The sequence below is a fragment of the Peromyscus eremicus genome, chromosome 2, assembly GCF_949786415.1.
Source record: "Peromyscus eremicus chromosome 2, PerEre_H2_v1, whole genome shotgun sequence".
Lineage (NCBI taxonomy): Eukaryota > Metazoa > Chordata > Mammalia > Rodentia > Cricetidae > Peromyscus > Peromyscus eremicus.
Genome location: NC_081417.1, coordinates 56918675 through 56990763, shown reverse-complemented (window position 1 = coordinate 56990763; position 72089 = coordinate 56918675). Strand labels below are relative to the sequence as shown.

At 40.9% G+C, this 72089-nt stretch overlaps 1 protein-coding gene across 2 annotated transcripts; it reads left to right on the top strand.

Moving 5' to 3' along the window:
• Nucleotides 1–36798: 36798 nt before the first annotated feature.
• C9orf72 (C9orf72-SMCR8 complex subunit) lies at nucleotides 36799–62290 on the top strand. 2 transcript variants are annotated; one of them, XM_059254105.1, is made up of 11 exons: nucleotides 36912–37016; nucleotides 37135–37307; nucleotides 38480–38539; nucleotides 42704–42799; nucleotides 43756–43820; nucleotides 45462–45534; nucleotides 47975–48091; nucleotides 55758–55993; nucleotides 58571–58628; nucleotides 60255–60364; nucleotides 60498–62290. In XM_059254105.1, the coding sequence occupies exons 2-11, from the start codon at nucleotides 37299–37301 to the stop codon at nucleotides 60682–60684; spliced, it is 1011 nt and encodes a 336-aa protein (XP_059110088.1). In that variant the 5' UTR covers nucleotides 36912–37016; nucleotides 37135–37298; the 3' UTR covers nucleotides 60685–62290. The 2 variants fall into 2 exon arrangements, with proteins under 2 accessions (XP_059110087.1, XP_059110088.1); XM_059254104.1 differs by having other exon boundaries at nucleotides 36799–37307.
• The last annotated feature ends 9799 nt before the right edge of the window (nucleotides 62291–72089 follow it).

The following is a 72089-nucleotide window of genomic DNA, read 5'->3' as shown; positions in this document are numbered from 1 at the left end:
CGTGTGTGTGCACACAATTTATGGTATGAATCTGCTTTGCTTCCCTGCACACAGACCATGGAAATCCAGAGAAACAAACTGCCACCTCAGAGCTAGTGACTAACACAGGCATTTTTAATCCTTGAAGTTTTTCTATGGCTGAGCAATGCTTTTTTTCAAGTGCAATAACACTGATATGTGGACATATTTATTGTCTACTCATAAAGTCATTCCTCAATATGATTACCACATGCCTCCCTGAATGCCATTAAAAAGCAAGGTCTCATTTTTCTAGGATGGGTTAACTGAAGTTCTGCATGAGAGCGAGTAATGGGAAGTAGGATTTCTCAAGCCCCCTTTGGCCTTTTGAGTCTGTGCTCCAACCTTGCCAGTCTACTTTCAAAGTCAAGACAAGCCTCTGGCAAGCTCTGACACCTTTTGAGCAACTTGTTTAGTTCTCAACATAGTCCCAAGAGCTTAATAAATACTATTTTTGCAGCTTTCTTGGTGGCAAAATAATGAGTCCTTGGTGTCAGCTCAGCCTCTGCTTGCTTTGCGATTTGAGAAGTTGTATTCAAATCATTTTAAACAAAATTCAAGGACAGAGCACGATCTTGAAAACTGTTAAAATTTAAATGTTTAGTGACTGTCTGTGCCATACTGCGTATTCCAGAAAGGGTGATTATTTTAAAAGATAAATCACACCTTGTTGCAGACTTTAGATATAATCTGAATAGATGAACAACTGAAATGCTCCAAAGTTTACAAAAAGCTCTCAGTGAAACTGCGACCTTGTCTAGACAAGGGCCTATGGAACAGTTTTTAGACCGTTGCTTTATTTCCTCATGGGATCAACAGCAATGCAGTGTTATCACTAGTGAGTGAACTGCCCTGCAACTTTCCCCAGCCCTCTTGCCTTCCGTTTGTGCCTATGACCAGCTCCACTGAGATGCCAGCATAGGTTTTATCTCACACCCTCTGTTTGCTTCCCCACTTCCTCCTTTGCCCAGTGAACCTCGGTGTCAGTGGTAGGAAAAAACCACATGTCTGAATCCTGTTATTTTAATTTCACATTATATAACAGGCTGACAGTTCCTATAAAGTCATCAGCTGTCATTTTCAAACAATAGGATAATTATCTATTATTTGGAGACATCATCAACATTCAACCATTCCTCTCTAGTGGACAATGGGTTGTTTTAAAGTGTTGCTATTTTGAATAATGTTTCAATGAACCATTTTATACATCTAATTTTTTTCTCTTATTTCCTAGAGATGCATCCCAGGACTATAATTACTCACAATTTACTCAGCACATAATCCTGATAAGAGAAAGCAGTTTGAAATGGATGATCTCTTCCCCTAATTAAATATCTGTCCTCATGTATTGCTTAACAAAAAGGACACATTCTGAGAAATGCATCGTTAGATTTCCTCCACTGTGTGATGTCATAGGGGATACATGTATAAAGTTCAGCGGTATATCCTGTGGTACACTGGTCTCTATGCCACATATATGTGACACAACCTGTTGCTCCTAGGGTCGTGATGAACAGAAAAAAACAACAGCAGATTAACTCAAGCCCCCAAACATATGGTGCAATGAAGATATGCAATGAACAAAGATGCGTGAGGTTGCTGCCATCATAAAATGACATCAGCTTTACAATAAATGGGATTGGTTTGGGTTTGGGGGTTTTACGTTTTTTGATTGTTTGTTGTTTTGTTTTGTTTTTGTAGTTAGGGAATCTACTCAGTAGTGAAAGTAGTATAATATAGTAAATATGTAATCCAGATCATAGTCATTGATTGTCATTATCAAATCTTATACAGTATGGAAAAGTGGTCATTATTAGGATGTACCCATAAGAGAAGATACTGAGAACCTAGTGCCCTCCTGTCTGTCTGTCTCTCCTTTTTCTTTCCAGTTGTCATGAAGCAGACAGGCTTCCTCTGCCATGTGTTCCTGCCATGATGCACTGCACCACCACAGTTCCAAAGCAAAAGGGCCAAGCAACCATGAACAGAAATCTCAGAAACTGTAACCAAACTAAGTCTTTCCACATTTTACATTGTTTAGTGTAGTGGGTAGCCATTCCAACTTTGATCTGGAAGTTCCAACCCCCATTGAGACTTCGGCAACTGTCATGCCTACAAGGCGGGGCCAAGGGAGGCGCCTGGGGACCCGAGATCTGGATCAGCGGGGCGCTCTCTCGGTTCTGGGACCCTGGATGGTGGAGGTGGACCAAGCAGAGCTCCAGAGAACACCGCTGGACTGTGATACACCTTCCCCAGACCCCGCAACCTACCTATCCCTTAATTTGTAAGTTACGCCATTAAATAAATCTCCTTTTAACTACGTGGAGTGGTCTTAATAATTTCACCAATATCTGGCGCCCAACGTGGGGCACGAACCCACAACCCTGAGATTAAGAGTCTCATGCTCTACCGACTGAGTGACTGAGTGTGACAGTTGCCGAAGTCTCAATGGGGGTTGGAACTTCCAGATCAAAGCTGGAATGGCTACCCACTACAGTTTAGCTTCAAGGTTTGGTGCAGTGATGGGGAACTGACTAATAGAGATCCTTTCTTTACCTGAGTGACTGCTTTTGGCATCTCAATTCACCGTGCTCAGAGTTCCTTTTCATTGGATAAGATGGTGTGTTCTACCTCCTCAGACATCAAAACCTCTATTAGAAAGTGAATTCATATAAGGTCTTATTAGTAATAATGGGTACAAACGTCAGTCTCCTTCCAGTGGTCCCTACACATTCAGGGATAAGGGCCATGCATATTAGTAGATTGAACAAGAACAGCACATGTTAGAAGTGCCTAAGAACAGGATTAGCTGGTGCTGGGAAGAATATTAATGCTGAAAAGATTTAGCAAAAGAGCACATTGAAAAATCCAATTGCATGGAGTCTGCCCAAACAAAGAATCAGCAAGAGGTCTGTTAGCAGTTGTGATTTGTTTAAAAAAAAAAAAAAAAAAAAAAAAAAAAAAAAAAAGATAAGACTCTAGGAAAATATACTCTATAGAACTTAGTGACTGTAACCAATTGGATGGAAGTCAAAACCCTTCTTCAGAATACAGTGAAGCTTTAGATTTGGGGTCTGTGGTAGTTTAAATGTAACTGACCCCATAATCCCATAGGGAGTGGCACTAGTAGGAGGTGTGGCTTTATTGGAGTAGGTGTGGCCTGTTGGAGGAAGTGTGTTACTATGGGGGCAAGCTTTGAGGTTCCCTATGCTCAGTATGCTGCCCAGTATCTCACTCAACTTCCTGTTGAATGCAAGATATAGGGCTCTCGGCTACTTCTCCAGTACCATGTCTGCCTGCATGCCTCCATGCATAACTGCATACCTCCATGATGATAATGGACTGAACCTCTGAAACTGTAAGCAAACCACCCCAACTGAATGTTTCCTTTCTTAGAGTTGCCATGGTCATGGTGTTTCTTCATAGCAATAGAAATCCTAACTAAGACAGGGTCCAAAACTAAATAACAGCTCACAATAACAATTAAGAATAAAACTGAAGAGGTGGAGAGATGGCTCAGCAAGGAAATGTACTTATTGCCAAGCCTGATGACCTGAGTTTGATCTCTGGGGCCCTAGACAGTAGAAAAAAGAAGCAACTTCCCAAAGTTAGTCTTTCAGCTTGGCACTTGTATACACATGCACACAAATTAATTAATTAATTAAATGTAATTTTTATTTTAAAAAAGGGAAAAATGAAGGGTTATAAGAATTAATATTATATAAATTTGAAATTTTTAATATTGAAGAAATTTCATAGAAGACTAATATTTTATATTAAATTCAAGAGCTCTATATTATTAAAAAGTGCTTCAGCCCTGTCCTGTCTAGGTTTTGGTTTGTTTGGGGGTTTTGTGAGTTTGGATGCTTTGGGGGTTCTTGGGATCCACAAGACAGAATGCTGATCTTAAAATATGTAACCCACGAAATTAAGACATGTGAAGGTATCAAATCCTGATAAATACATTGGCGATAACAAATTTCATGAAATAGAATATAAGGACACGATCATTATCTACCTCCAGCCACACTGGTGAAGACCTTGTTACATGAGACAGAGTGTAATTGTAATAGTTAGAAGAGTGTGTTGTTAATATACCAGCTTTGAAAGCTGTGTGTGTGTTCATTTTGTTCACCCTTAAGATTATCATCCAGCTTGCTCCAATGTTCTTACCAGAGAACGTTAGTAAAACCTTCAAAGTTTCTACAAACCAGCACATCTCTGTCTTCTCTATGCTGGCCTGTGATCCTAAACACTTGACATTCCTTACACATAGTATCTCTGCATGGCATGGTAATAGTTCATTATAGTCAATACTGCAATTAGTCTTCCAACATAGATGACTTATCTCCTGAAAATACTGCACAATTCGTGCATCTAGATTGGAGAATTTTATCTACAATATAAAATCACATTGCCTTCATTACCATGAATTCTTTGGAAGGGAGCATTAGGAACAGAACAGCCTCCACAGAAGCTCGCACTTGCTGACCACACCTCTTCAGTGGTCTGATTTTCCACTAGCTTGGTAAAAGATATGGCTGCTTAATTAACTCCACTTTATACACCAGCAGCAGAGATACTGTGTTTCCGAGGCTCTTTCTGTCCTCCGTAAATACTCAAATATCATTTCCTTGCCTTCCTTCATCTCACTGTGGTGCCATGAGTACTTCTAGATAAGAAGTACAACCATAGGGAAGGCATACTACTTTCCTTTACAAATTCTTTACACATGACCCTTTCTTCCTTTACCTATAGAGCCAACCTGGAGGCCATGTAGTGAGGAGCATTGACTGTGAAATTCAGAGTCTGGATTTCTGGTTCAGTTTTGAAGAGACCTCTTCATGAGAACAATTTGATCAGACTATCTGTCCTGGACCTGTGTGAGCTCTACTATATTCAATGCCCAAGACATGAATGTTGTGATTATAGTAACTGACATGAAATACCTTAACTAGTACAACTTCTTTGTACCTGTCATCTGGGAAAGTGGAGTGCTTCCTATGTGTTTATTGAGTTGATGACATTTTTTTTTATATCCCAGTAGTTACTGATTTCCCTTCACCTCATTTTAAAGGGTGACCAAGAGCTAAAATAACACTACCCAAGCCAAGTGGAAAACTGATTGATCAAAACATTTTGAAAATGCAGATTCAGAGGTGCTACCAACACTGTGATTCTGTAGGTTTTTCAGATGGAATCTCAAAATATATACTTTCTATAAAGCTTTCTGTTAGGTTGCAAGCTGTCCAAATAGCCAGAAATGAGATCAAGCTGGACTATAGTATTTCTGGCTGTTAGATAAAAGCCAGCATTCCTCAGGAACTTGTGAAACTAGTTCCCATCTACCAAAAGGAGTTATTTCCCTTACCTCTGGCAGAAGGGACCTGTGGCTCCATTGACATATAACTGTAACTGCATATCAAAGCCTATAACTCCAGACTCCCGCAGCTCCTCAGTTATAAGTACTCATTATAAATTTTAAAGCCCCTATGCCAGTCTCTTGGCCTTTCCTTCCCCTCAGCTACTAATCACCCTCTATGGTAGTTTGAATGTAATTGGCCCCCATAAGCATAGGGAGTGGCACTATTAGGAGATGTGGCTTTTTTGGAGTAGATATGACCTTGCTGGAGGAAGTGTGTCACTGTGGGGGTGGGCTTTGAGGTCTCAAACATGATCAAGCCATGCCCAGTGTCTCAGACCACTTCCTGTTGCCTACAGTGTGGAGCTCCTTCTCCACTCTCAGATTCTTCTCTAGCACCATGTCTGCCTGCATGTCACCATGTCCCACCATGATGATAATGGACTAAACCAATGAAACTGTAAACCACCCAATTAAAGATTTTCCTTTATAAGAGTTCCATAGTCATGGTATCTCTTCACAGCAATAGAAACCCTAACTAAGTCCATTCTCTACTATTCCTGTACTACTTATTCTTTCTTATTCTCTCTCTCTCTCTCTCTCTCTCTCTCTCTCTCTCTCTCTCTCTCTCTCTCTCTCTCTCTTGTTCTCTCTTGCTGTCTCACTGTCTGCACTATTTCTCTCACTCACCTACTTTCTGTCCATGTCTTGTCTGCTGACCATGTTCATTGTACTTCTTTCTCTCTTTTCTATGGACTCCTACTCTGCTGCTCTCTCTCTTTCTCTCCTATCTGCAATAAAAGCCTTAACCATATCATAGATCAGTCATGCCCAGGCTTCTTTACTACACCTCCTCACGTATACCTTCCATGTGATTTTTATTTACAGTAGCTAATTTTTTAAATCACTGTCTTAGAGCTTTAACAAGAAAAAAGTAGAGGTTGTTCCTGTCCCTTTACCACCAAGGACAATGTCTTGAACACACAGTCTCTTTAATGAATGCTCACAAAACGGCAGTTCTGCTAACAGACACAGTAACCAGCCTTAGGAGAAAGAAGGAAGGCAGCTGTTGTTCACTGAAGCTAGTACTCCCTCTCCTTTATTCTCTTTGGTCGCCAGAGCTCTGTGTTCCCTTCCTCTTGTCAAAATCTACTCTAAAGCATAACAGAGAGAGGAGAGGAGGAAGAGATGAGAACTCCCTATATACTCCATATAGCAAGAAATAAAACTATGACAGAAGACCCATTGGAAGGCCAATCCCTACAGCAGAAATTAGTTTCTAAAAAGTGAAAATCCAAACCGCTCAAAATTAAAGTCTCAATTCCCTTATTATTAGCTTTCATATACTTAAAAGTTGTATTCATAACAAAACCAAAGCAACAATAGTTTAGGAAAAACAAGCCTCATAGACTGAGCCATTCTGAAAAGTACACTCGCTTTGCCAAATACTAGCAAAAGGTGCAGCAAAGCAAAGCCTTCCACTTCCTTTCCCAATGGTGAACTGTGAAAACAAAAGCAGGGATTCATTTGTTTCAGAATGCCGGTTGGCACCCTCAAGTGAGAAGCACTGAGGAAGAGCTCTCCAGGCCTCTTAGCAGTCAGCAAGCACATGTTCGGGCCTGTGTTCAAGACAGAGAACAGGGCACAGCGTGGGCAACAGGCATAGGCAGCTATGGGAGAAGAAGAGAACAGCAGCAACAGGGCCTGCTAGGGTTGTCCCCCCAGCTCACGGTGGTCCGTAACCCCCTCATCTGAAGGACACGTGCTCACCTGTACCTTTGCTCTCAGGGAAGTGGCTGTGACAGCAGGACCCAGCTGTCAGAATCCCACTACCTCCCAAGAGAACCAAGGCTTAAAACAAGACAATTTTTAAAATGTAATACTAGCCGGGCGGTGGTGGCGCACGCCTTTAATCCCAGCACTCGGGAGGCAGAGCCAGGTGGATCTCTGTGAGTTCGAGGCCAGCCTGGGCTACCAAGTGAGTTCCAGGAAAGGCGCAAGGCTACACAGAGAAACCCTGTCTCGAAAAACCAAAAAAAAAAAAAAAAAACTAAAATGTAATACTAAGCCAGATAAGTTCTGTTCAGGAGTAGATATATTACAAAGAGAAAAATAATGGGGAACTAAGACTGATACTATCCATAAGAAACAGAAATAAGACTTTAAATTAAATAAAAACATTGCACACTTAATAAGAGCTACTTGGTAAATTCTTAAAGATCCCTTGAATGTTAGACTATATGAAGACAACATTTGTAGCTTAAGATGGCAATGTATGTAATGAGGAAAAATCATGGACTTTGACTTAGTGTTCATCGCTCAGTTCTAGAATTATAATCCTAGAATTCTGTGTAGGAGGCTTTTGCCTTGAAACGAGTTGATGAGAGGGCTGGAATCAGTACACGCATCAGCAATTTGTTCATGGAACTGTGAAATGAGTAAGGTTTATGTGTTCTCCCAATTTCAGCAAGCCTGACAGAGGTTAGTACTTGCCTCATCTTTTCCTGTTTCGGGTTCCTCTCTGTGTCCTGCACACCCTGGGATCCTCCCTCCCTGCTGCTTTATAAGCTCTTCTTATGCAATGATGTGACATCAGCTTATAACTCTCTGTCTCTGTACTATGATCAAATTGGAAAAGCTCTGCTTCATGTTTGCATCCTGCAAGCAGGACACTTTGGCATGCCTTTAACCACATCTCCAATTAGGAAGTGAAAAACAATGGGTGCAATTAATCCACTGATTTCAGCTGCATATCCGATGTGCCTGAACTGTCTGAATGATTTCTGTGAAAGTGCTGCTCTCTAGTGCAACAGATCTGCAAATAATGCACATCCATTTCTCACCGCCACACTCAACAACACAAAGGTTCCAACTTGAGCCGGAAGAGGAACAGCACAGCTATTGAATCATATCGTGAGTGCCAAAGGAGAAGGGAAGTTTCAAGCATGAGGACATTACGGTGGCAGTATGCTCCGTGACGGAAGTGACAGAGAGGTTAATACATCCAATATTTCAACAGGAAATTGCATCTGTGAGACCTGAGGTACAGCTTAGTGGTTAAGACCACTGGCTGTTCTTCCAGAGGACCCAGGTTTGATTCCCAGAACCCACATTGTGGCTCACAGCTATCTGGAACTCTAGTTGCAAGGGATCTTATACCCTCTGTCAGCCTCCGCAGGCACCAAACATACATGTGATGCACAGACCTATGTGCAGGGAAAACAGTCATGCAATACTACTACTAATAATAATAATAATAATGGAAAATGCAAACTGCGTACTACACACTCAAGAATGAAATATGAAACCAGAAGGGGAAAAGTCCTAACCTCCAAGTTCTATATAATTTGATCCAAGTAAGTAGATTTAAATTTTTAAAATACATGTTTAAGAGCCAGAGGATATGATACAGTCTTGAAATGTGTTTCCTAGCCCTGCACTGTAGCCCATCCAAACGGGAAATGTGCCTTGAATTCAAATTATAAACCAAACTTCCAAGACTTAGGGAAAAATAGAAATATCTCATTAATGACTTTCAATTGATTGCATATAGAATGATAATATTTTGGACATATTAGACCGAAGACACTACATATCAAAATGATTTTACCTGTGTCAAGAAAACATAAAGTTACGTATGGGATTTTCGTTTATTTCCATGGGACAGCATTGGAGCTTAGCAGGGAAAAGACTGAGTTGGGTCCCCAGGAAGAAATAAACCAGCATCTTTCTGATTTGGAGACACATAGAGAGAGAAGTTCACTATGAAGAAGGGGTGATAAATGAAGGTCAGTAGAGCAGGTAAAATGGGGACAAGGACGAAAAGACGGAGTGTGAGGGAGACTGCAGTACAGAGCCTGGTGAGGGTAAAGAGAGGAAGAAAAAGGAGTACAAAAAAAATGAGCAGAAGTTTGTTTCCTCAGCAGCCAGAAAGGCAGCGCTTGAAAAGGTACAAGCAAGGGAGCTTTTATTTCTTCTATTGAAAATATGTTTTTCCATACAATACATTCTGACTACAGTTTCCCCCTCTCCCAACTCCCTCCATATCCTCCTCACCGCTCCTCCCATCCAAATCCACACCCTTTCTCTCTCTCTTTCTCTCTCTCTTTCTCTCTCTCTTTTCAGAAAACAAATGGGCATCTAAACAAATAATAAAATAAGATGAAACAAAAACAGGCCAGAATAGGAGAAAACAAATAGAAGAAAAAGGGCCAAAGAAGAAAGCACAGGAAATACATATAGACACAGAGACACACAGGGGCCAATAAAAACACAAAACTGGAAACTATAATATGTAAAAAAAAAAGACTCGTAAGGTTAAAAGAAAGGAAGGAAGGAAGGAAGGAAGAAAGAAAGAGAGAAAGAAAGAAAGAAAGAAAGAAAGAAAGAAAGAAAGAAAGAAAGAAAGAAAGAAAAGAAAGAAACTGTCCTAGAGAAGCATTGAGACAAAGGACCTCCAAAAAGCCCACTGAATTAGTTTTGTGTCAACCATATTTCACTGAGCATGAGGCCGGGCCTTAAGAGTGATTCATGTACTCAGTGAGAATCCATTGAACAAAAGTAAGTTTTCATTTGCGAGCAGTTATCAACGGTAGGTACAGCTTCTGAGTTAAGGATAATGGCTTGTGTCCACTTTCCTCTCAGTGCTGGGACCCCCATCTGGCTGGACCTGACCAGGTTCTGTGTGTGCTGCCAGAGTCTCTGAGAGTTTATATGTGCATCAGTCCTGCTGCGTTTAGGAAGCCTTGTTTCTGCCCGGCGGTGGTGGCGCATGTCTTTAATCCCAGCACTCGGGAGGCAGAGCCAGGCAGATCTCTGTGAGTTCGAGGCCAGCCTGGTCTACAAAGCAAGATCCAGGACAGGCACCAAAACTACACAGAGAAACCCTATCTCGAAAAACAAACAAACAAACAAACAAACAAAAAAAGAAAGAAAAGAAAGGAAGGAAGGATGAAAGAAAGAAAGAGAGCCTTGTTTCCTTGGTGTCCTTAATCCCCACTGGCTCTTAGAATCTTCCTGTTCCCTCTTCTGCAGAGTTCCCTGAGCCATGAAAGGAAGGATTTGATGGAGACATCCCATTTAGGACTGAGTGTTCCAAGGTCTCTTGCTATCTGCACCTTGTCCAGCTGTGGGTCTCTGTATTCGTTCCCATTTGCTGTAGTAGGAAGCTTCTTTGATAATGGCTGAGCAAGGCCCTGATCTATAAGTATAAGAGAATGTCATTAGGAGTCATTTCATTGTTATACTTCTTTAGGAGACAGTAATATTTGGTTTTCCCCTAGGTCCCTGGCCTACCTAGCTTCAGGTTCTTGGCCGCCTGAGCAGTGTTGGGGATGTGTTCTATCTCATGGAGTGGGCCTTAAATCCAATCAGATAGTGGTTGGTTACTCCCACTGCTTTTCACCACTATTGCACCAGTGTATCTTGCGGACAGGTCATCATTGTATATCAAAGGGTTTGTAGCTTGGTTGTTTATGGTTCTCCTTTAGTAGGATGCAGAGTACCTTCCAGTACCATGAACACTAGTCACAATAGGTGAAGTCTCTAGGTAGGCATCAGCTTGACTTCTCCATAACTGAGTTGTGTAGGTATTATCGTCAGCAATAGGTTCTTACCATCAGTTTGTGAATAGTCCTGGCAATAGCCTAGGTTGTTTAGGGGTTCCCATGGGATCCCTTTAGCCAACAACTCAATTAGATGTAACCCATTTCCAGAACTAAAAGCTTCATTTGGTGACAAGAGATGGCCAGTTGGGTTTTGGTCTCCCTGTCATTTGCCAATTCCATTTAGATCTCCTTTATATGCACATATATTTTTAAAAAGTTCTACTGTATTAGCTTCTCGTATGATCCCTCAAAAGGCTCTTAATTTTAGTTGTCCTTCCTAGTATTTCCTCCCTTACCCACTCCTCCCCTCCCCTTCCCATTTGGTCCTCCCATTCCAGTCATCTCCTTCCTCCACCCATTAACTATTTCTTCTATTTGCCATTCCTAAGAAGATCCTTCCCCCATCCCCACTAGTCCCTCACTCTATACCTAACCTCTGTGGTTATATGAATTTTTGTCTGCTTATTAAATATTTAACAGCTGGCATACACATGTAAGAGAATACATATCATATTTGCATTTGGGGGTCTAGATTACTTCACTCAGGATGATTTTTTTTCTAGCTCCATCCATTTACCTGTAAATTTCATTATTTCACTTTTTTAACAGCTGAGAAATATTCCTTTGTGTAAATATACCACGTTTTCTTTAATTCTTTCTCTATTGATGGGCATGTAGGCTGTTTCTAATTTCTATTATGAATAGAGTACCAATGAACATGATGAGCAAGTGTCTCTGTAGTAGGATGAAGAGTACTTCGGGTATGTGTCCAAGAGTGACATAGTGGTTTGAACAGATATGGCCCCATAGACTCATGTGTTCCAATGCCTGGCCTATAGGGAGAGGTACTATTAGGAGGTGTGGCCTTGTTGGAGGAAGTGTGTCACTGTGGGGGCAGGCTTTGAGGTCTCACATGCTCAAGCTATGCCCACTGTAGGACACATTTCACTTCCTGTTGCCTGCAGATCGAGATATAGAACTCTCAGCTACCTGTCCAGCACCATGTCTGCCTGCATGCTGCCATGCTTCTCACCATGATAATAATGGACTAAACTTCTCTAACTGTAAGCCAGCTCCAATTAAATGTCTTCCTTTGTAAGAGTTGCCGTGGTCGTGGTGTCTCTTCACAGCAATAGATACCTTAACTAAGACAAGTGGTACAGCTGAATCTTGAGGCAAATCTATGCCCAGCTTCCTGGGGAAGTTCTACACTGATTTTCACAGTGGCTGTACAGGTTTACACTCCTACCTGTGATGATACATTGTTTGTGATCTAACAAATAAAACTTGCCTGAAGACCAGAGGACAGAGCCAGCCACAGAGTTAGCCACAGAGGGCAGGCGGTGGGGGCACACACCTTTAATCCCAGCACTCAGGAGGCAGAGGCAGAGATCCAGCTGGATTTCTGTGAGTTCAAGGCCACACTGGGCTACACGAGATTAATCCAGTCTAAAAGAGAAACAGAGCCAGGCAGTGGTGGCACACACCTTTAATTCCAGCACTTGGGATCACACACCTTTAATCCCAGCACTAGGAAGGTTGAGACAGGAAGTGATATGGCTGGGTAGAGAAAGGAATATAAGGCGGGAGGAAACAGGAACTCACGCTCTTTCAGGCTGAGGAGTTGTTGAGGTAAGAATAGTGGCTGTGGCTTGCTCTGCTTCTCTGATCTTTCAGCTTTCACCTTGATATGTGGCTCCAGGTTTTTATTAAGACCAATTAGATTTCAAGCAACACCCACCAGCCATGGATGTGTGTTCCCCCTACTCCACATCCTTGCCAGCATGAGCTGTCACTTGTTTTATTGATCTTTGACATTCTGACTGGTGTAAGATGAAACCTTTAAGTAGTTTTGAGTTGCATTTCCCTGATGACCTAGGGAGCTTTTCAGTAAAAGCTGACATTTAGGAAAATGTGCCCAGTGTGGGGGTACACACCTTTAATCCCAACACTTGGGGGCAGAGGCAGGTGGATCAAGGTGAGTTTCTGATCTACAAAGGGAGTTCCAGGGCAGCCATGGCTACACAGTGAAACCTTGTCTTAGGGGGAAAATAAAGAAAAAGAAAAGCCGAAACTAAAAACTTCCTTTTCTAGTTCAGAAAGTCTGGTAATGAGTTGTTTAAACTCCTCATCATTTTGGAATGTTCTCGTGTAGCACTAAATTCAGATTCCCAAATAATAGCACAAGAGTTATACAGCGCAGACACTCAGTTCAACAAGAAATTAACAGCACAGCCTCACACACATCCTGACGTAGGCCTATAGGCAACACTTAGGGGAGAGGAGGCTTCTGGTCCTTTCCCAGTATAGTGTCCAGAGGATCTGTGGCATCTAAGGAGCAGGGAACAAGGATGGGCATGCAGTAAGGAGACAGTGGCAAGTCCCACAGATGGCATCTGAATCCCTTCCTTTAGCTGCCCACAAAAGAAGATGCTTTCTCTTGAAAACACTTAAGTGCCCCTCAATAAACCCCAATTCCTCTTAAGTCATGTGGCCAGCTTGTTTTCCTCTGTCACCCTTTATGTGGGTCCAGGATGTGTTTGTCACAAATACCTGGGTGAGTAAGATCATGAAATGTGGTCACAAAGTAAGCGATTATTTCTAAACTCATCTTTGTCACATTGAAATGCCTCGCAAAGCACCTTTCCCTTGGCTACAATTCGTTTCGATTGGTGCCATCAGTCCAGTATCTATTTCCTGAGTGACTCCACCATACCCTCTCTTTCAAAAGAAGCCAGTCAGGTTATGGATTTCTTAGTAATAAGAATTGCCGAGGAGCAGTTTGTGGATGATGAGAGTAATGCAAATTTTCATGAGAAGTAATAAGAAGATAATGAGCATCCTTTTTGCTTCCGAGAAGTGAATGATTCTAAACCCCCCTAAGCAACACTTAACCTATTGTATTAAACAGTAATGCACAGATATTAGAAGTGTTGATGTCAGCTCTTAGAATCGGTTGGCATCAGAATGTCATTTCAAAGTTAAGTTCTCCAAAGTATTCTTTGTCAAGTTTCCTTCCACAACATTCTTTTCCTCCGAGGACAGAGCAGTAAGCCTCAGAAGAAGAATTTTTCTGTGTGTTAATGGTTTGTTTATTGGTTCATTCCAGAGTGTGAGCTAGAGAAAAGGGAAGTGTCATAAATAGGTTTTTACGTCCCATAGGTTTTCTGCTGTATCAGAATTGATAGCATTTTTCCACTGCAGCAACTCTTGCAGATCCTGATAAATCGGCGTTCAGCTAGCAGCTGAGGAAACTCCAACACTAAGCGGATCTCAGGCCTCACACAAACTTCCTTCACCGCAGTCTCTCTGGGAAGGGACGTGTTCACCTTCTGTGGCATGACAGAGAAAGCCTTGGCAACCTCACAAGCGCCTTGTCTTCCCTGCCTCTCTCTACAGAAGGAGTCCTTGGGCAGCATGGTGAGTTCTCTTCTTAGCTTCTCTCTCTCCACAGAAGGAGTCCTTGGGCAGCATGGTGAGTTCTCTTCCCAGTCTCTCTCTCTACAGAAGGAGTCCTTGAGCAGCATGGTGAGTTCTCTTCCCAGCCTCTCTTTCTCTCCACAGAAGGAGTCCTTGGGCAGCATGGTGAATTCTCTTCCCAGCCTCTCTCTCTCCACAGAAGGAGTCCTTGGGCAGCATGGTGAGTTCTCTTCCCAGCCTCTCTCTCTACAGAAGGAGTCCTTGGGTAGCATGGTGAGTTCTCTTCTTAGCTTCTCTCTCCACAGGAGTCCTTGGGCAGCGTGGTGAATTCTCTTCCTAGCCTCTCTCTCCACAGAAGGAGTCCTTGGGCAGCATGGTGAATTCTCTTCCCAGCCTCTCTCTCCACAGAAGGAGTCCTTGGGCAGCATGGTGAATTCTCTTCCCAGCCTCTCTCTCCACAAAAGGAGTCCTTGGGCAGCATGGTGAATTCTCTTCCCAGCCTCTCTCTCCACAGAAGGAGTCCTTGGGCAGCATAGTACATTCTTTCGGGAGAGTGAGAAAGTGGAGACTAAATGAGAACAGCCTGACAAGGCTTCACTCCAGGAGACTATTTCAGGATGAGAAGACGCTTAATAAGTATGATTTATCTGAGTTGACTTCGGGCAGCTTTTTGAGAAGTACCCACTAAATGAAAGGTGACTGTCAGCATGTGTTCTGGAGAACTAAGGGGCTTGGGGAAGAGACGATCAGAGTAAATGATATCAGATATGCTGCACCCGGCAGTTTTCCCTCCATGCTTGGAGAAAACATCATTAATCAGCCACAGCACTGAATACCCAGCCCTTCCCAAGGAAGCAACCCACAAACCACTACCAATTAAGGGACCTGTACACTCAAGATGAGCTCCATGTACCATGCCAGCCGTGACTTTGGGCGTAAAGTTAATAGGAAACATTTATTTTCCTTGGTAACCTGGTGGGTCTAATATCCTACAAAGAAAGAAGGGAGAATGCCAAGACAAGTGTCAACTACAATTCCCCCCTTGCAGTGGACACTGTCACTGCTCTCTTCAATATTCCCTTTATTCCCACGGTCCCCCTTTGCAGTGGGCATTGTCACTGGTCTCTTGAATATTTTCTCTATTCCCATGGTCACCCTTTGCAGTGGGCATTGTCACCATGACCTTCCATGAAGACACTGGGACTCAGAGAAGTGATTTTATTTTTTTAACTAGAGAACTTGGAAGCAGCAGACCTAACGACAAGTCTAGTCTTCTGATTCCAAATCCCAAATTCATTTTTCTAAGCCATTTCCAAAAGTGGGAGACCATTTTAAGGAATTATTTATTTCATATTTATTTTTTATTTATGGGAAGTAATACTAGTTTCATACTATGGATATGATCTAAAAATCTTCCTCTAAGATAAACAGTGCATAAAAACCGAGATTGAATTAAAGAAAGTAATAGCTTAGATATGGATAAACTATGGCAAATGAGCTTGCATTGAATACATCCTCTTATTGGTAGGTCGAAGGGAAACAATTTCAAATAAGTGGTGTTTACTGCCCTCCTTGGAGCTCATGCTAAAGAATTAGTAGCCAAACTCAGACACATTGGTATAGAGAAAGCTCGGACGGCCTGTGGGCTTCAGCTGCCACACTCTTGGGATCCCCTCTCTGTGTTAATCACGTACTCTCAGGCTTTATAGGGAGTTTTCTGTTCTCAGTAAACTGAGATCACAGTTGGTAATTAACAAGTATCTGTCCTACACTTCATTCCCTCCAGGTCAGGAACTGTGCTTTTAACAGTGACAATTAACTAACATGCACAATTAAGTTGTGCAAAAGAACTGAAAGAAAGCTGAGGAGAAACCAAACACCCTAAGATGGTAGAAAGAAAGGGTGGATGGGCCATGCGGCAAACACTGAACATCATGCACAGTTTTCCCACAACTCTTGTAAATAACTTGATACATAGATGTCTTCATTACCTGGGAAGGTAACTTATTCTTACACCCAGTGACAGCTGGTGGGCATCACCCAACTTCCCAGAATGAGTCTGTTAAAATACCGATGTCAGAGTACCCTTCTAAAGATACTTGTTGTTGTTTTGTGTGTTTGCTTGTTTGTGGTTTTTAGAGGAATTCTACCAACATCAAGCCATGTTTGGCCATTATCATCTGCTGCTATTATCAGCAAACGGCACTACTGTGCCTCCTGAGTTCTAACACATACTCTCCCAATAAATGCGAGCACACGCACATACACACACACACACACACACACACACACACACACACACACGTCAGTATTTTTGAAATTAGATTACTCCTTGCACCACCATTCAGTGTGCTCTTTCATTTTCTTTCCTCATTGCACCTCATTCCTGATTTCCCCCTTTGAAGTTGAGTGAATTACAGGAACTGGGATCTGTCATAAATTTAGAAATACATAATCAGTCAGGGGTGATGTTGCATGCATTTAATCTTAACATTGGCAAGGCAGAGGCAGGCAGATCTCTGAGTTGGAGGTCAGCCTGATCTATATAAACTAGCCAGGGCTATGTGGTGAAACCTGTCTTGAAAGAAAGAGAAGGGTGAGGAGAAGGAAGGAATGGAAGTATAATCAAATATGAGCCTTTCTACATATTATGAGCTTTCAAGTCCTTTCCCCACACACCTCCACATCCCATCTGTGCTGGATAGTTTTATGTCAACCTGGCAAAAGCTAGAGTTATCTGAAAGGAGGGAACCACAATTGACATAATGCCTCTATAAGATCCAGCTGTAGGGCATTTTCTAGGCAATTAGTGATTGATGTGGGAGGGCCCAGCCCATTGTGGGTGGTGCCATCCCTGGGCTGGTGGACCTGGGATCTATAAGAAAGCAGGCTGAGCAAGCCATGAGTGGGAAGCCAGTAAGCAGCTCCCCTCCACAGCCTCTGTATCAGCTCCTGCCTTCAGGTTCCTGCCCTGTTTGAGTTTCTGTTCTGGTATCCTTCAATGAAGGACTTCAGTGAAGAAGTACCAAAGAAACCCTTTTCTTCCCAAGTTGCATTTGGTCATAGTGTTTCATGGCACCAATAGAAACTATAACTATCTTCTGGATAGAGCCCAGGGATCCATAGGCGTGTAAAAAACACTCAACAACTGAGCTATAGCTCAAGCACTCAGAATCATTTATTTTTAAACTATTAAGTACTCACATATTTTGTCAGAAAAAAACACATTCCAATAAGAGACCAAGCAAGTAGAAAGAAAAATATTTCAATGACCAAACAACTTACTACTGTGTTCCAGAGGTTAAAGTCATACTATTAAGAAGAAATAGAGCGCCGGGCGGTGGTGGCGGCGCACGCCTTTAATCCCAGCACTCGGGGGGCAGAGCCAGGCGGATCTCTGTGAGTTCGAGGCCAGCCTGGGCTACAAAGTGAGTCCCAGGAAAGGCGCAAAGCTACACAGAGAAACCCTGTCTCAAAAAACCAAAATATATATATATATATATATATATATATATATATATATATATATATATATATATATATATAAAAGAAGGAATAGAGCATGGAGAACCAGAGGCTCACAAATTGACATATTCAATGCTCATTTGTCTTTAATCTTAATAATTCCATTTTTTAGTGTGTTAAGTCACAAGGTCATAATGTTCCTCTTGCTGCTGACTTCTCATGTAAATTATAAATAAGGTTTTATGGTAATGATTTGTAGGGTAAGCCATTCACCTACATGACAGAGTTACCTACAGAGAAACAATTACTCTACCTCTGAGCTGGGAAGTCACAGAAGGAAGGGTTTCTAGAAGCTCTGATTAAAACGGCTTAAATTCTATGCAGTACAAAATTCTGAAGCAGACAAAGCTCATCTTGTTAGTTTGTCAAGACGGTGGCCGTTTAATGAGAAGGGTCAGGAGAGTGATGGAGAGAAGAGCTTGTGTGTCTTCCTGAAGCAGATAAGACATCTGAATTTTTTTTTACCTTTATTTGTTTTGGGTGGGTGAGAAGTGGGTGGATGCACACATCACTGTGCACAAGTCAAGGTCAGAGGACGAGCTGTAGGAATGAATTCTGTCTTTCTACCACGTGGGTCCTGGGAATTGAACTCAGGCTGGGCAGCAAGAACCTTTCCCCACTGAGCCACCCCAGCAGTGTTATTTTTCCTGCCCACGTGTGCTGACAATGTCACATCCATGAGCTGTGCACCTACAAATTGTGCACTTTCTTTTGGGTGTGCTGTATTCTCCAACTTAAAAAGAGGTGTAGGGGTTGGGGAGTTGGCTTAGAGGTTAAAGGGGGATACTGCTCTTCCAGAAGACATGAAGTTCAGTTCCCAGAATCCACACTGGGCAGCTCACAACCACCTGTAACTGTAGTTCTAGGGAAGCCTACTTCCTCTGCCAGCCTCTGTGATCTCCTGCACTCGGGTGCACATGCCGGTAGGCAGACACAAAGCACACACATGATTAAAAGAAAAGTAAAGCCTAAACATAGATTTCAGAAACAAAGACAACAGTCAATGACTTCCTATGATATTATTTGCGACTAAATTTGCTGAGCTTTACATAAACTGTGCTAGTGACTTTGATATTATATTGACTAGAGTGAATGTCGGTCTTAGAAGCATTAATCTTGATATTCTCCAAAGTCATTATCTGTTCTGTAGCATTATCAAAATAGAACACATCTCTACATAAATGACAATTTTGGTCATTATCAAAAAATAGCTGTAAGCACAAACATAAGGAATATTGATTTTGTGTTGTAATGATGTTTCTATTGATGTGAGATGGTTTTTGTAAGGTTAGCTGCTGCCTAACATACATAATTGGCCCTAGAATTGAGCTCTTTGGAAGACATGTTAGCTTTCCTTTACTGTAATAAAATATCTGATATGATTAATTTATCGAGAGAAAAGGTTTATTTGGGTTTAGTTTTCTTTCTTTTTTTGGTTTTTCGAGACAGGCTTTCTCTGTGTACCTTTACGCCTTTCCTGGAACTCACTCTGTAGCCCAGGCTGGCCTCGAACTCACAGAGATCCTCCTGCCTCTGCCTCCTGAGTGATGGGATTAAAGGCGTGCGCCACTACCGCCCGGTGGGTTTAGTTTTCAAAGTACTAGTCCATGATCAGATGCTTCCTGCCTGATGGCTTTGGGCTTCTAGCACGGCAGCACATCTAGAAATACATTGCAAGCAAAACCAGCCATGACCTAAAATCCTCTCCTGAGGTCCTACCTCTCAAAAGTTATACCATCTTCTAATAATGGTTCTACTTGTTTCTAAAACTTGAAAGGTACAAATCGAATAATGATGTTCCAGTGGTGAAGCAGAAGAGGCCTGTGCCTGAACTAGTCCAGAAAGCATTCAGAGGAAGCTAAACTTCAAACCTACCCTGGATGTCGCATAAATGAAACCTTTTCCCAAAAAGCTTTGCTGCAAAGAGCATCTTCTGATTGTGCTGATTTCTCCAGCAGCACAAGGTACTCAGAGTGGTCTCTAGGCCACGTGCTAGGGTTGCCACTCAATTACCAAAATGAAGAACTTTGCAAAATTAGGCTCCCCAACAGACTTCTCTCTTTCTTAAAAGCAATTTTACCAAAGCAAGAGTCAGATTGAAATCTACATTTTAAGAAAAATCTTGACTTATTTTATTCCTTTCCGGTTTCAGATCTATCATTTTCAGAAGTTTCTGCTTTTGACAGCTGTCGGGACATTTTCTCGGCATGGAATTGGGACATCAGAAGGGAGACTCCCGTTTCTGTTCCTGTCTTGAACCTATAAAGAGTTTCACTTTGTAAGTGCCCTTCGGCCCACAGGAACCGAGCAGTGAGGAAAAGAGGAAATATGACACTTAAAGAAGCCATTACGTGTCCACTCTTGGCACAGGAACATGGAATACCTGAGTGGCCTCTTCAGCACAGCTAGCCCACCCTTCAGCAACCCCTGACAGAATTTATCACCACAGCTGTCTTGATGCAGTTCAGACTGCCAGAAGTCCTCATGTCGACACAGGAAATCTCTTATCTTTGACACACTGTACAGTAACCTCGGAGACATGCAGAAAAACACTGTACCACAAAGTCAAACCTGTCACTGAGAAGAATGGCCCTGAAGTACAGTTCTCATGTCAGGTTGTGGGGATTCAGGGGAGGGGGACATTTTCCCCCATTGTTTTGTTTTGAACTTGTATCAATTTTGTATTTAGAATTATTAACTAGGTAACAATGTTTGGTTATCCAAAACGGGGTATGACAGTGTTTTATATTTAATACACTAGTTAGAACAGGAGCAATAATAACTCAGTTGACAAAATGCCTTAGTTTGATTACCCCAAACCCATGTTAAAGAAAATCTAGGCTTAATGTTGGGCTCTTGAAATCCCAGTGCTGCGGACGAGAGAAAAGTATATCTCGAGGGCTCACTTTTCACTCAGACTGTGTGGCAAGTTCCAGACCAGAGAGACCCTGTCTCAAAAGAAAAGTGGTTTGACCACCTATGGAATACCACCTAAAGTTGTCCTCTGATATCCATGTGCCCATGTATACACATGTGCCTACACTCACACAAGAACATACATAACAAATAACCATCTCACTGATCAAATACACTAAGAAAATGAATGTTTTCAGAAGCATATCTAGACATACACAACGGTTGACATGGTAATAATTGCCTTCAAAGTCCACACTCCCAAGTGTTTCAGGAGTATAGGACCACATTACTCAAAGAGACAAAAATTTAATAGTGATAAATAATTTTTAAAAATTAAGGTGTCTGAGTGCTGGTGATGGAGACTAAGAATTATTCTGGACAAAGTGCTGTCACTTATGTTAGTAATACCCTAAGCAAGTTGCATGGCTCTGGAAGGAAAGAATTAGCCTCCTCATTTGAGAATTTAGTGGTATTTGGAATGCAGGAAGTGACAATGTAGCTGAAAATGGATTGGCTTTGGGGCTTGTTCTGCTTTATAAATAATAATGAACCTTTTCCAACATGAAGTAAAATGAAGTGAAAAAAAAAATCTGTCCCTGGAGTACAAAATTACCTCAGAACTCAATTTGCATTTTTCCACTCCAAGCATATTTTCTGGGAGTTGGACAGAGGGAGGGAAGCTGCTGTATGATAATTAATTTTAACAAGCACTCAGAACCCTGATCTGGACAGTGCTCAGCAGCCTTCTACCAACTATGAATTCAAGCTTTTTTATGGGTTTGTTGTTGTTGTTGTTGTTGAAGAAAAATCACTATTTAGTTGTTTTAAATTATCTGTCTTGCAATTTTTTTGCATTTTTCTTTTGTTTCTTCTTTATTTATCCTTTACCAAGAAAAAAAAAAAAGCGTGTGTGTAGTGTGCATGCCCATGGAAAAGGACATAGGGTCCTGCTCTATCAATCTTTACCTTTCTCCCTTGAAACAGAATCTGTCCCTGAGCGAGGCTGGCAGCCAGCAAGACCCAGTGATCCTCCTTTTTCCTACCAACAGTGCTGGTGTCAGAGGCACTCACATGGCCATGCAGGCCTTCTGTGTTTATGCTGGGATCTGAACTCAGGTCCTCATGCTTTATGAGTAGCCTTACTTCCCTAGCCAAGATCCTTTTTTACTTTTTCTTTTAATTACATGAGAGTACAAGGGCAGATTGTAAAAACTGGAGATGTGGAAGAGCCATGTGTGGGGGCACAAACCTGTAATTCAAACATGGTGGTAGGCCAGCCTGGGCTACATAGCAAAAGAACTTACCCCAAGGAAGGGCAGAAAGGGAATGGAAGAATGCTGCACATACGATTTCCATCAGGGCTTTAGCTGGGTGGTAAAGGGCTTGCCTAGTAAGCACAAGGCTCTGGGTTCAAGGTAGGGTATGAGGATATAAAAGTACATATGTTTCATCAAATGGACCATTTTTTTTCTCTTCTCTGGTTCACAAAACAAGTAAGCATCTATTGACTCATAATATACAGTTAATTAGCAGGAAACACGTCTTCAAATCAGATTCTTATGGCACTTTCTGTACAGTGTCTTCTTTTCTTTAAAATCTATGTGGTAAAGGCAACTGAGAGTCCTGAGACATGACCAGCAGTGTGCAAACACTGGTTCTCTTCATATTCCAGAACGTAGGATACAAGTATGTAGACAATGGATCAATTAGGAGTAAGAAAATAAATGTTGATGAAATACTACGATTTGAAGTAATGACAGGCCTCCCATCTATATTCCTAATATGCAGTTCTATTCTAGATTGTGATGTCCCTATGTCTATAATTCACATGAAATTTCACTCTTAAATTTGCCCAAGTAGATATTCTATAATTTTCTAGGTAAGCTATTTAATATGAATGTCTCCTCACATATTTTGAAAGACAATGACACCACAATCCACCCCTTAAGTTATTGAAATAGACTTGCCTGCCTGCAGCTCAGCCCTCTACTCTTACAGATGGAACTACCCTTGTGTGATAACAACTTATGAAATTTTCTTCCATCTATAAAAATAACACTTAATTACAGTTTATATACAAATCTCAAACTGATGACAAATGCTTTAGCTGTAAGTACAGCAACTCTTATAAGGAAAACATTTAATTGGGGTGACTTACAGTGCAGAGGTTTAGTCCATAACCGTCATGGTGGGAAGCATAGTGGCACATAGGCAGATGTGGTTCTGGAGAGGTAAGTGAGAATTCTACACCCAAATCAGCAGCCAGCAGGAAGTGACTGAACACACTTCCTCCAACAAGGCCACACCTTCTCCAACAAGCCACACCTTCTCCAACAAGCCACACCTTCTCCAACAAGCCACACCTTCTCCAACAAGGCCACACCTCATAGTAGTTCCACTCCCTATGAACCTTCTTATTCATTTTGCTTGGCAGTGTGTGAAATATCTATCTGGAAACCTTGATTATGGAGTGGACTGTTGTTTTGTCACCTAAAAAAATGTAATGATGTTCGAACTAGGACTTTCTGTATTGTCACGTGAGCATGTGTCATTTTTGGAGCTTAGTAACATTTTGCAAGGTGAGACAGGCCTATACACTAATTAAAGATATCTTTATTAATTTCTTGTTTCTAATGGAATTGCTGAATTTGAATTGTATCACACATTGGGAACCTAGCATAGATAATTACTATGTTGAAATGCAGAGAGAAATGAAAGTGACTCAAACAAGACCCTGCTTTTTAAGGAAGCTTTTTACTCTAATGAGGACAGAGATGTGTGTGTGTCTGTGTTGATAATGGACTCTGATTTGGTTGCTGGCATACAAAAATATTACAGATCTGACAAACCTCAGATGTTAAGTTAAGCAAGAACCTCCTCCTTATTGTGGTTTTCTCTCTTCCTCTCTACTCTTCCAGGGCTCTCTCTCTCTCTCTCCATCTCTCCTTCTCTCTCATTGTCTTCATTGTGAAACTAGGGTCTCAACAGATTTGCTCACCAATCACCAACTGAGTATCTAGCATGTGGCATGTGTTAATAGTGGCTCACTTACCATGGGGAAGGCATCAGGCCAAACACTTTTCATGGATTATCTCATTTAGTCTTCAAAGAAAGGTCATCTTCTAAAGGAAGAATTTGAGGCTAAAAGGTAATTAGTGACTCAACCAATGTACAAAATGTTTGAGTCAAATTTGTCTCAGTTGGCATGACTGCAAAGCTCATGACTTTACATTCTATATCAGCCCCAACATTTTCTAGTAGTTTCTATTGTATCTGTCAATATCAGATAATTACTATTTACTCTAAAAATGTCAAGTGTAAAGACAGGGTTTGACTTGTGTATTACTAGTGGAGGCTAAGTATACACAATGGAATGAGTCATCCATTACATCTGGAAAAATACAGGAAGGCTTTATGGAAGAGACTGCCTATGACAAGAGCTAAGATTTACCTACACAAGCCAGGCCTGGTGGTGAATGCCTTTAACCTCAGCACTCCAGAGGAAGAGGCAGGTTGGTCTCTGTGCATTTGAGGCCAGCCTGGCCTACAAAGCAAGTTGCAGAACAGTCAGGGCTGTTATACAGAAAAAACCTGTCTCAAAAAAAAAAAGATTTACCTACACAAAACTGAGAGGTAAGGATATTCCAAGCTGAGTATGTGGCCCACAGAGCAGTCAGCACATGGATCAGCAAGAACAAAAAGGAAGATAGTTAAGAGTGAAGCCTTGAAAGCTGACTAGAACCAGATGGTGAGGCTTTTTGAAGACATAAGAAGGACCCTAAACTCAAGAAAATGGGAAACTACTAAAGTCTGGAGGACACAAAAGTGAAATGACTATTAGTTTTGGTTTGAGGCATATGTATTTTGTTTGATTCTTATATTTTTCTAAAAACATATAACCAGAAAGGATATTCAGCTAGATTGCCAAATGCAAAATGAACATATGAAATTAGTATTGCTAGATATCTGAAAAAATAGAAAATGTTAATTTTAGAAAAATGATTTCATAACACATTAAAATATGATGGGAAAATCTCACAGAAAGTGTAAAATAATTTCTCAGATAAAATGATGTTAAAAGTGGTGTGGATTGCTCTGCCATGCTCCTGCATAGGTGATCTACAAAATCAGTTCAGGTCCAGTAAGAACTTCACACAGGTATCTCTGAAAAGTTAGAGTTGCCCCAGGCCCTATATCCTGTAGAAGAGAAAGGACCAAATTTGTCCAAATAACTTTTACAAAGACAAAAGCAAATGTAAGGACACACTCTGTTTCTTAACTGAACGTCCTTAAATTGGCCCTGAGATACTAGCTGTGCTTTTCTGTTTCTCTGCTGAGTTAAAGAACTAGTGAGAAGGGCGATAAGGAAGAAGCTCAGCAGGTGGAAAGAAAGACATAAGCGTCCCCAGGGCTTCTCATGTGGTTTAAACCAATGTCACTCTGACTCTTAAACGAAACTATTTTCAAAACAAACAACAGAGTTCGGGGCAGGAGGATGGCTCCAAGTCCAGGCCATTTTGTGCAGATGAATTTCTAAACAGTCTTATTAAATAAGGAACACAGAGCCAAATACAGGGGTGCAAGCCGTAGAGATCAGAGCAATAGCCGCCAACTAACCTTAGCTTACCACCTTGCTGTAGCTTCCCAAGAGAACCTCTTCCTGTCTAACCTGCGCCTCTATAAAGTGTTGGCTCCAGACATAAACTCCCTAGGCTTTTCTAAACCATTACATCATACTGACTCAACAAACTACGGCTCCAACTGGATGTGTCTTATTTGGGTGTTGTTCCATTCATATTTCAACAAACATCAATGTATCATAAAGTGCATATTTATTAAGTCTTCAATGATTAAGGAAGGCAACCACACAACATTACATTACCTAAGACAAATTAAATGGACTGTGTGGTTTATATGGCAACATTCTTCATCCGTATCTGTCATGAAATTGCTCACTTGCCAGTCTCAGTCACATCTGATTTTCTGTAATCTCAGTAAGAGCTAATCAGCAAGCCCTTGGTTCCAGCTCAGAAGCAATACATATCACACTTCTGCAACACATTAGCAGAGAAGATGGAGAAAAGGCTTCCTGACAACTGGCATTTGTGATGCAGCAAGAAGGTTCTTTGCATTCTGACATATTTATTGGAACTGTAAGTATGTGCACGGCATAAGAGAAGTATAAGTCATTTATTGTTACATCTATTTTCTCTGAGTAGTAGTTAATAAAGCCATCACTTCTAGAACACACTGGTCTAAATTCGTAGCTTGCTTGATTGCACACAAACCTAACAACAACCAGGCAGGAGATTACTGGGCATGCTATTTTTGAGTGACTGTTTCCTGCTAAAAGACTGCACTTACAAGCTTCCTTTGCAGCTAGGCAAGACAGCTCTGGGAGGAAGGGACTATGGAAACAATGTAATGTACCTGTGGTAGTCATTTCCCTCCTTATTCAGAGGGCCACAGCCATTTTTTTTTTCTGTAGGCATTTTGTCATCCACACACTTGGGTAATAAAATGCTCCCTTGCCATGAATAAAAAGTCTTGCCTAAATGTCAGGCTGGCCTCTCTTTCTGCCTTTTATTCCCTCCTTTAAGCCACCAGAAGTAACCTAACACTGAAGAAACTGAGGCACCAAGAAGCGAAGAACTGTCCAAAGTTTAATGGTTAATCTAAACCAGAGACAATACTTAGTATCTGTTGTTACTGCAGAACCCAAACTCTTATTCCACTTTAATGTTCCCCTTGTTGGAGAGCCTTTGCATGACTGAACATTAATTAAACATGAATATTTCAAAATTTTCTATATAGGGTCTTTAAGGGTGTTGTTCTAGTTGGAAATGGGGGATACAGCTCCTGGTGTTGTTTGAAGCGATACGCCTTTCTTTTTATTAGATGGAATCTCATATGTAGATCCCAATAGCCATCAACCTGCTGTGTAGCCTAGGATGACCTTGAACCTCTAATCCTCCTGGCTTAGATTATAGGTGTTTGCCATCGTGCCAGGTTTGGTGTTGGGGAGCGAACCAGTGCATGCTGGGCAAGACCTCTACCAAACACACTACATTTTCAGCCCTGAAAATATAGTTCTATAGCAAAATGCACTTTCACTTAGAGCCTAGAGTTATTTGAGATAGTTTATTTTGAAAGTTTGAGAGAATAAGGGTTAAAAATCTCCGACACCAATAACAGGATCACATTCCTACACATTTAGCATCATTTTCTCTTTGTTTCACTGGAGTAAAGATGTGAAGACATGTGCTAGACTGCGTTACACCTTCAGGCAACAAAAGAATTATGGGCCAGCATACATACTTATTATTTTCTTCCTAATTATTAAAGTTTTGCTGCAATCAAATTAAAGATATATAAGCTACTATACCACTGCACCAATGACTGAGTAATTGTTCCATCAGATGTGAAGAAGAAGGCTTCTATTCATTGGTCACAAAATACAGTACAAAAATGTAAGTTTTATCATTGTAGGTGGATTTTTCTTCAGGACCATCAGCTCCCCAATAATGACATGGAGACTTGTTACTAATTATAAAAGCTAGGCCTATAGCTTAGATTTGTCCTGTTAGCTCTTATAACTTAACCCATTTCTATTCATCTACGTGTTACCACATGGCTTGTGGCTTTTATCTCTTCTCCTGCATGTCGGTTCTCTCTGTGTCCACTGGTGTGGTGGCTCTGCCTTTCTTCTTCCCAGAGCTCTCTCTGTCCAGAGGTCTTGCCTATACCTCCTGCCTAGCTATTGACTGTTTAGCTTTTTATTAAACCAATCACAGTGACACATCTTCATACAGTGTAAAGGAATATTCCACCATATATCATGATTTATTTCATTTCTTGTGGTCATAAAGATTTTTTTTGTCTGTTTGTTTTTCAAAACAGAGTTTTTCTGTGTAGCCCTGGCTGTACTGGAACTCACTTGGTAGACCAGGTTGGCCTCTAACTCACATAGATCTGCCTTCCTCTACCTCTCAAGTGCTGGGATTAAAATCGTGTGCCAATACCACCCTGCTGGTCATATGAAATTTTAGGTCTTGGTATTTCATTACTTCACAGTGGGGATGGAAGAGAGAGAGAGAGAGAGAGAGAGAGAGAGAGAGAGAGAGAGAGAGATGCTAGGGATTGACCTAGAGAGCTATACATGCTAGGCAAGCCCTATACCCACTGAGCTACATCCCTAGTCCTTTTTTGGTTAGTTTTTGTTTGTTATTTTTTTATAAAATATACTTGTTCTAGGACTGATGTGGTACAAAATCAGATTTCTGGTAGATGCTGTTTATTTTTGTCTCTAGGCAAAATTTTGAAGTAGGAAAAACTGGGAAGGTATATTCTTTCCCCAGGCACTTAATCCAAGTTCTAGTCTTACTCTGAAGTACAGAGTTAGTTTTAATCACCACAGACAGATTTTAAAAGAGAAGAGCTTACTTCAACAGACACCAAACAAATGCCCTCTGCATCTAGTGGGAATCACAAAAAAACTGATCCGATGAATTACTTTGACAGCTTTGGGTTACTACAGACAAACAAATGAACAGTGTGTGTGTGTGTGTGTGTGTGTGTGTGTGTGTGTGTGTGTGTGTGTTGTGTCTGCGTGTGATAGTACCAAAAACCTACTTAGTGAATTTTCAGTGTGGGATATAGTATAAACATATTCCTCATCTTGTACTTTAGGTGGCTGGCCTCACTTGTCTGACATACCTGCACATTTACCCACTTTGACCTAAGTACCTCTCTCTTAACCCCACCTTCCAAACATGGTTCTATTCCGGTTCTGTGTATTTGGATGCATTTCTAACTCCACACATAAATGCAGTATAATTCTTTGTGACTGAAGAGCATAATACAAAACGGTGTTGGAACTTGATCGATGGCTATTGCTGGGTTTTTAAAAAAAAAAAAAGAGTGAGAGGTCTTCTTATCGATTGTGTCGACTTTAGAGGTATTTTGTTATTAATCCCTGTCTTTTTCTGTAAATGACAACCTGCTGAAAAATACTAAACGCTACTCAATCTGTAGTGAAAAATCGTAATACATTTACAAGCCAAAAAGATTTAACACATCAAAAGTAATGGTGCGTTTTCCCAAAAGTTGAAAAAAAAAAAAAAGGCACTGTGTAGTTTAGCAAAAATGACGTTTAGAAGAAAAAGCGGTGACTACGCACAGAGGGGGAGGAATTACAAATTGTGTTTGTGGTGGCGTGAGCGTTCGGTAGTTAACTGTGTCATACGGCCGAAAAGAAATCCACTCATTCATCAAGTATTTGTTGAGCACCCACTACCTGCCGACCAACCCAAAAACTACTTACAACCACTCTGGGGCCCAGCACGTTTCCCTAAAGCAGATGGCACTATCTATCCTGACCAGGGTTCGGAAGAACAGATACAAAGCTCAAGTCAGCCTCCGCCCAGCCTGTCACCGGCGTCTCGAGGCACCGGCAGAGCAAATTGAAAGCTGGAAGCCGGAACTTACGGCGTCCCACTAGGAAACAGAGGCGCGTCAGGCAGAGACAAGTTCCGCCCACGTGAAAGATGGCGTTTGTAGTGTCAGCCATCCCCATTGCCCTTTCCTTCCCTGCGGGGAGTGGTGTCTAGGCAGACCAGGGAGGGTGTGCTCGGGAGGTGCGCATTGGTTGCCTCAAGCTCAGTGCTTGACTCCACAAGGGTGACCAAAGACAAAAGAAGGGACCGAGATCGCCAGGACCCGCAGAGAGACCCCTGCGGAATCTGGGACGCCGGTGGGCTGGGGGGCGGGGCCACGGAGGGGCGTGGTCGTGGGCGGGGCTGGCTGCCCGGGGCGGGGCCCGGAGCGGACTGCGGTTGTGGTCCCTGCGCCGGCGGTGGAGGCGCAGCAGCGGCGAGTGGGTGAGTGAGACGCGCGGGCCGGCGGGCGGGCGGGCGGAGCGGAGCGGGGCTGCTGCTTCGGTCGGCTTGCCGGCCGGCGCCGGGGACCAGCGGGATCCTTTTCGGGCTGAGTTCCTCCCTGTTCCCTGAGCGAAAGCTCCTTCGGCTTTGCAGCGCAGCGACCCGTGGAGTTGCGGGGGCCGCGGCGGCGCGGAGGGCATGGGGATGGGGATGGGCCTCATCTCCTCTGTCCACCCGCGTTCCCCGACCCCGAGCTTCTCCCCGGCCCTTGCGGGAATCCGCTGGGAATACCGCGGGCGCGGCCTCCACCGCCAGAAGCCTGGGCCCCAGGGGCCTGGCCCTGCGACAGCCAGAATGCTGGCCGTCCTGGGACCCCTTCGGGTCTACCTAGGGTCCCCGCCCGGGAGGAGAAAGAGCGGGTGGGATGGAGGAGGGACCAGCAGCACGCTGGCAGAATTTCACAGAAGTTTGCAGGGAGTGCTGATGCTCAGTAACGTGGGCTACAGCTCTAGACAGGGTGTTCCCCATTTCTGTGGGACATGACCTGGTTGCTTCACAGTTCCGCGGTTACACAGACTTATTAAAGGAAGTGACCATTGTGACTTGGGCATCACTTGACTGATGGTAATCAGTTTCAGAGAGAAGGGCACTGATTATAAGTCTGTCCACGCAGGGTCTGTCTGGCCAGGAGGGAAAGCGGGGAAGAGGAAGGAGATCGTGCAATTTTCCCAGGAGGGATTGCTTTCTGGCGTGGGAATTATTAGGTTCCGGTAGAGTTTTGTCCAGGCAGGTGGGTAAATCCCTAGCCACACTGTTCCTGTCCATCACCAGTAGTGTAAAACGGATACACAGTCTGTCTCAACAGTACTTTTACTTTGTACAAAGGGCCCTCAAAAAGACTGGAAAATACTTTGTGATAGGATCATTAGTCAACTCGGAAAACTTATAATATAGAAACAGCACAGAAAATAAAAGACCGTAATACATGGATGTTAATAATAATATGAAATAAGAATATTTGAAATATTGTAATCATCCTCTGTGTTTAAGAGGACATGCCAGAATGCCCCCAGTGAAGAGAAGCACTTCACTATCGTGTGAGTGAAGGTGTTTTTCCCTCTTTATCATACACATACATATCATACACATGATAAAGTTTAGAAACTAGGCACAATAAGAGATTAAAAATAACTAATAATAAAGTAGAACTATTGCACCTGTGCTGTAATAGAAGTTCTGTGAATGTAATCTGTCCAAGTAGCTTACTGTACTTTAACCCCTGCTAAGTAAGACAAGGCTCGCCTGAATGCAGGCACCTCAGCCCTTGGGCACCTGACCTGATAACCAAGAGGACAGAGAAGTAACTAGTGGCAGACAGCATGGATAGCAGGAATATGCTGGACAAAGGTGAATCTCAGCCTTGGAGCAGACAGCACACAATTTCATCACACTGCACAGCACGATGTGCCGCTTAAAACCTACAAGCTATATTCTTCTGGGAATTTTCATTCACTGATTTTGGTCTAAAGTTTACTACAGGTACTGAAACTTCAGAAAATAGTCTGTGCATCAGGAGGAACTAGTGTTGTCTACATGAGGCGCTGCCAGCTAGCTCTTCACTGACTGTTGGCACTGTGGGAAGTGCCTCGAGGTGGCCGTAATCTTATTTCATCCCACACGAACTGCAGGTTGTATGATAAGCAAGCATTTCATGTTCTGGGAGAGGAATGTCAATATAACTAAGAAGTTGGTAAAATAGTCTGCCTGGCTAGGTTGGCCATCCAATATTTGCTTTTAGAGAATGATTAAATGAATAGGATTTTATCTTTTGAGCCTGCCCTAGAGCCCCATGTGAATTGAATAGTTCCGAAGTGTTAGGTTAGTCTGCCTGAGAAACCGTGAGAGATGATGGATGGTGCATTGTGTCAGGAATGTGTGAGTCTTGACTGAAACTGAAAATTTGTAAAGAATGACAAAAGCTCATCTTCCCAAGTAGTCCCCTGCCTTTACAGAGAGGCCTTGGTTAGCTCCTGTTTGGCTAGTAAGGCTGGTTTATGGCCCTGCTTCTCTTTACTGGGAGAAATAAAGCATTGTTACAAGAAGTGAGAGCCTTATGGTGGTATAATTCTGCCTCACAGTAGCAGTAGGCAAATGGACATCCTAAAAGCAGCCTGCAAAGAGGTAGCTGGGTTTTTTTTGTTTGTTTGTTTGGGTTTTGTTTTGGGTTTTTTGGACAGGCTTAAAAAAAAAAAAAAGGGCTCAAATGTGCCTGTCTGCTAACAGTGTTAACATGCTTATTAACATAAATACGTGGTTATTACTTTTGGAAGTATTGGTTAGCCCTTGTGAATCCTGAGTTTTGTTCATAAAGTGGCAAGACACCATCTCACTCGGTTTGAATCCTGGCTTCCCTCAAAAGACTCTGTGGACTTTAAAAAAAAATTTAAATTTAAACTGAAAATTGTTGCCATATATGCACATGGATTTTCATCGAAGCTAACTTCAAGTGTTAGTAAAATCGTACTTACAGCTTCCCTAATTATACTTCTCCATAATACTTCATATTTTAGGTTATAGTAATTTCCCCTTTTTTATGATTTCATTTATATTCAACTGCAGTCCAAAAATAATTATATTCTTGAAAGAAACAGTTTCTGAGTTTTAAGCAGTATGCTGTTTTGCATGGCCTGATGATATCTTGCACCTCTGCTCTGTCCTGCCCAGGACATGGTCGACCCCTTTGTTCGTATGTCTGTGTCCATTGTATCCACACTGGACATACCACCTGCTTCCTAGTCACTCAGTAGACAGTTTAGTTATAAGGTCACTTGTACTTAACCCTTCTTTTACTTAGTAATAGCCTCATAGCATAGGGAATGATGATACTGGTAATTTGGATTTGCCTAAGAGAAGCCATGAAGTACCTCTTTTAAGGTGAAAGTTCTCACCGTAAATGGGGGAGGGGGCTATGCTGATATTACTGAAAACCATGGTAAGACTACATCTTCTTTGAAATTATGAAGAAGGGATAAAAGTTTTGCTGGTCTTGCTGTTGAATTCATTTTACAAAATGATAACCACAATGCATGATAAATATTTAATATCTTTTTAAAAAGTTGCATTTGTGGGTGGAAGACATAATCAGGAAACCGTGTTCTGATCAGTTGTTGAGAGCATGTTGTGCCTAAAGCATTAGTCTTGTTCAAAGATTTCAGCCAAAGTTCTGAAGGAGCTGGAGAGATGGCTCAGTGGTTAAGAGCACTTGCTCTTGCAGAGGACCCAGGTACCTCCACAGGCACCAGGCAAGCACATGCAGGCGAAACATAAAGTTAAATCAGTATACAGAATAATTAATAGTAATAATAAATATGTAAATACGAATAGATATGCATCCTGAGTAAATAAACACGAGTAAAATAAATAAGTTGTAAAGTTCTCTGAAAGTGAGGGACACTAAACCCCTCACAGGGTGGCTGCACAGATGCAAGGATGTGTAGGAATAGAGAAACAAGTTAACAGAGAAGCTGCAAGTCGAGTTGCTGAAGGCTTTGCTTGCATGTTTGATGTGTAGAAATGCTGAAGGCTACTGGGAAGTTTTCACAAATGAGGAATTAGAAGAGCGTGTTTACTAATCTGCAGAAAAAGGGGAAGAAGAAACTGAAACGGCCTGCGATGTAGACATAGAAATGTGATGAGGATGATGTGTATAAAACTGCGAAGGTCTGAAAAGACAGAGCCGTGGAATACAGCCCTCGGGTGGAGCTCAGCATAGAGTCATCCAGAGGACTATAAAACTGCTGCAGCAGCAAACGGATGAGTTAAAAAAGACACCGACTTCTGAATACGATGTTTTTCCAAAAGAACTGGGCAGAAGACCTTTCAGCTGTGGAAGCCTCTGAACCATTTCCTCCTCTGACATCTAACTGCCAGGGTTGTCATAGTGACCCAGGATCATCTCCTGACACACCAGAAGGTCAGCAGTAACCTAAAGGCCTGTGCCATTCACCTCACTTCATTGCAGCACATCTCATCACGTAGCCTGTTACCATCGGAAGAAGAGGGAGTCGAATAGACATTTCAGAAAGAGACCACATTCATATGGCTCATTATTAGTCTGGTGCATTATTAATAGTTACATTTTGTTATTAATAATCTCTTTGTGTCTAATTTGTAAATTACACCTTACAAGAAATGAAATGTAAAGAAAAAGACAGCACATACATATATACTCTACAATTTAGATATTCAGTGGAGTGGCTTACACTTCATCCCCTGAGGGTAAGAGGCAAGTACTATTTTGTGGCAGGCCGCACTTGAAGCTAAACAACCCAATATGATCCTTAGTCCTTTCTTTTCTTTATAATTAGACCAGGGATAAGGCTAAATAAAATCAATGGCTCATAATAGTTTAATTTTCACAATCAGGTTAAAAGTTTTCCCATAATTCTTTAGGATTGTGCTCTGGGGCTAAATAATGCTTTAAGAAGTACTTTTCTTTCCAGTATAATGATGGGATGTTTGGATTGTGCTGTTGTGTTTAGAATTATTCACCTTTTTAAAAAAGATAGATTTAATTAGCATATAAATATGGGGAGTGGGTAGGAGATGGAGACAGTTTTCAAGGCAAAGGTTTATGACCCAGTATCAGATAGTGCTTGGTTCACAAGAGGGTCCTTTAGAGCAGGGGTTCTCAGTCTTCCTAATGCTGAGACCCTTTAACACAGTTCCTCATGTTGTGGGGACTCCCAACCATAAAATTATTTTCATTGCTACTTAATAGCTGTTATGGATCGTAATGTAAATGTCTAATATGCTGGATGTGCGACCCCCAAGGGGTTGCAGCCCACAGGCTGAAAACTGCTTCTTTAGATAGATGAAAGTATTTCTGGACTAATGAAAAGTATAATGAAGGTCTTTAAAATTTTTTAAAGCCTCATCTCTGAAAATTTCAGTGCTAGTAATGCTACAAAAGTTCTACTCATTCTGCTATAGTATATAGATTTTGTATGTTCTATGGGACATACTTAAACATGAAACGTTTTCTTAATTTGGTGCTGGGGATGGTGTCCAGGGGCTTGCATATGCTAAGTAAGGGCTCTACCACTGAGATGTGTGCCCAACTCTGAAACATTCTTTTACAAGGTCATATTTTGGTGTCAGTGAGGAAAGAAATGCCTTTGGGTAGAGGCAATGCCCCATGGAATGTCATCTTCTGAATGTATACTGGTGGTCATATTTTCAAGGAAATTTTTCTATGCACATTATTCTCATTTGGGCCTACCCTAGAATTATTCACCTTTTTAAACAAACAAAAAGAAAGAGTGGAAAGGGAATATGTTTGCAATATAATTTTATGGTTGTGTGTTCAGCTGATTTGTCATGTTGGCCTCCAATTTGCTGCTGTTTGTGAGGACAGTAGCACCATTACAGTTTCAATTCAGATTACATTTTCTGTTCCCTCATTGAAAACTGACTTTTCCAATTGTATCCAAAATATTCGATATTTTAAACAAGCTGTACATTTGTGGTCTCTTCAGACTATCAAATTGACATTAAAAAGTAAATCATATCTAAGTGAATTTCTGAAATTAAAAATGCACATGCAAAATTTCTGAGTAAACTAGTCCTTAGAGTTAATTGTTTTGCCAAGTTCTGTATGCCTAATCATAATATGATAAAAACACTCACTCAGCATTCTAAATATAGACGGTACTCCTTTGCATGAGACTCTAAACTCTTGACAAATGCAGATAAGAGAGAGAGGAAGAGAGGAGAGGACTAGCTATGTCCTTCATACGGATCTTAGGGACTGGATACAGGTCATTCATTGAGCATGGTGGCAGGAGCCTTCACTATTGAACGGTCTTGCCAGCCCAGTAGATAAACATTTTTAAATAAAATTACTTACATGGACATCAGTTTGTTACAGATCAAATGTTCATTCCCAAAGTAATCATATAGGCAAAGAGATAGGCTTATCAGAGTTCACCCATTAGCTTCCTCCAGTACTGCTACCTTATATAGATCCTACCATTTTGTTATATGTTTTTTCTACTTTAAATCTTTGATTACATGTCGTCCTTTAATTAGAGTATTTGTAAGAATGATTGATTTTTATACAGATAGTATGTAGAGTTTCTTCTTCCAGAGCAATGTGTTTGAATGAATGAAGATCCGTATGTGGAACCCTGGCTCCTGCTTGGCTGTGAGCTTGTTGGCTCTTCTGTTTTCTGTGTTCTGAGTAACTGAAATTCTTCTATTTTAGCGACTTAGTATAAGCCCTTCATGTTGCTCTACTGCCTTCTGAACTAGCATCTTTGTTTATGCTTGTCTCCCTGTTTCAATGTCGTTTTAAACAGCAGTATTGAGCTGCAGTACCTTAGTAGCCAGAGTTCACTGTGACAGACCTGTTTGCTCTGCTGTGGTTTTGATCTTACATCTTTTTAGCTATTGTATGGTATTTCTGCTATCAGGCTTTTTAACTACTTTTCTAAGAACAGTGTAATGAAAACACAAACTAGGGGACTTAAAACAGCACCAATTTGTTCTCTCACAGTTCTGTGAACTCTAAGCTCAATGCCAATGCCAAGTGATTGTCAGGAACATGGTCCTCTGAAGGCTCCAGGGAAACCTCCGTCTTTGTCTCTTCCACATCTGGTGGTGACCAGTAATTCATGGTACTCTTGCCTTCCAGGTTCAGCATTCCAGTTCCTGGCCCTTTGTCTTCTTGCAACTGGCTTGCTTTGCTTTTGTGGGTCCCCCTCCCTCTCCTCCTTCCCCCTCTCCTCTTAAGCACAGCAGTCATCAGATTAGAACCCATTCTGCTCTAGTATGGACCACCTTGGTCTAACTATACCTATTTGCAAGTAAGGTTCCATTCGCTTATACAGAGTTCTCCCCTGGCTCTTTTGTTCTTTAGTTGAAATGGTTTAGGGACCAGGTATCCAGTCATTGTAGGCAGGCTTTGTATCTGGAGATAATGAAGGCTTATTCTTTGTTCATATTAGTATGTATCATTTTCCAAGTCAGTTGGGATTTATATGGATACCTTTAAATGGCTAAACCTAATCACTGTTTTTGTATGTCCCTGTTTAGCTTTTGCGAGCATTTGGATAATGTGAGAGTTGGGATGCAGGGATGTCGACTATCTGCCCACCACCATCTCCTGCTGTAGCCAAGACAGAGATTGCTTTAAGTGGTGAATCACCGTTGTTGGCAGCTACCTTTGCTTACTGGGATAATATTCTCGGTCCTAGAGTAAGGCACATTTGGGCTCCGAAGACAGAACAGGTACTTCTCAGTGATGGAGAAATAACTTTTCTTGCCAACCACACTCTAAATGGAGAAATTCTTCGAAATGCAGAGAGTGGGGCTATAGATGTAAAGTTTTTTGTCTTATCTGAAAAAGGAGTAATTATTGTTTCATTGATCTTCGACGGAAACTGGAATGGAGATCGGAGCACTTACGGACTATCAATTATACTTCCGCAGACAGAACTTGGTTTCTACCTCCCACTTCATAGGGTGTGTGTTGACAGATTAACACACATCATTCGCAAAGGAAGGATATGGATGCATAAGGTAAGGGACTTTTTAGCATGCTCATAGTCACCTGGTCATTGAAGTTTTTTTTCTGGTACATTTATTTTTAAGTTTTGGGAATTATATGCAATTAGAATCAGACAGAAGATATTATTTTTGTGTCTCCTGGACACAGAGAGAGCTGGTCTCCTGACCGTGGTCTTCATGGTAATAATGGAAGGGGAGACAGTGGCCCTCCATTGCAAGTGAAAAGTTAAGCTCAGAGGTATTAACATTTCGTCTGAATTTGTTTGGGAAGCTTTGACTCTAAATCCCTTTTGTTTTCCTTTGCTTGTGTGACTTTGTCCTTTCCTTACAACTGTGGGAAGGTATAAAAATTCACAGATTTTAGAAGATGTCAGCCACACACCCCTTTGTGGCAAAGCTGCTTTTCTAAGTTTGCCAGGTTTGTAAAACGGGCACATAGACAAAAACGGATCTAGGGAATTATTTCTTTCAATTTGCAGATTTAGCTATAGGAAATTTTGTTTTCTCCTGATACTTACATTGCTGTGTATTTTTGGCAATCTAAAAAACAAACTCAATTCTCCGTCCTATTTTCTGGTTTAATACCATCCTGAAAGTCCATTAAAGCATGACTAGTTTTATAAGGCGTCTAACCTATTATAAGGGGAAATAGCATTTTTCAAGACCAGTTTTCTCTGTTACACCTGTTGCAGACCCAAATTCTTATTTGTGACATACTTAATGAAAATCATTCAGATTAAAAAAGCCTCGCTGCAGGTACAGTAATCACAGAGCTCAAGACTCAGGCAGGAGGACTTGAGTTCAGTGCCAGCCTGCTCTACCTAGTGAGACCCAGTCCCAGAAATAAGCAAAACTAAAACAACCGTTGCTCTGTTCCTCAGATGCAAGTCACTCTCGTTTGAGTTGAGTAGTGTGTAATTATTTTCTTTTGAAGCTGCAGGTGTTACGTGGACTCTTTTCTGCCAAATTATCTCATCTCTTTACTGTAGAATAAAGGATGCTTTGATTATATTTTATGTTGTGTGTGAGAGCATGAACTTGTTGGGATAGTTTCTTGTCTCCCTCCTTTTCCCCCACCTGCAATAGAAAGGATTTGCTTGTGAAATACACGTGACAACGTATCTACATTGAAAAATAAACAAGCATCAAAATGGATTTGTTAAAGCAAATTTTCTTTTTCTTAGGAAAGACAAGAAAGTGTCCAGAAAATTGTCTTGGAAGGCACAGAGAGAATGGAAGATCAGGTAGAGTGCACATCCCGTGCTGCCAACGATATTTCCCCAATGCCTATGTCTGTATAAGCTGGTGGGTACTTTTGTTAAGGGCTTGAAGATGTATTAATTTGACAGAGGAGCCTGAAAACGAATAATTCTTGCAAAGCTGTATAGAATGAACTGAATAAAAAATTCTGCAGCCTAAATCTGAAGACTTGAGTAAAAAAAAAAAAAAAAAAGATAATTACATCTACAAATTAATATTTGACCACCCTTTTTCAATCTGCCAGAATAAGTTTGGGATCATGTACTCAGAGTAAAAGTAAGAAATTACATGTGATTTATTGATTGATTGAAAATAGAGAATATAGAGAATATAATATATTCTGATTATGGTTTCCCTTCCCTCAGCTCCTCCCAGAATCTCCTCCACTTCCTGACCCATCCAAATCCATACCCGTTCTTTCTCTCTCATTAGGATATAAACAGGCATCTAAAATAATAATAATAATAATAATAATAATAATAAAGTAACATTAGATAAAAACAAACCAGAATAGGACAAGGGAAATAAACAGAAGAAAAAGGAACAAAGATAAAGCTCAAGAAACACATATAGACTCAGACACACACAGTTGCACACACAGAAATCCCATTAACAACACAAAACTGGAAACCATAGCATGTACGTAAGAGGAAAAAACGAAGCCCTGACGGCATTATGAGTAAAGAACTTCCAAAAATGCCACTGACTTTGTTTTGGGCTGGCCGTCTAGTGCTGGGCGTGGGCCTGGCTTTCAGAGGTGTTTGTATACCCAGTAAAACTTCTGAAGAAAATTAATTTTTCATTTGTGGGCAGTTATCAATTGGATGTAGTTTCTGGGTTAGGGATGTGGGTTTACATCCACTTCCTGTCAGCACTGGGACCCCATCAGGTCCAGGCTGTGCAAACCCTGTGCACATGCAAGTTTTAAAAGGTAATCCTTTCGCAACTGTTTTCACAGAAGAAGCTGCAATCTGAAGGAGGTGAGCATACGCCTGAGGTAGCTACCTAGGGGTTCAGACCCAGCTGTAGACAGTTCTCTTTAAAGGTTTTTGTTGTAGTTTTCAAACTCAGACTATTTATATGTATTCCATGGTGGAGTTACTTGTTTTATTGCTGAAATTTGCTGGTAATATCCTTTATCTTCCTACCATCCAGGCTTCTAGTAACACTGATTCTAGGGAATACTGCTGTGTTTACCCTGTGGTTCTGACTGACCTTAGGGAATGACAGTGGAGTCTTAAAAACACGATTGTGATAAAATGGCTTCCACCTTATCAGTGTGGGGCAGACAAGTTCCTCTGAAGGGGCATCGGTGGAGGGGAGTCCCCATCAGGAAAGGGCTACTTCTCCCCATTCCCCTGGCATGCCATCCACTCTCCCTGTTTCTCCTTGTAAAACTCCCATCTTTAAACATGGCTGTGTGGCCTTTTCTCTCATTTTCCTTAGCATGACTGAAACAGAATGCTACTTGAACAAACTAATTGTTTTAAATATTTCTGAGGTTTGAGAGTATGGTGTAGAATATTTGCCTGTCCTCTGTGGCATGGACCTCAGTTTGATCCTTCGTGTCTTTGTTAGGATTTCTGTTGCTGTGAAAAGACACCATGACCATGGCAACTCTTATAAAGAAAAACATTTAATTGGGGCTGGCTTACAGTTCAGAAGTTTAGTCCATTATCACCGTGGGTGGCATGCAGGCAAAGAGTTGTATATCTTTTTTGTTTGGTTGGTTGGTTGGTTTGGGTTTTGGTTTTTCCAGACAAGGTTTCTCTATGTAGTTCTGGCTGTCCTGGAGCTCACTCTGTAGATCACGCTGGCCTCAAACTCAGAGATCCACCTGCCTCTGCCTTCTGAATGCTGGAATTAAAGATGTGTGCCACTACCATGCATGCACCTTGATCCGCAGGTAGTAGGAGAGTGTGTGTCATACTGGGTGTGGCTTAAGCATATATGAGACCTCAAAGCCCACCTCCACAGTGACACACTTCCTCTAACAAGACCACACCTACTCCAACAAGGCCACACCTCCTAATAGTGCCACTCCCTATGGGCCAAGCATTCAAACATAGTCTACTATGGGGGCCATTCCTATTCAAACCACCACACCTCGAAATACACACACACAAGTGACCTTTACAAAATTATGTGTTATACTGTTATGAATGGTTAATAGCTTTTCAGGAGCCGGGTGGTGGTGGTGAATGCCTTTAATCCCAGCACTTGGGAGGCAGAGGCAAGTGGATCTCTGTGAGTTCTGGGCCAGCTTTTGTCTACCAAGTGAGTTCCAGGGCAGCCAGGGCTACACAGAGAAACCCTGTCTCAAAAACAAAAACAAAAAAAGAAAGAACTTTTCTAAGAAAAGACATGACACTAAAGAATTAGAAATCTAGTCTTTATTGCTTGCAGATCAGTAAACAGGGTCTCCAAGAATAAAGTCACTTTCACTGACCTCTGAACTGTATTTCTGGAGTAATTAGGGAGAGTCATTTCAACATAAAGAAACTTAGAACCAAATAAAATTTTGTATTTTGTTTTTGAAAGCCAGGGTCCTGTACTTAGTAGGTTGAGTTTCTGCTCTTCCGGCTGTACTTAAAAATGTTATCCTCGCCTTCCATGTCAGGAGGAAAGTACATGGAGAATAAACTAAAGAGATTTGAAGTAGAAACATTGTCTGACAGAAGTTCAAGTTAGAGAAACTCAGGGAGACAGTTTCTTCTGCAATTTTCCTGTAAGATTTTGTTGCTGTGCTCCAGTGAGACTGTTGGTTCACTATGGTGATGATAAATGCCCGACAGTCCACGGCTAATGTGCCATGTGTGCCTGAACCCAAGGGGAGGTAAAACTCACCCTTTCTGCTTTATATTTGCATAGCTGACGTAACATGCTTGCAACAGCTCTATGATGAGTCTCGCTACTGCTTCGGGGTGGCACAGCACTCTGAAACAATTTCAGCCCTGGTTAGTTTGGGGTCCGTATCCCTATCGTCTGACAAAATCACTGAACAAGGAAGGAAGTGTAACATACATTGTTGAATACCATGTCTCAATTGTATTTGTAAATAGACACTTCAGTGATCACTCTAAAAAGCAGAAACAATGTATAGTTTATTCTGGAGGTTACTATAAGAATGTTTTGAAATAATAAAACTTTCTATATGTGCATAGACATTTACAGATTAGGATAATTTTCCAAAGGAAATAAATACTTTCCAATGATAAGGGGATTTGAAAATGGATTTTTTGTTTGTTTGTATGCAAGGATTAGCCCTAGAGCCTCATACATGCCAGGCAGCTGTTCTGCCACTAAGTGGTGTATAATCCTCAGCCCTTAACTTGAGGTTCTAACTTTAAAATACATGTGAGGGGTTTAAATAATCATTTCACGAAACCTGAGTGAACGAAGGAAACCTACTGAAGTGAATAGAAGTGGTTACTTTTAAAATGTGTTTAGCTGAGATGGATGGACACTTGGCAGTGTCAACAACCCCTTTAGGTGACCACAAACGGACTGGAGAGATAGTAGTGAGTAAATGGTGTCCCTCATGCATCACACACTGTGATTACGCCACAAACTGGATGACAGAAAACACAAACTTAAAGTGATGCTTCAGAGATGCAGCAAGTGGTAGCACTATCTGGCAAGTTCTCCAGAGGAGATCTTCTGTCTTACTGATTCTTGCTCTGTGTCGTATCTTTAGTATGCATTTGAGCAGATTATGTCATTTGGATGTGGAGGTTGGATATTGAGAGGAACCTTCCTGGTTCCTTTCTAATGATTCAACATCTTTTCATGCTGGACTTTTCTTACTGTTTTAAAGGAAAATATAAAGAAGGCCTTCAACAAGAGATTTTGTGTCTTAGTTAAATTCCAAAGGAGATCCTTTCTAAGTGTGGCATTGTAGTTTAATTGTTGTATGTGGTAATAAATGATAAATCATACTCACTGAAGGAAATTATTCCTAAAAGAATGAAAATAAATTTAAAGAGCATGAAAATACCTGACAGTTGTTTCTGGAGTGGTAGGCTTGTTTGGGAGTGTGTTGAGCAATTCCCTCTGTGGGTGTTTTACTCTCTGCACCCATTTGAAATGTTTTTACTACCTGGCTTACCCACACTGTGATTCCCTTCACTTTATTATGTTTGATACAGGGTCAGAGTATCATTCCCATGCTTACTGGGGAAGTCATTCCTGTGATGGAGCTGCTTGCATCTATGAAGTCACACAGTGTCCCCGAAGAAATCGATGTAAGTGCCGTGGGGCACCTGTGCCCTGTCTAGATTCCCTTGACTGATTCATGGGGTGTGTGTGTGTGTGTGTGTGTGTGTGTGTGTGTGTGTGTGTGTGTGATAATGTTCTTGTTTTAATAGTGTAAATTGTGTTGTAATACTATCATATGAAGTATCAACTTCAATCCAGTAAGCACACATAAAATGCTGAATTTTCTGACCAAACAGGTTTCTTTGATCAATCATGTTCTGATAAAATTAAACTTAGTTTGTTTCACTATCTCTCCACTTTTGTGTTTCCTAGAAGAGGGGGAATTCCAGGCATTTATAGAAATAACTAGTATTAAATAAAGTGCTTTTGAACAGAGCGGTGTGCCAATTAAGCTGTGAGTGGGTTCCACATTCCCCAATTTCTTTTTTCATTTTTTATGTGTTTGGGTGTTTTGCGTACATGTGTGTCTGTGTACCATTTGCATACAGTGCCCTGGAGGCCAGAAGAGGGTGTCAGATCCCTCAAGAAATTGGAGTTAAAGACAGTTGTGAGCTGCCATGTGTGTGCTGGGAATTGAACTCAGGTCCTCTGGAAGAACAGCCAGTGCTCTTAAGCACTGAGCCATCTCTCCAGAGCCTCATTCTTCACTTTCTCTGATCATGTGTTGAGATTTCGGTCACACGTTTTCCATGTGTGGCTGTCTTTAGACACTGTTCCTAATGCTGACTTGTCATTAAGCTTGGTCTCCTGATTCTGATAGCTTAGAGGTGGAAGTTGTAAAAATTGTTGTTTAACCTGCCTGGTCAACTTTCCCCTTTGTTCTTCTGAAAAGTACGTGCACAGCACCATTTTATAGGTATTCTTGATGCTCATAACGAGAGTGCTGTGTCTTGTTGACTCTAGACGCCAGCATACTTATTACTAAGAGTTCTCTCAACCCGGTTGTAAACAGACTGCTGTTGTGTGTGTGTGTGCCTTTTAGATAGCTGACACCGTGCTCAATGACGATGACATTGGTGACAGCTGTCACGAAGGCTTTCTTCTCAAGTAAGAATTTTACTTCTTTCTCTGAATGCCTAGTAAAGCAGATAAAAGTCTTAATGCTCACCCATGGCAAGATTTCATGGAAACAATTAATGGACTACCTACTTACTCCAGTTATTTAGAGACAGCATTGCACATTTGAGCTGTTGCTCACGTGTGTACTGTTTTCACTCATACTGTAGTGACATCTCTGATGTTAGCCCTTCCATGGTCTAAAAAAAGCTAAGTTTCCATAGAACCCAAAGAAGGTCTGGTCTTTTGTTTGGTTATTGTTTCTACTTGTAATTCTTATTAAACATAAACCTTAGAAACCTATCAAGTTGAGTTGCATTGTAAATTTTTGTAAATTCTGTAGATCTAGAAATAGAAATCATTCATATTTTGGACTGGTATTTTCCATCTAACTATGGAATTTAATACTTAAGAGCATGAGCTCTAAAACCAGACTTGTTACAACTGTCTGGGTTACAGCTGGGTCAACTTGGTCAAGCTACCCCAAGCTGTACCTCCATTTTCTTTACCTATAAAATGTGAACAGTGATAACAGCTGTTTTATAGGGCCATTGTAGGCACCGAGTAAGATGAATCATATAAAACACTTAGGACAGTGCCAGGCACATCAGCTCCCTCTGTAGCCAATAGCTAATGTTTTCCATTTACATTTCCTCCATGGAAGATGGTAAGTGGACTAGCCAATACTTACTGAGCAGCTGTGTGTTCACCTGCAGTACGGAGTGTTCTGTGTGTATACCCATTGCCTGTGGTGGTCTCCCTGTTGCACAAGGTGCAGACTGTCACCAGCTTTTGTTTTTAAACACAAGAAGTGGGGCTGGAGAGATGGCTCAGTGGTTAAGAGCATTTGCTGTCCATTTCCAGAGGACCTGGGTTCAATTCTCCACACCCACATGGCAGCTCACAACTGTCTGTAACTCCAGTTCCAAGGGAACTTGACACCCTTACACTGAGTGACACAAAATAAAATTAAATAAAAAAAAAATTTAAAAAAAACAAGAAGTAAATAAGTGTTTTTTAAAAAGTATTTCCCTCTATGTCTACATTCTCTTCCTTTAAGCTCACAATGAAATGCCAGGTGTGAGCATCCTCAACATAAAGGTCTGAATGGCTTGACTCGGAAGCACTTTAAAGTTTGCTAGTGTCAGCCATTCATATATTGTTTTCAAATATGTCTTTAAAGAAATTACTATAAAACAATGGCATTTTGTTAACTAACTGGGGTATCTTTTTCCTTCAAATGTATTTTAATTTTATGTGTGTGTGAGTACCTGCATATATGTATGAGCACATGTGTACCTGTGCCTGGTACCTGCAAAGGCCAGAAGAGGGCTTTGGATTTCTTGGAACTAGACGGTTGTGAGTCACCATTTGGGTGCTGGATCTTCCCTACAAGAGCAGCAAGTGCTCTTAGCCAGTGGGCCATCTCTCCAGCCCTGGATTGTCTTAAGATTCAGATAGTCTGATGTCTGTGAAAGGCACCTCGACAGTGCAGTTTTACACAATAAAAGATAACGTCATACCGATAGCTTTGGTGTTTGTCCAGTAAAGGTACTCTGTGTTTGTGAAGCTCACTTTGTCTTCTCTTGTTTGTGAAGTTGTAATCCTGCTAACGTTTTCATTAACCTACAGCGCCATCAGCTCCCATCTGCAGACCTGTGGCTGTTCCGTCGTGGTAGGCAGCAGTGCAGAGAAAGTAAATAAGGTAATTCTTTTTATAGTTCAAATCAGATATGACTTTCAATACTACTGACATGTCACGAATTATCATTTAAATATTGGGTTGCAATTGAAATAGCTAATGGTATAAGGAGGCAATATAATTTTACCAAATTACTCTGATACCTCTAGCAAAAATGACTAATAAAGTGTGTGAGAATTCAATTACTACTTTAATTTTGATAATTCATCACTCTCAGTTGTATCATAAATTGTTTTCAGAAAAAAAATTTGTTTTTTGTTTTTGCTTTGTTGTTGTTGTTGTTGTTTGAGACAGGGTCTCACTGTATAGTCTGGGCTGGCCTGCAGCTCACTCTGTAGACCAGGCTAGTCTCAAACTCCCCACAGTCCACTTGCCTCTTCTACCCATGCACTGAGATTAAAAGTATGCACTACCTTGTCTGACCTTTCAATGAAATCTTTTTCTTCTATTTCCCAGTTGTTTTTTATTCCTGTATGACTTTACCTACTAAATAATTTGTTATTGAATATATGAGGTAAGAGGAAACTATATTGGTGAATATAACCATGAAGTACAGAGTGAATACATACAACTTTAGATTAAAACAAATATTTGAGAATAACAAACAGTAGATAGTATAAAAGAGCAAGTTAAATAATTCATTTAGCTTCTGGAGGTGATGTGCAAAATATGTGAGTTTATTACCATCTACATAAAGGGGGAACACATAAATAATTAATGTTCTTGTTGTCAGGGAAGTTATAGAAAGATCAGCATTGAACTGGGAGATGTGAGCTTGAATGTAGGCATGTCTTACACCACAAAACTACCTTTTTAGGGTATCTTTCAGGGTGGCTCCCCAAAAGAGATACACGGGAGAGAACTCAGGTAAGAGATCAAATATTGGGGCTGGAGAGATGGCTCAGAGGTTAAGAGCACTGACTGCTCTTCCAGAGGTCCTGAGTTCAATTCCCAGCAACCACATGGTGGCTCACAACCATCTGTAATGAGATCTGGTGCCCTCTTCTGGCCTGCATGGATACATGCTGTATACATAATAAATAAATAAATCTTAAAAAAAAGAGAGAGAGAGATCAAATATTTCCTAAAGGTTAGTGCCAAAAGTGTATGTGTATGTGTATATATACATATATATATATGTCTATATATATTCATATCATAACAAACCTCATTTTTTTCAAAAAGTTTTACATGGAAGTGTGTTAGGATGGTTGTTTGCTTTACAGAGTTATTCGTCATTTTTTTTTGCAAGCCACCCTGTGTGCTTATATGAACTTTAATTTGCCAGATTTATATTTCTCATTCAACCGTTTACGAGAGAATAATAAACCACTCATTATATTTTAGCTAGGCAATTAGGGCTGTTACGTGTGACCCTAAGAGTAGCTTTCCACTTGAGACAGTGGACGCCTTACGTTCCATGGGGAGGCGGCCCATCTTGGTTGGCTTTATGAAGGGAGAAAGGCTCCATGGTTTGATCTTCATTTATTAATTTTTTTCATCTTTCATCTTCTTTTAGGTTGAAAAGCTTATCTTTTTTTAAAAAAGATTTATTTATTTATTATGTATACAGTGTTATGCCTACAGGCCAGAAGAGGGCACCAGATCTCATTACAGATGGTTGTGGGCCACCATGTGGTTGCTGGGAATTGAACTCAGGACCTCTGGAAGAGCAGCCAGTGCCCTTAACCTCTGAGCCACCTCTCCAGCCCGAATAGGTTGTCTTTTATCTTCTCATTTGGAGAGACAAGTTGTCACTGCTGTAGCTGGAAACCTCTGTCTCGGGGCTGTCTCTGCGTGTGGTCAGAGTTCCCCATAGTTGCACTACATGGCTGTTACTGTTCCCCAGTACAGCTCTCGGTCAGCTCTTCTTAGTGTCAGCCATTTCTAAACCCACCGCATCCACTTGTTTCCAGGGAAATTTTGTAGTTTTTCCTGTGGCAGGTTTGGACAGTCCCTGTTGTTCATTGTAATGTGGTTTGTCTGTTTGTATCACACGGTGGTTCCCTTTAAACACATGGATTTCTTCTCAGAGCTCTTTGCTTACATGAAAAGCAGTTGTTGCTGGGTAGAAGTATGGTCAAGTATTGCTTTAGGTTATTATTTCTCACTGAGATAAAGGCTCCATGGTCAAATAAATGTGATATAAGTAAATTTGGAAAAGAATGAATATTGCTCACTTAGAGAACAACAATATTTATTCAAATGTAGCAAGTTCTGACATACCATGCAGTTGATTTTCCAACTGCTTCCTAAACTAACTGACCACAAAATCTGTTTGTAAGCAGTATATATTCTGACCTGTGGCCTGTTCAGGTAACCAAGGGATACTCCTTACTTGGGGACTGTTTTAGTGATGGCAACAAAATTTTCTAAGTTTCTTTCATAAGCGAACGGTGGACTTTCTATTTCACATTTCAATGATAAATCTTTTCTTCTCTAGATAGTGAAAACGTTATGCCTTTTTCTGACTCCAGCAGAGAGGAAATGCTCCAGGTTGTGTGAAGCAGAATCATCCTTTAAATATGAATCGGGACTCTTTGTACAAGGCCTGCTAAAGGTATACTTGCCATTCATTTTCATCTGTGAAGCCACAAGTAAAAATGAATTTTAAGAATAATTACTGAGAATCTTTGTAAAGTATATTGTTAGCATTTAATGTATCATGTTTTAGTTGTCTGGGGACGGGTTTCTTTTAATAGTTCTGAGCATGGAGTGCATGTCTTACGGATTTATGGCTAGTGTCCTCCATGAAGCACCATGGGATAGTATTTATATTTCACTTGGATCCCTCTAGCTATGTGTCTAGCCTCAGTATTTTCTTTTTAAATACATGCATGAATCAGACTGAGGATCTGAAATGATAATAATGTTTCTTTTGCTTGCTGAGGAGATTTGGATATGTACCATACTTACTCATTTTTAAAAATTTAAAATATCTTTTAAAGCTTATGCAAAATGTCTGTTTCTAGTACTTACATTTTTAATTTTTTATATTAAATTTGGTTCATTTCCAAGAAGCAAAAACAGATAAATATAAATTAGCAATTTTTTTCAATAATTAAGTAGAAATAACTATTTTTCCAGCAAGCTCTGGGTTTGAGTGAAAGACCTTACCTCAAAAAAGAATAAGATGGAAAAACAATCAAGGAAAGTTCCAGACATCAACCTCAGTTTTCCACATGCATGCATACAAACATACATGTGCACGTATGGACACATGTACACTCAACACACGTGAACACTCATATACACATGCGTGCATACCATGCTTACATTCATGTATATGTGCGCTGTGTGCACACGCGCACATACACACACATACACACAAAACCATAAAGAAATAGCTTTTCATGATCACTGTGTGGTTCTTTCATAGTTATTCTTAAGGATGTACGCATAACAAAATGAGGGAAAACAAAATGAGTATTGTTGCAGGAACCCTAAGTAAACTTACATATTCAAGGAACAATCCTTACTTCTGTAAAGGAAAGGCTATATTCCACAGACCTACAACCAACATTATTCCAAATAAGGAAAAGCTGAAATCATTGTGTCCAAGATCAGGAACAAGGTAATGATGCCTACTTTCACTGCTTTTATTCAGGCCAGTGTCGTAAGTCTTTGCCAAAGCAGAAGAACATAGACTCCAGGCTGAGGCTGCACCTCAGTGGTAGAGTGCCTGACTAGCATGCTGGATGTCCTAGACCCCACCAAAATAATGCTATAAGTGATAAATTCAGTGAGAGTGCAGGATGTACAACCTCAAAAAATCAACTTTTTTTTTTTGCATACCAGTAATGGAAATTTCTAAGAAAAAGAAATGAAGGAAGCAATCCCACTTTCAGTAGTTACAAAATAAACATCCCTGTAGATAACTTTACCCAAGAAGTGAATGATGTCTGCTACAAACATTATAAAGCACCAATGAAAGAAGTAAAAATGGACACAGGAAAGACAGACATCCAGTATTCGTGGACTAAAAGACTGCTGCTAAAACATCTATCCAATCTAGAACCTGCTGCAGAACAAAGATGTTCTTCACAGAACTAAAAAGAAGCACCCCGGAGTTTGCTGCCATTTGGAACTGCGGTATTCCCCCCCCCCCCCAAAAGCTCACATGTAATGTTGAACATATAATCTGAGCTGGTGCTACTGTTGAGAAGTGGTGAAAATGTTAGGAATTGTGGCCTAGTTAAGAGACATTAAATCACTGAGGACATGCCCTTGAAGGGTATAGGAGGAACCTGGCCTGCACCCTCACCCCTGTCCATCCAGGCTCTGCCCTGTGTGCCTTGCCATGGTGTTCCACCTGTCCATGGGCCCAGAGTAAGGCAAACTATGACCATAGGCTGAAACAGTGAATCAAAAGAGGTATTTCCTCCTTAAAGCTGATTTCCTCAGGTATTTTGACATATTAATGAAAGTCTGATTAATGCAAACACTGAGTAGGCAAAGCGATTTTATGCAAAAAAAAAAAAAAAAAAAAAAAGCTGGTAGCATAGAAATACCTGACTTCACATAGACACCAATGGAACAGAATCAAAAACCCAGATTTAACTCCTCAGATTAGTGGTGACTGAATTCTGATGGTTATAGTAAGAATGTACATCAGAGAAAAGGGGGTCTCTTGCAGGAGTGGTTCTGAAAGAACTGTGGAGAAGAGTGACTTTTTTTACCAGATACAAATCCAGCTAGGTCAGGCACCAGAAACTGAGATTCTAAACACAAACTGTTAGAAGAAAACTTACAAGAAACACTTCAGGACACTGGTCTGGGAAAAGGTTTGTTTTTCTTTCTTTCTTTTTTTTTTTTTTTTTAATGTAACCCAAAAATCATAATCAACAAACCAAAAATTGATAGATTTTATCAAACTAAAAAGCTTTTGCACAACCAAGAAATCAATCAGGAGAGCCTATAGGATGAGAGAAAATACTTGTGAACAGTTCATCAGACAGGTTAGTGTAAGTATCTCAACACAGAAAATGAGCAAGTAGACTGAAGAAGTGGACATCTCCAAAGAAGATATGAAACTAACTGATAAATATATGAAGTAGTGCTCAGCATTGCTTATGTATAAGGTAAATTCAAAACAACTGTGAGATAGTACCCCATTTAGATGGATATTATCAAAAAACAACAACAACCCAATGAACACTTTCAAGGATATAGGGATATGGGGAAAGGACACCTGTCACATCACTGATGAAATGTAAATTATTCATTTGCCATTATGGAGAACAGTATGACAATTAAAAAAAAAAAAACTAGAAATGGTAGAGCATTCACCCAGAACATACAAGGTTCAGTGCTATAATAAATTAATCATTTATTATAATAAATAATTAGACATATGATCCAGGTATCTCACCATTGGGTAAATCCTGAAAGAAAATGAAATCATTATATGGAAGAAACACCTTCACTTCCATGTTTATTGCAGCAATATTCACCATAGCTGGCATATAGAATCAATCTAAATGTCCATCCACGAATGAATGGATGAAATAATGGTACATATGCGCAATGGGATGCTTATCACAAAAAGGAAAGTCTCTTGTTTGCTGCAACATGGGTGACACTAGAGGACATTGTGTTAAGTGAAATAAGCCAGGTACAGGAAGGTAAATGCTGCATGTTATCATTTATATGTAAAAGCTAAAACATTTATATCATAGAAGTAGAAGTTAAAGTAGAGATTACCAAAATGTAGAAAGGATGCTGGGGAGAGGCTGGAGAGAAACAGGATGTTTATTAGGCTTAGCATTGCAGTTGCATAAAAAGAATAACTTACAGTGCTTTCTAGTAGTGTAAAATAATTATGACAGTTAATTGTATTTTTCTATTTGATGTATAGGAAAGAGGGAGGGGAAGGAGAGAGAGAGAAATGTGTAGGACAGAAGTTGATATGGAGCGTCTGACTCTATCACTCTCCACTGTGTTTTTTAGGCAGGGTCTCTCACTGAACCTGGGCTGATTTTGACTATCCTAGCTGATTGTTGAGGCTCTGAGATCCACCTGTCCACACATACACCCCCAACATTGGGTTATAGGCACAGGCTGCTGCAACCAACTTTCACATCTGTGCTGGGGATCCTCACACAGGTTGGGCCTTCACGTTTGCACAGCATTAGTACTCTGCCCACTGAACCATCGCCTCAACTCTAGTTTGATTTTTAAAAATAACTCAGCAGGGCGGTGGTGGCCCACGCCTTTAATCCCAGCACTTGAGAGGCAGAGGCAGGCGGTTCTCTGTGAGTTCGAGGCCCGCCTGAGCTACAGAGTGAGTTCCCGGAAAGGTGCAAAGCTGCACAGAGAAACCCTGTCTCAAAAAACAAAAACAAAATCTCATAAAGGAGATTTTGAATGTTCAAAACAAAAGAAAAAGATAACTATCAGGGGTGATAGGTATGACACCATGAGTAAATCATACACTTGGTATGCATGAAATGTCACACTGTACCCTGCAAATACAATTGCTCTGTGTTGATTGGATGGACGGATGGATATTAATCAGGGATCTCTAGAGTAATAAAACTTATAGAATGAATCTCTCTATATATAGAAAGGGTATTTATTAGAATGACTTAAAGGGTGCAGTCCAACTAATTCAACAATGGAGGGCTGTGAACAGAAAGTATAAGAATCCACAAGTTTCTCAGTCCATGAGGCTGGATGTCTCAGCTGGTCTTCATTAGAAGCTGAAATCCTGGAGAAGTTAATGCCAGTGAAGGAATGGACTTGCTAGCAAGGCGAGGCCAAGCAGGCAAAGAGCAAAGCTTCCTTCTTCTATGTCCTTACATAGGCTTCCAGCAGAAGGTGTGGCCCAGATTAGATCCAAATTAAAGATCTGGATTAAATGTATATTTAAATGGCATTAATTTGGGGAAGGGAATAATTTTTTTTTTCATTTATCAAGACAGAGTTCTCTGTGTAGTTTTGGTGCCTGTCCTGGAATTTACTCTGTAGCCCAGGCTGGCCTCAAACTCACAGAGATCCACATGGCTCTGCCTCCCAAGTGCTGTGATTAAAGCAGGATTAAATTTTTTTTAAACAGCATTAAATGGCATGTCTTTTCCTAGCTCAAATGATCTGAATTAAAGGCATATCTTCCTACCTCAAGGATCCGGATTAGAAGTGGACCGTCTTACTTCAAATTAAGCAAAAATACCCCACAGGTGTTCATTTTTGGATTTTGGTCAAATGTAATCAAGTTAACAACCAAAAATAGCTACCACAAGTCCATCCCTTGTCAACTTGACACACAAACATATTTCTTTATGTCATGATTAAATTCCAAATGAGAACAATAACCAGGTCATAACAACACATAAACATGATATAACTATCCCACATACAATCAGAAACGCATTATCTATTTGACCAGGTCATGATTGCGCCTAACATCATATAACTATCCCTCATACAACTGCAAACATACTATAAATTTAGAATAGGTGGCAATGTCCCTCAAGGAACATTCTTTTAGTATCTCAAACTTAAATATGATAACCATTGATATTCTCTTAATTGGTGTTATATCACATTATAAAGAAATTGAGGAAAGAAAACACTGCCTGGATTAGGCTGTGGTAGTTGCCCATTGACTTCAGTCACAGGACATGGTAGCACCAAGAAACGCCCTAAAGAATCTCCTGTACTCCATACATAACCCTTCTTACCTCCGTTATGGAGAAGCAATCCAGTTTCCCTATGGTGATCTGGATCTATCACCCCTCCTAACGCTGATATTTCTTTCTTAGCCTGATGGCTTAAGGGCATTTGAAGTCCAAAGTAGCCGAGGAGAAGCTGGCTTCCAGTTCAATGGAATGTTTGTTGAGGCTCCTGGCAGCAGCACTCCCTCAGTAACCCAAACTTCTAGGCCAGCAGAACTTAAGGTCACAGGAATAGGAAGCAAAAAATCTCCTAGTGGGGTCACTAGGTGTGATAATGAATGGAAATATTCTGTTTTCTATCCCTTTATTCCTGGGCCTGTGGATCCTCACTAGTGGAAGAAACTGTACTGTATATTGGATACTGACTCAAAGAATATACCACTGTCTGGGGAACCTTGCCCCAGCCCTCCAGGCTGCTGTCACTTAATTGGTACTGCACCTGTGACTTCCTGGTACCAACGTCTGCCCTCGTTAGGGTGACTACTGCTGTGAGGAAATACCATGACCAAAGCAACTTGGAGGAAAGGATTTATTCAGCTTATGCTTCCACATCACAGTTTATCACCAAAGGATGTCAGGACAGGAACTCAGGCAGAGCAGGAACCCGGAGGCAGCTGCTGATGCAGAGGCCATGGAGGAGTGCTGCTTACTGACTTGCTCCCCATGGCTTACTGAGCCTGTTTCTTTATAGAATTCAGGACTACTAGCCCAGGGGTGGCCCCATCCACAGTGGGCTGGGCCATCCCTCAGAATCACCCTTTAAAAATGCCCAACAGGCTTGCCTACAGCCCAATATTATGGAGGCATTTTCTCTATTGAGTCAACCTCCTCTCTAATAACTCTAGTTTGTGTCAGGATGACATAAAATTAGACTAACCTTGAACTCACAGTAATCCACTTGCCTCAACTTTCTGAGTGCTAAGATGATATTTATTTAAAAATTAAATATAACATATAAAGGGTATGAGAAAGGACTGGATGCATGTAATGGACACAAGTTATGAAAGACAATATAAAGCTAATTGTTTTTCTAGTTTTAATTTTGTCATGGATCTTTTGTGTTAAGTGGTGGGTAAGTGCAGTAATGCATTTGATACTGAAAGGGTAAAATTTAATGTGAAGCTCCACAGCTGTTCCAAATGCCTAGTCTAACTATATGCTAAGTTGTGATTTGTATAGACTTTGGGTCTGGTTAATTTTGGTATGTGATATTGCTGTGTACTTGCAAGATTTTTTATAATGAAGTTCAAAAATTACAAAATATTTTTTAAAAATCGATTTTCTTGCAAATAAAAATTTAGCTTTTGGAGATCTGAGATACAGTTCATTGATGTGGTTGGTTGTTTACTAGAGCAGTGATTCTCAACCATCCTAATGCTGCGACCCTTTAATACAGTTCCTCATGTTGTGGTGACCCCAACCATAAAATTATTTTGTTGCTACTTTATAACTGTAATTTTGCTACTGTTATGAATCATAATGTAAATGTCTGATATGCAGGATGTCTGATATGAGACCCCAAAGGGCATGACCCCCAGAAGTTGAGAAATGCTGACTTAGAAAGTTGAAGGCCCTGAGTTCAATCTCCCGTTTCACCTTCAAAATGAAAATCAGCTTTGGGGTTTCAAATCATGTATGTGCCATGAGCTCAGAATTAAAGAAAATACATTTCTAATTTTAACTTTACAAATCTCAATTTTCTTTAAAGGCACAATGAAGTACATAGCTCTTCCTAGCACCCCCTTGTTGAGTTATATACTGTTTGTTACTTCTAAAAGAGCCCCCGGTGCACACAGGGGAAATGCAAAACTATGATTGAGTGACACACCGAGAGTTCTCCAAGCAAAGCTAAGTTGTATAGCTTTCCAGAAAACCCCTTGATATACAGTGATTATCCTAGGCTTTTAAGAGTGAGAGAGTTAGGCAGCCTCTCTCTTCTGTTCTGTTCACACCACTTAGCACAATACCACACACATCAGGTCTTTGTTTCATGGTAACTAGAAAGAGGCATATAGTTTACCTATTAATCTACATATTTGTTTAGCTACAGAAAGGATAAAACAATTGAGAAAGAAAGGCAATCATAATTTACAGACCAGCGATTAATGGTTGGCACAGGTCTTCGTAGTCTTTTTCTTCTGTGTGTATTTTCTGCAGTGCCACACTCCACTGTTGGATTATACTTGGCATGTTCTGACCCGCTTTTTAAATGGTAACACTGTATACTTCTTTCACTGTAAGCAAAACTGCAGTGACTGGATTTTTATGTAGTAACCTCTTGAGTTATTTCTGAAAGAGCCTTATACCGATATACAGAGGTATGCATCTCTTATTATCATTATTACATTTTTTGTTTGTTTGTTTTTTCTGAGACAGGGTTTCTCTGTGTAGCTTTGCGCCTTTTTCTGGAACTCACTCGGTAGCCCAGGCTGGCCTCGAACTCACAGAGATCCGCCTGGCTCTGCCTCCCGAGTGCTGGGATTAAAGGCGTGTGCCACAATGGCTTCTCATTTGGCATGTGGCCACTAAGCTGTCTCTTCATTTTGACAGGATGCGACGGGAAGCTTCGTCTTACCCTTCCGGCAGGTTATGTATGCTCCATATCCAACCACGCACATTGATGTGGATGTCAATACTGTCAAGCAGATGCCACCATGTCATGAACATATTTATAATCAACGCAGATACATGAGATCAGAGCTGACAGCCTTCTGGAGGGCAACTTCAGAAGAGGACATGGCTCAGGACACCATCATCTACACAGATGAAAGCTTCACTCCTGATTTGTATGTGACACTTGGCCTTAGGTGTCCTTGCCAAACAACATAAAACTTTTATCATTTACAAGTAAAAACGATGCGAGTTGTATTTTAAAGGAAAGAAATGTGACAAGTATAATGAGGCTTGAAGAAGCATTTAATCAGCCACTTTATTTTTTAAGTTTTAAAGTATTATTATTTTTAGAATCTCAGTGGGCAGCTCTATATGGCCCAGTGAGAACTCACTGGAACTGGCCTAAAACTTACTATATGGACCAGGCTAGCCCTAAATCCACAGATATGCACCTGCCTCTGCCTCCTAAGTGCTGGGATTAAAGGTGTGTACCACCATACCTGGCTTAAATCTTCATTTCTTAAAATATTATTTCCTGTAAAATAGGTTAAGATTTCCTCTAAAAATACTTAGTAAATATATACTGCACTCCTAATTACTTAGTGAAGTGCCAGGGTTAGCAATTATTAGCCAGAAAATGCCAGCCCCTACTGTGGTAATTTAGTGTTTAATGGTTATTAGACATTCTTGTACACTAAACTGCAGTAATTCTAAGCCTTTCTTCTTGGATATGAATATAAAACAGAAAGAACAGTTGATATATATCAAGAGAACACTTTTCCTTTGCATTGTACATTTTTCTATTTATTTCTTACCAGAAAATATGATCAGCAAAGTAAAAGGCAATAATTAAGTATTGATTGATTAGGAGAAAAATTGTGATCTTAAATTACGAAACTCCAAGAAAACTTTTAAATGATGTTCTGAAGTCTGGAAAAGACTTGTGATATAGTATTACTGTTCCCTTGAATCAATTAAGGGCTTGAAATATAAGAGTCCTTAGAAATATACTCAAAATATGGTAACTGTGATTATGTGGGTTGAAGGGCTGGCTTTAGGGAGCAGTAAATTTGGAGCAGATGGGTGTATCCTGTGCCTCTGAAGAAGAAAACAGAGCCAAAACAAGAGATACCAGTAGCCACAGTAAACTGCTGGCCAGAGCCACAAATAGGAACATGATGCCTGGAGGTCCTAGCGTGTAGAAGAACCCTTTTTGCGCAGCTCTCTTGTGCTCTGTTTATTGCTTAGAATGGTGAAGAGGAATTGCTTCAGAAAGGGAATTGGTCAAATTGAAATTTCGTTTCACCAGTTCACATGCTGGCAATCTTGGAAAACACGTAGAAGGCCTCTCACTGAGTCTGCATGCCAGCATCATCCTCATGACTAATGCACTTGAAGTCCTGTTTAGCATCTCTCTCAGAAAATGTAGACTTGAATGGATTGCACCCTGTTAGCGCTTTTGTTTTTGAATGTTTGTTCAGCTGGTTTGACAAAAGCAATTGGTCAGCTATTCTGGCGTGACAAAATAATGTCATGAATTTGAGAATTTTATGTCCAATTTTAAGTAAATGTTTTGAATATAAAATTGTCAAAGATATTTTCAACCAGAAAATTATATTTTCACTTTTATTATTGTGGACTCATGTTAGTATTAGCATGCTTTAAATAATAATGCTTTTAAGTCTGGGAAGTTCGGGGGTTCAAATTCAGGTGTTCATACATGCTAGGCAATTGCTGCACCACTGAACCACATCCCCAATTAATTAATTTTTAATTTTAACCTTTTTAAGATAAAAGTGGTCAAAATAGTGTTTTCTCTGGAGATAGTCTTTGCTTGTCCAGCTCTTTTGTGATCCAGATTTTTATTCAGTAAACTAGAAATTGGAAAATGGTGGACTTAAGTCCTAATCTGACCACAAAGCCCAGTGAGTATGCTGTCAGTGCCCAGTGCTGTTGTGAAATGCCGGTATTCCTGCTTCTTGGCTTCTTTCTCTAGTTTGGTCCACTCGTCTCCTAAGACTAAGAAAGCTGCAGTGAGTGCTTTCCATTAATTCTGTGCATTCCCTCTTCCTCTGCTGCTCCTATCCAGGTGTATTGTGATCTACTGTCTCAGTCTGGCTTTTCATTTGTCTTACCATAATAAATGTTATACCTTCCCTCTGACATGAATGCAGTAGCCTCGGGAAACAGTGGAAGGGAATGGTGTCTGAGAAAAAAAACAAAAACAAAAACACAAAACAGTCTTGTCTGTTAGCTTCTGCTCTGACCTGTGCTGACACGGGTCACTTCAATTGGCCATTTTGTCTTTACATGCCAGCCATTGCTGAGGTAGTAGTAACTTACTGGGTTGCTGGTTCATATTTACAGGTAGTGAGACTCTTGACATAAACCCATTTTGTAAGGTGTAGGTTCTAAAACTCATTGACAGATAGGCATGTGCCCCCTTCCCCAGGTATACTCAGCTTATGCTGGCTAGAAAAAAAACACCAGTAATGTACAAATGTTCCCTTGAGTTAAAATGGGTCTGTGTATGTGTGTGTGTGTGTGTGTGTGTGTGTGTGTGTGTGTGTTTATTTTGTGTGCACTAAATATTGAACCCAGGGCCTCATGCAAACTAAGTATGTATTCCAAACATTCACATCTGTATTCTTACATATCTCTTTATAAAATGTTAACTTTTTGACTGGAGTAAGAGGTTATGGGAACTGGCTCTGTAAAACCATTTAATATTTGGACTATTTTCTTCTTAGGAATATTTTCCAAGATGTCTTACACAGAGATACTCTAGTGAAAGCCTTCCTGGATCAGGTAAGCATGATGCCAGCCATGGCCAGAGAAAGTAACATTGCATGTTTTCTTTTTAAAATATGTCCCGGGCTGGAGAAATAAATGGCTTAGAGATTAAGAGCACTGACTGCTCTTCCAGAGGTCCTGAGTTCAATTCCCAGCAACCACATGGTGGCTCACAACCATCTGTAATAAGGTCTGGTGCCCTCTTCTGGTCATATATGCTGTATACATAATGAATAAGTAAATCTTTAAAAATAAAAAATAAATAAAATATGTCCCACAGTGCCTGCAGAATACATACAAAGAACCAAAAAATTAAATTAAATTCCTTTCTAACGTGTGTAAATGAATTTTCCTTTGAATTATTAATGGGAAATAGCCTGCATATTAACAGTTAAAAACAGCGTTCCCCATCCCAGTAGTTGTTTTAAGTAATACCCTATACTAATGTTGTTAGTTGTTTTTTGTTTGTTTGTTTGTTTGTTTGTTTTTAAACTCTTGGCTCTTTTGCTCTTTGGGGGACCAACCACCCAGCTCCCAAATAAATCACATAGAGGTTTATTCTTACTTATAAATGCCCAGCTTTAGCTTGGCTTGTTTCTTGCCAGCTTGTTTCTTAACTTTAAATTGTCCCATTTACCTTTTGCCTCTGGGCTTTTTCCTTTTCTTACTTCTGTATATCTTACTTTCACTCTACTCTGTGGCTGGCTGTGTGGATGGTGGATGGCCTCTACCATCCTCTTCTCCTTGTTCTTTTGCTCTTCTCTTCCTCCCAGATTTCTCCTATTTATTCTCTCTGCCTGCCAGCCCCACCTATCCTTTCTCCTGCCTTGCTACTGACCATTCAGCTCTTTAATAGACCATCAGGTTTTTAAACAGGCAAAGTATCACAGCCTCACGGAGTTAAACAAAAGCAACATATAACAATACAACACATCTTTGCATCATTAAACAAATGTTCCACAGCATAAACAGATGTAACACACTTTAAAGTAATATTCCACAACACTTTAAGGACTTTTTCATTTAAGAGGAGTATGCTTTTATTTGCCTTAATTGAATTGAAAATGTTCTTAAAACTTAGTATACTTGTATTTAAATTGTAGCATCTTTATTGTCTCAGTTTTAAAAATATCTGCTGAGTTACACATTTGGAAAAGGTGATAGATTGTATGGGACTTGTTTCTAACCGTAACCAGAGCTTTGTCATAATACCATTCTGGGAATCAGGCCAAGACCCTGTGTCATAGACCTCGTGTTAACTAGGACATCTGGATCTGGGTCTGTGTGATAGTACAAAGTTAGAGGATAATCCGTAATCGTGTGATTCCGTGTTTCTAAAGCTGAAATAAAATTCCCCTCATCCTCTACTCCACACAACCTAAAACAATTCACATAATGATTTTTCATAATAAAATAAGGATATATTTTGGTGTAGAATGCAAAATCGCAGTGCATTTTTAACAGTAAAATAGGAACTCTCAAAAATTGTCAGTGTTTCCAGACCATTGCCACTACCACGGTCCTGCCTTTGGGAATCGGGAGAAGTGACTGTAATGGGCGATGTGTGTCAGATCTTGTCAACACTGTCACGGCAGCTGCTACATAAAAATGTATGGACACTGTTGTCTCGTGTTCCTGCAGGTCTTCCATTTGAAACCTGGCTTGTCTCTCAGGAGCACTTTCCTTGCACAGTTCCTACTGGTTCTTCACAGAAAAGCCTTGACACTAATCAAATACATAGAGGACGATACGTGAGTCCAGCTCCTCTATAGAAAAACCTTATGCCTTGTAAGTTTCTATTCTGTTCCCTTTGAACAATGTCTGTATTATAATGTTTGGTTTTTTTGTTTGTTTGTTTGTTTGTTTGTTTTGTTCTTTTTATAGGCAGAAGGGGAAAAAGCCCTTTAAATCTCTTCGGAACCTGAAGATAGATCTTGATTTAACAGCAGAGGGCGATCTTAACATAATAATGGCTCTAGCTGAGAAAATTAAGCCAGGCCTACACTCTTTCATCTTTGGGAGACCTTTCTACACTAGTGTACAAGAACGTGATGTTCTAATGACTTTTTAAACATGTGGTTTGCTGTGTATATCTTATGACAGTCAGGCTTGCTGTTACAGTAGCTCAGTGGTGTGGACACACTGTTCCTCCAGGGCCCTCCTCTAGGAGTTAGTTACACTACACTTGTCATAGAGGCCTGTCCAGGGATGTCAGGTGCATCGTAACAGTGAATGTCTCTTTTCCTAGAATAGGTGTACTCTGTTAGGGACTTATGTTTACAGTTATCCTAAATACTGTTGCTGTCTTTTAAAGATATGAATGATAGAATATAAACTTGACATAACTGCTGTTTTTTTTAAACTTATGATTCATCGTTTACGTGTATCACAGTGAAACCCTACTTAGCTTTCGCAGATACAGTGTGAGTTGACTTTATGTCCCTCAGTGTCCCGTGGTGTGTAGGATTACATACTTCTGCAACAACTGAAAATTAGAGCCTTTCAAGTTTCCAGTTCCACAGCAAGGAACTTAGCTTGACTATAGATTAGCGTTTGGAAGAAGGCATTGATAAAGCAGAGTTCTGGGTGAAATCAGTTGTTAGCTCTTCCTTTATAGACTTAGTCCTCCAGATGCAGTCTGTATAGAAATGCCAAGCAGTCATGTGTGGTCACTGAATATCGTGAACCGTGGTATGCTTTCTGTTGGTTTATTGTAACTTTGTCAAAGAAAGTGGCATTTTGTTTTTGTAATTGTTGCCAACTTTTAAAATTAATTTTCATTATTTCTGAGCCAAATTAAAATGTGCACCTCCTGTGCCTTTCCCAGTCTTGGAAATGTAATTTCTTGGCGGAGGGTCAGATTTCACTGCTTAGTGGTCTCCATCTGACTTACCTTGTGCACTGTCTGCAGTGTGCCTGGCTTGGAACTCCTTGTAAAATATGTCAGAGAATACATGAGCTGATAAGATCTTCTTTCTAGATCTGAAAAGTTTCTTGCCTCCTTCCTTACGTTTTTGCCTGGATTCTGTGGTGTTTTCCACGTTGCCTGCATCACAAGAACAGCAGGAGAACTCTGACCCCAGTACTCTTTTTCTAGGTGCTATTATGGCAAGCTCAGTGGTCTGTGTTTGGTACTGTAATGTTTGACCATCTTGCTGGCTGTGAAATACTGATCAGTAGAGTTCTGTGCTAGAGTATTGTTGACATAGGAGTATGCATAAACACAAATAAGTATTTTATTTAAAACTGGACTTAACAGAAAAGGGAGAATATATTTATTTTTTACAAAAGGGATAAAAATAGAGCCCTTTCCCCACCCACCAAATTTAGCAAGAAAAAAAAATGTTCTATTCTGAAAGGTCACAGTGGCTGTGACATTACAAATCAGAAAAGTGTAGACATCTTGATTTTTAAACACACACTGACCAGGATGGCTTATGAACTCCAAGCCACTCAGTTGTGGTAAAATGTGTAGATCTCACCTTTCCGTGTCCCACACTCGTTACTTTACACAATAGAGTCTTATTTAAGTGCTAATTGTTTTCTTTCGCTGGTTTACTGTGTTGCTATAGAGAATGTAAGTTGTACAGTGAAATAAGTTATTGAAGCATGTGTAAACACTGTTATATATCCTTTCTCCTAGATGGGGAATTTGGAATAAAATACTTTTGAAATTCTGTCTGTTTTAGTTCTTCATTTAGGAAAAATACTGCTGTGAGAGGAGCATGATTAGCTTCCTGTTCTGCTGACAATCATGTTGAATCTAAACCATAGTTTTTAATCTTTTCAAAGAAGATATTTAAAGTTTACGAATGATGCTGGAGTCTCACATTAAAAAAATAATAATAATAAAACTGCCAAATATGATAGTGCATGCTTGTAATTCCAGTACTTGGGAGTTAGAGGCAGGAGGATCAGAAGTTCAAGGCCAGCCTCAAATACGTAGTGAGTTCAAGACCAGCCTGAGCTGTATGGGGCTACATGACCCTGTCTAAAAAATAAGCTTTCCTCTTAACTTCCAGTATTGAATCGTGATTTTTTTCCCGTAATACATTAATATTTCACATACAAAATGATTCTTAAATTCTCCTTTGAAAAATTTCCTACTGAGGCTGGAGAGATAGTTCAGTTGGTAAAGGTGCCTGTTGCCAAATGGGACAACCTGAGTTCAGTCACAGACCCACCTGTGAAAGGAAGAACCTCCACAGCTTGTCCCCTGACCTGTCCACATACACATACACATGGCATATGTGTACTCAAACATATGCACACACACATTTTTAAAATTCCTATTACAGTGATATTAATATAATCTAAGCTGATTTATTCTTTCCAAGTCATTGGTACAGGTGTCCAACTCAAAATACAAAGGCTGAACAAAACACTTTCAGTTGCTTTTATGTGGAAAGCAAGAAATGAGATTGACGTTTTCACTCCAAGAGAAAAATCCTATTCATAAGTAGAACAGCTGAGAGATTTGCTGCAGCGTTTGAAGATTCTCAAAGAAGGGGGCCGGAACGCAGCTCAGGGGTGGAGTGCTCACAACATGCCCTGGCCTTGACTCCTAGCACCGTGAAAAAGTGTAGGATCCTCAAGTCAGGAAGCAAAACCATACAAAAATACTGGGAGTTCAACAGAAAAATAGTGACTCTCACTCTTACGTTACACTAACCGTTGTGGAATTGCACAAATTGATCTTTCTCCCAATCTGCTGAGTATGGCTTGAAATACTGAGGAGTGTAACTGGCCTCAATTGACACCTCTTCCCCACAGGACGGTCTCAGTCTGCCATCACCATAACTGTCATTTTAGATGAGAAAAAGCTACAGCTTGACTCACACCCAATAATTGCTCACATTCGATTCTATCCCCAGCTGTTAAAGTCATTTCTAAGCACACAGCATCAAGCAGAGTTCCTCCCTGTAGTGAGTACTCAGCATTGTTAAATTGAAGGGCATGGAAAAAAAATCAAGTCTATGTTCTTGAGCTTTTCTGAGGCTCTTTTCAAAATCCCTTTTTATTATTTAAAATGTAAGCTTTTAAATTGTCGTTAGCATGCAGTAATTTTGTGTACAAATTCACTAGTGTTTCTGTACATGCACAAAGCATGCTGTGGTCAAAACCAGCCTCCTTTTGTTCTTGCTCCCCACTCTTTCCAACTTCTGTTCATTCTGCCTTCAGTCTCTAGGTCCGCATGTGAGAGGAAACACTCAGCCCTTGTCTTTCAGTTATTTCACTTCACATGATATTTTCCAGTTCCGTCCATTTCACTACAAATAACAGGATTTCATTCTGCATTATAACCAAGGAACACATTTGTCTGTATATATCATATTTTCTTTATTCATCTGTTGAATGGTGTGGTGATTTGAAAGAAAATGGCCCCCAGAGGAATCGGCACTATTGGGAGGTGTGGTCTTGTTGGAAGAATGTATCACTGTGGAGGTGAGCTTGGAGATCTTTTGCTTAAGCTTCACTCAGTGTCTCAGTCCACTTTCTGTTGCCTGCAAGATGTTGGACTCTCAGATACTTCTTCAGCGCCACATTTGCCTGCACACCTCCATGCTCCTTGACGTGATGATAATGGACTGAACCTCTGAAACTATAAGTGAGCCACCCCAATTAAATGTTTTCCTTTCTAAGAGTTGCCATGGTCATGATATCTCTTCCCAACAATAGAAACCCTAACCAAGACAAATGTCATCAAGACTGATATCTAGGGTAACATCCATGCGGATTTCTTAGCCTCCATGAATAGGGCCCCAATAAATATGACAGGCAGTTATCTCTTGGGCACTATTTCACTTCCTTTGGTTATATCTCCAGAAATTGGATTGATGGATCATCTGGAAGATCCATTTTTAGGGGTGTGTGTGTATGTGTACGTGTGTGTTCTCACATGTATAGGTATAAATATATGAGTATGTGCATACACAGATGGCACATTCATGTGGAGGACAGGTTGACGCTGAATACCTTCCTCAGTGACTATCCACTTTATTTACTGACCCTGGGTCTTTTGCTGAACCTGGAGCTTGGAGATTCAGCTAGTCTAGACCCTGGGATTATGGGGTACCTGCCCAGCTTTTCTTATATGGGTGCTGAGGATCTGAGCTGCAGTCCTTGCACATGCATAGCAGTCACTTTATGCAGATCCCTCTCCCTAGCCCCCATGTTTAGGGTTTTAAGGAACCTCCTTACCAGCCATACTAATTTACATTCTGTTAGTCAGCATCCCAGCACTGTGACAGAACCCCTGAGAACAGTCGGCTTACAGAAGGAAGTACATACCTGGTCCATAGTCAGTTGGTCTGTCCTTTCTGCACCTGTGGTAAGACAGAGCATCATGCTTGGGAGTATACACAGGAGCAAAACTCTTGATTGTAGGGATCCCCGCAAGCTCTCCTGCCAGCAGAGAAACTGACCACCTGAGACAAGAAGGAAGCTCCATTCAGCATGAGTCTGACACCAAAGCCAGTTTATTTTAGACATATTTAAGTACAGTACGATTTTGGAAAAATGTTTCCTGGTAACAGTTATTCCAATCCCATGTGCACAATAAAGCTTAAGCCATGACTACATCAAGTCTCTTTAGCAACATACATGTCTCCTCTACCACGAACATGGGTTCTATAGCTTAAGGGCCGAGAATCTGTTATAGTCTCTGATGGAGACACTGGAAAAGTCAGCAGGCTATGAAGTACATGTGATGTCTCCTCTAAGGATGGGTTCTATTGACTGAGGGAGGAAGGTTCTACTGACTGAGGACTCTAGGGAGGAAGAGTCTCGGATAAACATTCTGGGGACTCGGGATGAGGCCTGACCCTGCAGACAGCAAACGTCACCAGATGATTAACAACAGCTACCCCCAGCCTTCTGGGTGGGAAACAGGTATACATTTCCTCCATGGAGGAAACAACCCTGTGTGGTTAACATTCCTTGTTTCTCCAGTGCTTATCTGTGGGCCCTCTAGAGTGTATCTACTGGCAGCCAGGATTCAGAAAGAGAAGGGGCCAAGGACACAATATACCTTCAACACCATGCTCTCCAGTGACCTGGTTTCTCCAGCTGGGTCCCTCTTCCTAAAACTTTCACACCTGTCCTGTTTGGATTTTTGTCAACTTGATACAAGCTAGTCACCTGGGAAAGGAGGACCTCAATTGAGAAAATGCCTCCATCAGATGGCCTGTAGGCAAGTCTGTGGGTCATTTTCCTGATGTGTGAGGGCCTAGCCCTCCGTGGGTTGTGCCACCTTGGGCAGATGCTGCTGCACTGTATAAGAAAGCATGCTGAGAAAGCCATGAGGATTAAGCCAGTAAGCAGTTGGTCTTTGGTGGTTTCTGCCTCAGTTCCTGCCATGAGTTCCTGCCTTGGCTTCCTTCAAGGGACCACGACCCAGGATATGGAAACGAAATAAACCCTTTCCTCCCCAAGTTGCTTTTGCTTATAGTGTTTTATCATAGCAATAGAAACCTAAGACAAAAATTGGTACCAGATTCATGGGATGTGGCTGTGACAAACCTGAGCATGGTGTTCGGGGTAGATGGTGGAGCTTTGGGCTGGAAAAGCCATTCATTGAGTGTTCAACTTAATGAGCTCTTCTGGGAACTTAGAAGATCACGCTGAGAGCAGGGCAGACGACAGAGGCCTGGCTTGTGAAGTTTCAGAGGGAAGCACAGACTCTGCAGGGGTCATTCAAGTGATATTTTTGAATTAAAAATCTGTGGTTCTGGTCAGCTGGGTTATCATGGTTGTGGTATTTTATCATAGCAATAGAAACATAATTAGTACATATACCTACACACATACACATACACGTACCCAGGTAGACCATATCAAGTCTCCAAACATGTAAACGGATTCAATCCATAGTAATTATGATATCTGACTACAGAGAAATTCGATTATAGACCGATGATAGATATTGGGGAAATCCCAAAAGCCTGGAAGTGAAGTAGTACTTTTAGAAAGTAAGGTATAGGGCTGCACAGATGGCTCAGAGTTAAGAGCTCTTGCTGCTTCTGCCAAGGACTGGAGTCTGGCTCTCAGCACCCACATAGAACAGCTCACAACAGCCAGTGCCAGGGGATCTGGTGCCCTATTCTGGCTTTTGTGGGCACCTGTATGCATGTACACACACACACACACACACACACACACACACACACACACACACAGAGTCTTTTAAAAAAAGAATTTCCAAATTATTTATGTATTGGAGCAAGGGGGAGTGGATTGGAGAACAGAAAAGGAGACATCAGAACATTCTGGAATGATTTTTATGAAGAGAGGAACTCAGTCTACCTTCGATGTTTCCTTCTCCTCTAGCCCATTCTTATTGATAATAGCACAGTCTTTCTAATATTGTCTGATTACCTGTTCTGCTTAATGGCTCTCCATCACTTACAGACTAAATCCAAAAGTCTAAGGAACACGGTCTGGGCTCACGCCTCTGGCCTTGCTTCCCCAGGTCGCTCGTACATATTCTTTTGTCACTTTATTACATGATTCCTTTATGTGTCCTTTTCCCCAGACATGCTAGACAACAAGATCTATACTTTACAGTTTTGTATTTTAGTGCCTTGCGTGGGGCTAGGCACAGGGTCCACTTCCAGTGAACATGAGTTGAGTGAATATAGTAATTGTAATCAGCATTTTCTTTTTCTTCTCCAAAAAGAAAACTCTCCTTCAAATTGAGGAAATTGCCTTCTTTGTGTAATCAGAGACTTTCCCCTTCTCAGAAAATCCTTCATTGAATTTGAGACTGTACAAAACCTACCTCTAAAATTTCAAAGGTCATGAGCACTGATTTTAATCTTTTTGAAGTAGTAATGCCCTATCATTTTCTAGTTTGCATTTGTACCTTACTATCTCATCTCTTGCCGAAATGTTCTTTTTAAATTAATTAATTAGTTGATAAGTTGCTAAGCACATTTCATCAGGCCAATTAGAGACAATGGGAGTATTCATCTGTGGTGTATGGACTTTGAAGAAATCTGATCCAGTATTTAGAAAATTGTTCCTGAACTCAGAGTTGGCTCAAACTGGCAGCTTCTGGCATTTGCTTGTGGGTGGGGAATGTGGAATGCTTTGAAAGCTGAATGGGTTTGTCAAGTTTTAAAATTCCCTTATGGCTAAAAGAAAACATCAGTCATTGTGTAAAAACACCATTGTTTGTTTTTTCTCCCTTTTCTATTCTTTGGAGCCAGAATCTGCAGAAGCATAGCATTTTGCCTCTTGTGCCCCTCCTAAGACTTTTCTAGAGACTAAGTGGAGTAGAAACCTTTGTATTGTGCTTCTTCAGAATGCCAGAACAAATCGGAGAGAGTCATTATTGATGTTCCTACTGAGTTATATAAAGGGGTATATTTCTGTTTGTCATAATAGACAAATAGAATTGTTGAGTGTAGGGGTCCTTGAAATGAGACTTTCAAATTTCTGTCCGTCCTCAGGGAGTGACCTTACCCAAGGTATTTAAACAATCTATGCTATATCCTTTCTATCCTGTATAAGACTTATCTTTCTTATCTGTATAAGACTAGAGCCTAAGTCATAAGGTTGCTTGAAGAGTGAGTGGTCTAATGCATACGAAATGCCTGGAAGGCAACTGCTATGGAGCATCATTATCATTCCCATCATTTGCATCATTATCATCATCGAGCAACTTAATGTCCAGTTCCTATGTCTGATAATTAAATCATATGTATTCTTTCCCCTTGACTCTAGGCAACACATACACTTCAGCAGCAAGATTATTTTGCTAGCCTGATCCCATCGCTGCCTCACCACACAGTACAGAGCATTTCCTTAGGCAAAAATCACTGGGAAAGTGAGTGTGTGTCAGGTATTATCCAGAGGTCTCCTATTTCTCAGATATGTCTACTGCATTCCCTGTAGGGGTCTCTGCAAACACTAGGGCCAGCAGAGTAATGATCCATGTGAGGTGAGGAGGAAGTCCAGTTCAACACAACTCAGTTGCTAGTGTATGGTGATATTTTATTTGTGCTGAAATGTGATTTTATTTGTATGTTAATAAATAAAGTTACCTGGGGGTCAGAGCTAATAGCAAGCCATAGCAGAAGTCTGGCAGTGGTAGCACATGCCCTTAATCCCGATCACATGACAGGCAGATCTCTGTGTGTTCAAGACACCACCAGCATGGAGACACACGCCTTTAATCTCAATACCAACCATAAAGACCTAGAGGTCTGTATAGACAGGCAGTGACCAGGAGGTCATGTGGTTGGGTTTACAACCAATGAGAAGGCAGAACAGAAAGTCAATAAAAAGACAGACACACAGGAAGTAGGTCTCTTTCTGAGGGGAAGGACAGCAGCGGCAGCGAAGGGTAAGAAGAAGGGTTTTAGTCTCAGCTCTTAGCTACTGCTCTGACCTCTTGGGCTTTTAACTCTGCATTTTGCTCTATGTTTCTTATTTAATAAGACTGTTACATCTACACTAGTGTTTATTTAAACTTCTAGAGTTTGACTTCGGGCCGTTTATTTTAGGCATATTTAAGTACGGCACAGTTTGGAAAAAAGTTTCCTGGTGACAGCTCAATCCTATGTGCACAATAAAGCATGACTACATCCAAAATCTTCAAAGTAATATGAACTCTCCCTCCCATATAGATGGGCTCTACAGATTGTGTCTATAGACATGTGTTATTTTATGGGCCTAGGTAAGGATCTGGTGTGATCTTGGTCATACCGATAGCACAGAGGTCATCCAGGCTATCAACTACCTATGGTCCTGGTTGTGGGTTGCCATACAGAAAGCACAGAGGTGACCTACATTATTAAGTATTTCCGGTCCTGCTTGTGGGGGCCTGGGAGAGCCCCTGGCCATACAGATAGCAGAAGGACCACCTAGGCTATTAACCATCTCCATTCCAAGCCTCTGGGTGGAAACAGGGTCTTCCATTGAAGAGACAGTTCTGCATGTTTAACATTACTGGATTTTCTAGTGCTTAGCTGTGAATGCACAACTTTTGTGCTCCCAACACTCCGTCTCTCCTGCCAGTCATTCTGCATAACTTGGCAGTTTCTTTCCTTCTGGTCAACCTTAATTTCACCTACTACCCTCCCTGTCTCCCTTGTCCAATCCATAACCCATTTATTTTTCCACAGAAGGCAGGTGACCTTTGTAATGGTCACTACCACTACTACTACTGCTATACTTTGTGTGTGAGAGAGACAGAGAGAGCCACTGATGCGTGTGGGCCACAGTGCACATGTGATCAGAGGACCACTTCTAGGAGTTCATTCTCTCCTCCCATCTTGTTGAGACAGGACTTGTTTCTGCCAGGCTGAGAGCTGCATGCTCCAGGTTAGCTTGCTCAAGGTATTTTAGATAATAAACACATCTCTGCCTCTTGTTCTGTGGTAGAAACTGAGACTACAGATGCAAACAATTCTATCTAGCTCCGCCCCCCCCCCAATATAGGTTCTGGGGCTCAAACTCAGGTCATCAGTCTTGTAAAGCAAGCACTTTACCCACTGAGTCATCCCTCAGGCTTTAGGACACTGAGGGGTGGTGGCAGTGCACACCTGTAATCCCAGCACTCGGGAGGCAGAAGCAGGTGAATCTCTGTGAGTTCGAGGCCAGCCTGGTCTGCAAAGTGAGTTCCAGGACAGGCTCCAAAAGCTACACAGAGAAACCCTCTTGCGAAAAACCAAACAAAAAAAAAAACCCAAACAACAACAAAAACAAACAAACAAACAAAGAAACAAAAAGACACTGATCTCTTCACTCGCTTGTTTTGGTTTTTGGTTTTGCCCTCAGTTACAACCTTTGACTCAGATAAAGCCCATGCGCCTTTAGGCTCTAAGCCACACCCTCTTACTGTGCCTCATCACTGATTCACTCAACTATTTGTAGCTTTTCCCCCAACTTACCCTGAAGGGGACTTCCACACAGCGGGGGCTCCTCCTGGACCCGGGATTAGGCACAAACCACACCCAAACACCTGTTTTCACAGAGAGATCCTTTATTAAGCAAGAAAGAAAAGTTAAAGTGACTGATTTCTGGGCAGAAAACAGCAGCAAATGACCTTGCAAGGTGTAATTCCTAAGAAGAGACAAGAGGGAGGTCTGAGTTAGACTGGGCCAGGATGCGGTGGTACAGGGATGGGGTTGAGGAAGAAGGGGAAGGGGACAAGGGGAAGGAGTCAGGGATGTTTGCCTCTGGATAAAGGAGAGGCAGCCGTGGCACATAGGAAAATGGCTTTTTATAGAGGTAAGGAGGAAAACCCGTGTTAGGATGAGGTGTTTAATTTTATTTTTTAAAATTTTTTCTTTTTTTTTTTAATAATATTTATTTATTTATTTATTTATTTATTTATTTATTTATTTATTATGTAGTCATGTATGCATGCCAGAAGAGGATACTAGATCTCACTGTAGATGTTTGTGAGCCACCATGTGGTTGCTGGGAATTGAACTCAGGACCTCTGGAAGAGCAGTCAGTGCTCTTAACCTCTGAGCCATCTCTCCAGCCCCTAAAATTTTTTCTTTATTAAGAAAATTCTTATTCATTTTACATACCAACCACAGATCCCCCTCTCATCCCTCCTCCCGCTCCCTCCCCCATAATGTTCTCTCCCAACCCACTCCCCATCACCTCCTCCAAAGAGGTAAGGCCTCTCCTGGGGAGTCAGCAGAGCCTGGTACATTCAGTAGAGGCAGGTGCAAGCCCCTCCCCCCTGCATCAAGGCGGAGCAAGGCGTCCCACCCCAGGTTTAATTGTGCGTGTTAATTAGATGAGCCAGAGGGGGCTTTTGATTTGACATTGGTAGTCAGTCTCAGGAAGAGGAGGAGGCCAAATTAGGGAACAGACCTTGGTAGGAGGCCAAATTAGGGAACAGACCTTGGTAGCTGCTTTAGGAATATAATTTAATGGTTTTTAGATCGCATAAAGGCATAGGGAATGGGAGAAGGGCACAGCCTGCCAGAGCCATGCCATGCTTAAACTGGCCAGAGTCCCATCACACCCTGCTCTATCACTAAACCTGTTCACATGTTGACGTTACTACCTAAAATATCACCCCCTTCACGAGCTACATGCATTTCTTGTGTCCATCAGAGTTGACCTTAAGTGAATCTTCCAGAGCTTCCACAACATTGGATGTAGAACATTCTAGATTTTAAACTTCATGTGCTCTAACACCTAATTGCCCGTTGCATAATAATAACCTGATTGAATACTGAATAAATTAGCTGCCCTGCACGCAGGACTCTATCTCATTTCTGTGCTTGTAGTTGCAGCTTAGCACTTGACTCACTACAATGCACTGTTGCTCTGTGTTTGTCTCCCACCAGACTGTGAGCTGCACATGACTGAGCCCTTGTCTTACACATCCCTGAATCCCCAGAAAGTTCTGAACAAGTGAATGGGTACTGTGTATGTACCATGTATTAATCTAGGTCAAAATCTCCCTAAATTCTCAGGTGAAGGGATTTATAGATCTTCCCAGCA

Coding starts and splice junctions, on each gene's coding strand:
- C9orf72 (XM_059254104.1), top strand. CDS start 36,864: ATGTCGACTATCTGCCCACCACCATCTCCTGCTGTAGCCAAGACAGAG. Junction 43,821..45,461: donor CACGAAGGCTTTCTTCTCAA/GTAAGAATTTTA, acceptor ATTAACCTACAG/CGCCATCAGCTCCCATCTGC. Junction 48,092..55,757: donor TTGTACAAGGCCTGCTAAAG/GTATACTTGCCA, acceptor TCATTTTGACAG/GATGCGACGGGAAGCTTCGT.